At 45.8% G+C, this 72,089-nt stretch overlaps 2 protein-coding genes across 2 annotated transcripts; one reads left to right on the top strand and one right to left on the bottom strand.

Moving 5' to 3' along the window:
- Window positions 1-42,618: 42,618 nt before the first annotated feature.
- On the bottom strand, window positions 42,619-44,684 carry LOC126538245 (uncharacterized). The gene is made up of 2 exons (XM_072287658.1): window positions 43,092-44,684; window positions 42,619-42,636 (listed from the first exon to the last, which is right to left on the bottom strand). The coding sequence occupies exons 1-2, from the start codon at window positions 44,682-44,684 to the stop codon at window positions 42,619-42,621; spliced, it is 1,611 nt and encodes a 536-aa protein (XP_072143759.1).
- Window positions 44,685-50,651: 5,967 nt separating this feature from the next.
- Window positions 50,652-62,478, top strand: LOC126538289 (uncharacterized). The gene is made up of 6 exons (XM_072287657.1): window positions 50,652-50,798; window positions 52,183-52,308; window positions 55,397-55,558; window positions 57,104-57,305; window positions 57,799-57,884; window positions 62,188-62,478. Exons 1-6 carry the CDS (start codon window positions 50,652-50,654, stop codon window positions 62,476-62,478), a joined length of 1,014 nt encoding a protein of 337 aa, XP_072143758.1.
- The last annotated feature ends 9,611 nt before the right edge of the window (window positions 62,479-72,089 follow it).

The raw sequence follows: 72,089 nt of genomic DNA, 5'->3' as shown, positions 1-72,089 counted from the left end.
TGGCTAAACGAGGGCAAAAAGTACCTGGAAGGACATGAAAAAATTATGATTGAAAACGTGAAAAGCAACTCAGCTGTTATGAAACACAAAGCACAATGGAACTATAATAGATACGAGGTGGTTAGAGGGCTATAGAAAGGGGTTATGGTACCTTGCCTCATATTGGGAAATTTAGTACTGTGCATGAAATCGGAAGTTCAGGCATGCATTGAAATAAGACAGACAAGCGTAAGAAGATTAGCCTTAGGACCGCACGGGAGCACACCTATGAGCAAGTGCAGGAGGACATGGGATGGACGTCATTCGAAGGTAGAGAGTCAATAAGTAAGCTAAAATATGAACAGAGACTCGCAGCACTGGGGGAAAAAAGGTGGGCGGGAAAGGTGTACAAATATCTATACTTGAAAACTTTGAATACAAATTGGACACTCAGAACTAGGAAGCTGAGGTTTAGACACCTACAGCCGAGGGAGGGGGCCCAATATAGTTCTAGTGTAGGAAAGGAGGTGAAGGAGACGGACAGAAAATGGGGGAAGAAAGAGTGCTCAAAAAGCCAGCTCTAGCCATGCATAGGACACAAAAACAGGAGATAAACAGAGCTCCTATTTGCTAACTGGCGTGCAGCTCACTATTACTCGAAGCTAGTACGGTGGTTTTGAGAACTAAAACATACTGGTCTAAATTTGAAGACGTGGACCTTTTGTCCACAGCTTGCGGAGCCGAAATTGAGAACACGGAGCATATATTGCTGAGATGCCCAGAACTTCGCCCTACTCTGGCTGAGGGAACAGGGACATATATGGAAGGGGCATTAGGTTTACCCAGGTAACGAGCGCAAATAGACGAGAAAAGCGTGGCAGTAGCGAACGGGAGGCTAGAGGATTGGTGGAGGAAGTCAAAGGAGGGATAACACCATAAATCGGGGAGCTAATGTTTTCTGTACCGTTTTAAATCTTTATTTTAGGGGGAGGGGAAGTGAAAACTAAATTTTAAGGAGAAGGGGATATAAAGAACAAAAATAGCAGGAGGAGTAAAAGGCTAGGTGGTGCCAGCCGCCGCCCGTTACAAAGGGTGTAGCTGCCATCCATCCATCCATCCATCCATCCATCCATCCATCCATCCATCCATCCATCCATCCATCCACTGGGATACCCAAAAGCGTGGATCCTACAACGGTGAGTGCATTTGTTTTGGGTATGTTATACGTTTTATAAGGAGCCCGACGGAGTGAATTAGGAAACGACGCATTAAGTTGTTAAGCAAGGTAATTTCAAAGCGCTAAATTACAGGATACTCTTGCCTTTAAAATTATGTCCAGCTGCTCAACGATCTTTCTTTTCGCTTTGTAATTTCGCAATTTGTGTGTACATTACTGTTGAAATTCAAACATTGCTCATGGTTTCGATGCGTCCTTAACGTTGATTTTTTTTCATTCATGCTCAGCACTGCATCCATTTTGGACGGCCTAAAGAACAATGCGTGGTGGTGATTGCAACGTTATACAGCGCTAGATCGTTGTCGAGGTCCCTGTAGTGACGGAACGCAATTATTCAAATATTTCAAGAATAAGTAGGCAACCTACAATGAAATTGTAGTCTTCACAGCTGCAAATTGCTGCTATCGCAGTACGTTAGCACACAGCCGAAAGACTCACTCAAATTTCCTTTCTTATTTTATTCATTCCTTGACTACGGAAATTTATGTGCTAATAAATTTCTCGTGTAGAACCCTCAACATTCACTGAGCAGAAACGCTGTGAGCCGAATCAACAATTCTTTTGTGATGTTTTAGGATAAGTGTTAAAAACTGCTGCCAACCCAACCAATATCATGCGGTATATATATTACTGAAAGAGCCCTGGCTAATGTAAAGTGCCTGTAATTATATAGCTCTTTTTATTCGCCGCCTTTGAAAAGTGCGCGCAGTAGAACACGTGTAAATCTCTGTTTATGAATTTCACCCAAATTCCAGGACGTTGATTTTATCAAGCCATGCGCGCTGCCTCATCCTGCTAGTCATAACGAGGAACCCCGCTTCTTCTCACTGTTCTAGGTCAAGCATCATTTCCAGCCGGCAGTATTTCTTTATTTTCGTATAATAAATGCCTATTTTGCTAGTGCTTCGTGACGGAACTTCTCGTTTTTCACATGAAAAATTTCGCACGAAGGCCGCATTGTGTCTACCCTATCTGAAACTATGCTTTTTATGATGTCGCAGGCTTCGCTGCAATTCTTCAATTATAATGTGCTACCCTGACTAGGTGTGGGGTGTAAACAAGGCCGACGGATCCTGCGTATTTTATATATGTGTTCTAAATATTCGCGGTTACATCTTCTACAAAATATGCCGTATATGTTCAAATATTAAAGAGTGTTATGTGACAAATCTCTCGCAAGAAAATTTTTTGATTCCACCCTTCGATCTCTCTGCTCAAACTTATATTCTTGCGGCATAGCGATTTTTCAAATGAGGACACTGCCACATACACTTGCCACACCAACGTCTCCGATAATATTTCTTTTTATTTTACAGTGCAAGCATCTCCTCCAAGTAATGGTGAAGTCGCTATGGCAAGTGTTAGCAAATTCAACGAAATCACCCCATTATCGTGCTCCTCGGGGGCAGGACAAGCCCGCCCTCATCCAAGCACTGATCAATCTGCCTATACCGACACCTCCCTTCCCTGAAACACCTGGCCAACCCGCCGTCCTCGGCACCTTGCCCAATTCCTATGCTGACGGCACTGCCTCTAAATAAACTGTTTGAACATAACCGAGCGTCACCCATCTAGGTCCACGGAAAATGCCTGTTTGTGCAAATTTATTCGCAAATAAGCTGTCATAAAAGTGAATTTCAGTATTCCTTTAATATTTTTTGCAAGTATAGAGGACTTCTGCTTCTCGATATAATATCTCTTTGTCGAGCTTTCCTAGCTACTATTGAGGAAGATGTAATGGGGACAATTGCTATAACAAATGCCGCTAGGAAAAGGTTCACAGTAAGATTGGCTGCGTACTCTAGAGCCAGCGTATCTACAATATTCGTCATGCAAATGGCATTGACTCAAAGCTGGCAATAATAATGGCCATGATATAGCTGAAAACTGGTCCTACGCTGGTATTAATAATGGCAACGATATGGCCCAACACTGGTCCTACGCTGGCAGCACAATGGCTGCTGAATTGGCATAAGATTGGTCCAATATTGGCTTTAACTCTGGGCCAGCATTCGATTGGGTTGCACTTTGCCAATATGCCAACTTTGGTTGAAGATTGATACCAATTTCTGCCAAGATTGGGCCATACTTGGATCATTGCTGGTGTGCTGCTTGGGATGGGGAGTGCTTAATGTCTGCTCCACCTCCGCGGCGGGTCGGCTCGGCATTGCACTATTTCCCGACTCGGCCCACGTATGGGGAGTGCTTAATGCCTGCTTCACCTCCGTGGAGGGTCGGCTCGGCATTGCACTATTTCCCGACTCGGCCCACGTATGGGGAGTGCTTAATGCCTGCTTCACCTCCGTGGTGGGTCGGCTCGGCATTGCACTATTTCCCGACTCGGCCCACGTATGGGGAGTGCTTAATGCCTGCTTCACCTCCGTGGTGGGTCGGCTCGGCATTGCACTATTTCCCGACTCGGCCCACGTATGGGGAGTGCTTAATGCCTGCTTCACCTCCGTGGTGGGTTGGCTCGGCATTGCACTATTTCCCGACTCGGCCCACGTATGGGGAGTGCTTAATGCCTGCTTCACCTCCGTGGTGGGTCGGCTCGGCATTGCACTATTTCCCGACTCGGCCCACGTATGGGGAGTGCTTAATGCCTGCTTCACCTCCGTGGTGGGTCGGCTCGGCATTGCACTATTTCCCGACTCGGCCCACGTATGGGGAGTGCTTAATGCCTGCTTCTCCTCCGTGGCGGGTTGGCCCGGCCGGCATTGCACTATCTTCTGGATCGGCCCACGTATGGGAAGTTTTTTGCTTACGACACGAAAATTTCCTTGGACGGTAGAGGTATACAGCTTCGCTGTAAAATGTTATTTGCTCTAGTAGCGTGGCGATGTAAAAATGACTGCTACATTGATTTCATACACGGAAATATTTCCATAGCATTCGAGAAGTTGTTGACTTCGTATAACGAATAACGCCATTTCTTTTTTCTTTTTTTTGCTAAGTGATGGGTCTAGCTATCCGCATCTACCGCTAATGAAAGCGGCTGGTTATATGTGCTATTGAAAGAATGGTTGTATACTGTGTGCATGCTTGTAGCGCTTTAGCATTTATGAGCACTTGTTGCAGTTAGATTTGTTTGCTACGTGATCAATTACATGTTGGGGGATAACTCCCTGGCGAAAGCTACATCAAACGCACGGATGTCGTTATAGACGCACGGAACGGTGCAAAGAGGCACTAAGAAGCTTTCTTTTCGTCCAGCCGCTCAAAACTGGAATAGAATGTCAAATATTCATTGAGAAGTATAGTGTTTAATTCAGTAGAAAAATGTAAATGATGGCGATAAAGAAATTATAGCCGATACTTTCCACTGGTACGCATGTTCGATTTCACCGATTTCATAGCATATTCTCGTATTTGGACCATTTGTTGCAGTAAAAATTTCAGTACTTGCTATGTCGTACTTTTGTTATTTACAAAAGTCAATGTAGTATTTTTTAATTAAAGGTAATTTATTGGTGCCATGCAAATGCTGTTAAAGTCCCACGCACGACAACAAACCCATGCGGGGAACTAACACTTGGCACCCCAACCGTCTTTAATTTTGGCTTCCTTTCTGCCTGAGCAAATTTCCCATGACACAAAAATGTACGTTTTGTCGGTTATTGATGAGTAATTTATCAATGCAGCCTAGATAGTTATCATAGGCGTATTTACCGGGGGAAGGGGGTGTCAAAGGGGAAACTTCTACCATTCCCACTGTCAGAAAGGGGGGCATTGTAAGCCATTGGCCACCCTTCCTTACACAGACCACACCCACACCCACGGAAACAAACTTTTGAAAGCAGGCGTTGTCGGCTGCACACAGCCCAGTCCAACACAACCACAGCAGAAGCCGATTTTTCTTTCGGGAGAGCGTTACCCTAAGTAATCCTTTCTGTATTAAATACCCACTGCTTGGGCAGCAAGGATTGTCTTTCGGGCCTCACCACGACGCACTGTAGCAGATGGCGCGCCACTGTCAGCATTGAATAAGTAGTTAGGCTTGCTAACACGGCATGTAAAGAAAACTCGTTCCAGCACTGTCGCCAACATATTTGCAATCGTGCTAGACTCAGGCACCTTACTTGGCACCGTTGCGGAGATGAACGACGCCGTCACGCGACCATGCATGTTTCGCGTGCGTAGAATGAGCCCTTGCTGCGTCACGCATGATACAATCAGCGCTAAATTGAGCCGGACGCGCGGCGTTCAGAGACGCCCGTCTCGGCAGTATCTTTTTGTCCATCCGATCAGGAATGGTCACCATTAAGAGAGCTCGCTACGCCTTAGTACGTATAATCCATCAAATTGAAACCCATGTTCATCAAGTGTTATAGGGCCAGAAGTGAGCAATTTGTAGCAGAAATTCCACTTTTCCTTGGCTTTGGCCTCCCACGCGTTCGACACGTTTGGTGCAGAAATGGCGCGGCCACCCACACCAAGCCGCATCCGACCCCTTTGATCGTGGCTAAATGTGTCCGTCTCCGTAGTGATCACAGGCGCTGGAAGTTAAGGCAAGCGCAGGAGTGCCAACGAGCATCGAACGGTGCCGTAGTGCTCGAACACCCTCTGGAAAAAAAAGGGCAAACTGATTGTTGTACAACACCTAAATAACCCGCATCGTCAACCCACCTCCGAACTCGAGATATCCGTGTGACAAATTTACTGGTGGTACGAGAAGTCCTCGTGCGACATGCCCTCCGAGAAGTCGGCCTTCCTTTACATAAGGTTACGTACGATAAGGGGACCTATGACGAGTGGCCTTGTGATGAGTGGGCCTAAAACCACTGAAATGTTCCAGTCGCCCACTACAAGATTCAGTTCGTACGACTCAGAGAAATTATGAAGCCATGATTCATGGGGGTTGTCCACTTCAACTACAAGCAACCACGTCATCGTGTAGGTGGGCCGTGCGCCGTCTCTCTCTCTCTCTCTCTCTCTCTCTCTATATATATATATATATATATATATATATATATATATATATATATATATATATATATATATATACATATATGTGTGTATCTGTGTCTGTGTTGCAAGTCACAGATACTCGAGCTACCGACAAGTGTGACATCACATTGCAGACACGATGGTGGCGATGTTTATTAGCTTCGCCTCATAAACCGGACGTAGACAATTATTTCGCCTAGTGTGCTTGATACATTCAGCTTTTGCTACAAATATCGCCGTCCAACCTTTCGCCTATCTCATCTCGATATTAACTTTAGTATTGAAAACACCTATCTCTATATTGTCACGTGGTGGTGACGTTGAATAACACAGTAGCAATACTGTGAACGACAAAACAAACTTTTATTGGGCGAACCTGTGCCCACAAAACAGGCTACACTTATAGCACAACGATAGCGGCGAACACAGTCGGCGATCGTCGAAAATTTGATCAGCGGGTCAAGTGCGTCGGCTTTTATACAGCAGTCATCGAATGTTCCAGACTAATCGCTGGGACCCGCATGCCTTCCACAAAGTTCTACAACATTCGAGTCACGCGATGAAATCAGACAACACAACGTTCGGCGACAACAAACAGCGGATAGAAGCATCGATAACTTTCCAGAAACTTCGGATACATGCAGACGCGTCCAGCGCTGTGCGATAACATTTGTTAGCCGGCGAATGTGGTCGCCCGTTAAATATAAGTAAACGCGTCAATACCCCCCTGTTAAAAAGCATCGACCCGATGCCGCAAACAAACGAAAGTAATAAAAGAAAAGCACTCCTAGCAAAGAAAACAACAAAATAAGGAAGTTCGTCAGCGTCCGTAAAAGGGTTTAAGACGCACCACGTGGACCACTTCAGATCGTGCGCGGCGTCGCTGTGAATGCGAAATGCCGTCTGGCACGACCTTATAGTCCAGCGCGCCAATACGTCGGATGACCTTGTAGGGTCCCAAATATCGTCGCAGTAGTTTTTCACTGAGACCTCGTCGGCGTATCGGGGTCCACAGCCAAACACGGTCGCCGGGCTGGTACTCGACGAAGCGTCGTCGGAGGTTGTAGTGTCGGCTGTCGGTCCTCTGCTGGTTCTTGATCCGTAGGCGGGCGAGCTGTCGGGCTTCTTCGGCGCGCTGGAGATAGGTAGCGACGTCAAGATTCTCCTCGTCAGTGACGTGCGGCAGCATGGCGTCGAGCGTCGTCGTCGGGTTCCTGCCGTAAACCAGCTTAAACGGCGTGAGCTGTGTCGTTTCTTGCACCGCCGTGTTGTAAGCGAAGGTTACGTACGGCAGGATCGCGTCCCATGTCTTGTGTTCGACGTCGACGTACATTGCTAGCATGTCGGCGAGGGTTTTGTTCAGGCGCTCCGTGAGACCATTCGTCTGCGGATGGTAGGCAGTTGTCCTCCTGTGGCTTGTCTGGCTGTACTGCAGAATGGCTTGGGTGAGCTCTGCTGTAAAAGCCGTTCCTCTGTCGGTGATGAGGACTTCTGGGGCACCATGCCGCAGCAGGATGTTCTCGACGAAAAATTTCGCCACTTCGGCTGCGCTGCCTTTTGGTAGAGCTTTAGTTTCAGCAAAGCGGGTGAGATAGTCCGTCGCCACGACGATCCACTTATTCCCGGTTATTGACGTCGGAAAGGGTCCCAACAAGTCCATCCCGATCTGCTGGAATGGTCGGCAAGGAGGCTCGATTGGCTGTAGTAATCCGGCTGGCCTTGTCGGCGGTGTCTTGCGTCGCTGACAGTCTCGGCATGTTCTGACATAACGGGTGACGTCGGCGGTCAGGCGCGGCCAATAATACTTTTCTTGTATCCTCGATAGTGTCCGGGAAAATCCGAGGTGTCCAGCGGTCGGATCGTCATGTAGGGCGTGCAATACTTCTGGACGAAGTCCTGACGGGACAACAAGAAGGTAATTGGCGCGGACTGGTGAGAAGTTCTTCACGAGCAGGTTGTTTTGTAGCGTGAACGACGACAACCCGCGCTTAAATGCCCTAGGGACAACGTCGGTGTTTCCTTCCAAATACTCGACGAGGCCTTTTAGCTCCGGGTCTGCTCGTTGCTGTTTAGTGAAGTCTTCCGCGCTTATTATCCCAAGGAAGGCGTCGTCGTCCTCGTCGTCTTGCGGCGGGGGATCGATGGGGGCGCGCGATAAGCAGTCGGCGTCGGAGTGTTTTCTTCCGGACTTGTATATTACCGTGACGTCATATTCTTGTAGTCTGAGGCTCCACCGCGCCAGCCGTCCTGAAGGGTCCTTTAAGTTAGCTAGCCAACACAATGCATGATGGTCACTGACGACTTTGAATGGCCTGCCATAGAGGTAAGGGCGGAATTTAGCTATAGCCCAAATGATGGCGAGGCATTCCTTTTCAGTCGTAGAATAGTTGCTTTCCGCTTTTGACAGCGACCGGCTAGCATACGATATCACCCGTTCAAGTCCTTCTTTCCTCTGGACTAGGACGGCACCGAGGCCTAGGCTACTGGCGTCAGTGTGGATTTCGGTATCGGCGTCCTCGTCGAAGTGTGCAAGTACCGGCGGCGACTGCATGCGTCGTTTGAGTTCTTGAAATGCCTTGGCCTGCGGCGTTTCCCACTTGAACGCGACATCACATTTGGTTAGATGTGTTAGCGGCTCCGCGATGCGTGAGAAGTCCTTGACAAAGCGCCTATAGTAGGCACACATGCCAAGGAATCTGCGCACTGCCTTCTTGTCGGTTGGCTGCGGGAACTTTGCAATGGCAGCTGTCTTCTGTGGGTCGGGGCGTACTCCTGATTTGCTGATCACGTGGCCTAGGAACAAAAGCTCATCGTAAGCGAAGCGGCACTTTTCCGGCTTCAGAGTGAGCCCTGATGACTTGATGGCTTCTAACACTGTCGCAAGCCGCCTAAGGTGATCGTCGAAATTTCCGGCGAAGACAACGACGTCATCCAGGTAAACAAGGCACGTCTGCCACTTCAGTCCGGCTAACACCGTGTCCATGACGCGCTGAAACGTTGCAGGCGCCGAGCACAGTCCGAATGGCATGACCTTGAACTCGTAGAGGCCGTCTGGCGTGATGAAGGCAGTCTTTTCGCGATCTCTCTCGTCGACTTCTATTTGCCAGTAGCCAGACTTGAGGTCCATCGACGAGAAGTATTTAGCGTTGCAGAGCCGATCCAATGCGTCGTCTATCCGTGGAAGGGGGTACACGTCCTTCTTCGTGATCTTGTTCAGTCGACGATAATCGACGCAGAAGCGTAGGGTTCCGTCCTTTTTCTTTACCAGGACTACAGGAGAGGCCCACGGGCTTTTCGACGGCTGGATGATGTCGTCGCGCAGCATTTCGTCGACTTGTTGCCTAATAGCTTCACGTTCTCGCGTCGAAACTCGGTAAGGGCTCTGGCGGAGTGGTCGAGCGCTCTCTTCCGTTATTATGCGATGCTTTGCAACTGGTGTTTGTCGAATCCTCGATGACGTCGAAAAGCAGTCTTTGTATCGTCGGAGAAGACTTCTGATCTGTTGCTGCTTACTCATAGGAAGACTTGGATTCACGTCGAAGTCTGGTTCGGGGACAATGCTCATCGGGGTAGATGCGGCTGAATCCGAGAGGACTAAGGCATTGCTGGTTTCCACAATTTCCTCGATGTATGCGATTGTCGTGCCCTTGTTGATGTGCTTGAACTCTTGGCTGAAGTTGGTTAGCATAACTTCCACTTGCCCTCCGTGGAGTCGAGCGATCCCTCTTGCGACGCAAATTTCACGGTCGAGCAGTAGATGTTGGTCGCCCTCGATGACGCCTTCTACGTCAGCGGGTGTTTCAGTGCCGACGGAAATAATAATGCTGGCGCGCGGCGGGATGCTCACTTGATCTTCGAGCACACTCAAGGCGTGGTGACTACGACAGCTCTCCGGCGGTATCGCTTGATCTTGTGACAGCGTTATCGATTTCGACTTCAGGTCGATGACTGCGCCATGTTGATTCAGGAAGTCCATGCCGAGAATGACGTCTCGTGAACACTGTTGGAGGACAACGAAGGTGGCAGGGTAAGTCCTCATCTGGTGGAGGTGCTTTTCGTTCATGTACCGGACGCCCCCGACAAGCCGTGATCCAAGCCCGGACCACAAAGAGAACACCAACGTAGTCCCGGAGCATCGAGCAAGCCGCCGTCTTCAACAGCTGCCCCCGGAGCACGGACTTCTACCTGAGAAGACCAAGAAGATTGTGGACAAGGCAACGCCAATGGCAGCCCCAGCGTCCCCCATCGTGCTGCAGCAGCCTAGGGAACCTCCGACGTTCCGCGGATCAACATTCGAGGACCCGGAAACCTGGCTCGAAACGTATGAGAGGGTCGCCAAGTTTAACAGTTGGGACAGCGACGACAAGCTGCGGCATGTCTATTTCGCATTGGAAGACGCCGCCAGGACGTGGTTCGAGAATCGGGAAGCCACCTTAACGACGTGGGACCTTTTCCGAAGCGGCTTCTTGCACACGTTTACAAGCGTCGTGCGAAAAGAGCGAGCCCAAGCTCTACTTGAAACCAGAGTGCAGCTGCCAAACGAGACGATCGCGATCTTCACGGAGGAGATGGCCCGTCTTTTCCGGCACGCCGACCCGGAAATGTCGGAGGAGAAAAAAGTTCGCTTCCTGATGCGCGGCGTCAAGCAAGACCTTTTCGCCGGACTTATTCGTAACCCACCGAAGACTGTGGCTGAGTTTTCTGCAGAGGCATCGACGATCGAGAAAACTCTTGAGATGCGCACCCGGCAATATAACCGCCAGGGGCACACGCCGCAGTATGCCATCCAAGGACTGGGTTCGGACGACCTTCATGAGACCATCAGGGCCATCGTGCGCGAAGAACTGCGCAAGGTCCTGCCTTCGTCGCACCCTCAAGTAGCTTCGATCGCTGACATCGTGAAAGATGAGGTTCAGCGATCGCTTGGGGTTCCTAAGGTGCAACCTCAATTACCGCAGCCCCAGCCGGAAGCGATGACCTACGCCGCCGTCGCACGCCGTCAAGGTCCCCCTCCGCGACCAAGCCAGGGCCGTGCAACGACGCAATTCCGTCGTCCGCCGCCGCCGCCACCAGCACGCCCACCCGTCGCCCAGCGCAGCTACCCGAGGAAGACCGACGTTTGGCGCGCTCCTGACCACCGCCCGCTCTGCTACCACTGCGGGGAAGCGGGTCACGTCTACCGACGATGTCCGTACCGGGAAATGGGACTGCGAGGTTTCGCCGTGAACGCTCCACGCCCGCAGCAAGGTGAACGCCCTCGCGATATCGCCGACTACCTCGCCGCTACTCAGTGGAGCTCTCGACGACCGTCGCGTTCGCCATCACCAGGCCGCTACCTGTCGCCGCAGCGCCGACCATACACTGGCCCAGCACGGGGCCGGTCAGCGAGCCCGTATCCGGAAAACTAAAAGCAGCAACCGATGGAGGTGCGGTTGCTGTTCGTCGAACTGACGAAGATCCTCCGCCGCCGACGAAGACGACGAAGAAACCATCTCGACGACCTAATGACGACACGCCGCCGTCCCGACGAAGTCAGGAAGCCAAGACTACACCGACGAAAGACGACTTGACGACGCGACGTTCCAGCTTCAGTTCAACACGACGCAGCCGTGATCCGACGCCGAGACCTAACTGTAACGCAAGACAAAGAACCACCGACCTCGACGTGCTTCTCGACGGCCACGCAGTCACCGCCTTAGTAGACACAGGAGCCGATTACTCCGTCATGAGTGGACCCATCGCCGCCCAGTTGAGGAAAGTTAAGACTGCATGGGAAGGCCCTCAAATTCGCACCGCTGGAGGACACCTGATTACGCCGACTGGGATCTGCACGGCAAGAATTACCGTTCATGACCGGACTTACCCAGCACCTCCACCAGATGTCACGTGGTGGTGACGTTGAATAACACAGTAGCAATACTGTGAACGACAAAACAAACTTTTATTGGGCGAACCTGTGCCCACAAAACAGGCTACACTTATAGCACAACGATAGCGGCGAACACAGTCGGCGATCGTCGAAAATTTGATCAGCGGGTCAAGTGCGTCGGCTTTTATACAGCAGTCATCGAATGTTCCAGACTAATCGCTGGGACCCGCATGCCTTCCACAAAGTTCTACAACATTCGAGTCACGCGATGAAATCAGACAACACAACGTTCGGCGACAACAAACAGCGGATAGAAGCATCGATAACTTTCCAGAAACTTCGGATACATGCAGACGCGTCCAGCGCTGTGCGATAACATTTGTTAGCCGGCGAATGTGGTCGCCCGTTAAATATAAGTAAACGCGTCAATATTTAAGGTTGTTCGTTTTCGGGTAAAACCCGATTTTGCCTTTTTTTTAACACCCTGAACTTGTTTCAGGAGAATCGGCTTAAACCCGCTTTCTCCCCGAATGGACATCCCAGTAGCGATCTGCCTAATGGTGCGGTGACGGCCCGGCATTCTCTACGGGCACCCCGCGGAATATAATTTATATAAACAACTGCTGCTTGGATGGTAGATATTGCTTCCTCGCGGTGCACATATTTATTCCCGCTTTTTCGACAGGTCGCCTTGAGTTCGTACGTGCACACACCCAAAAAAAAAAAAGGTGAGCGTGCATAGGACGGCGCAAACACGTTTGAGCTGACCACGTGCGAGCACCTGGCTGCGAGTCAGGGAGTAACAAATTTAGGACGAAAAAAAAATCAATGGAAACAGCGCTTCGCCTACTGTAGATTAGTCTCTGGTATGTGCACCTGCTTCGATGTATTTCAGTCGGTGGGGGAGGGACCGACCAACCAAGCTGTCTGGCGCACGTGTTTCTTTAACAGGCAGGACACCCCGCCTATAGTCACTTCACTTCAGATACCCTCCGTCACGGTGAGTTAGACGCGCTCGTCGGACGGCCGTGTTGACAGCCATGTAGCGTTCAAATCCCTCGCGCTTGAGGCATCTTGTGGCCTCCCCTTTCGACTGCCCAAAAAATAAGGGAATGAAGCCACTACACTCAAAATTCTGTTTTGACAGCAACACCAAGGTTCCGAGAACGGTGGCCTTGTTCCGATTCCAAGGACGTCAAAAAAGGGTCTCGTTTTAGGAGGGGCGGGGGGCAGGGGAAGAGAAAGTCAAACGAGAGAATGCGAACAGCGAGTGATAGGTGGTTGGTCTCTTATGATGAATTCCACAGCCGGATCGCGCTGTGGAATCGGCCGGCTGTGCACTCTTTCAACTCGATTTATATAGCCTTGACATTAACTTCGAAGTGTACGCGCTCTTTCAGAAATCAGCGCCTTGCCTGTCTGTCAGCTGTTCTACCAGGTTCTCGTTGACGAGTACAGAGCAGCCACTGTTTTCTGGATTAGATTATGGGGTTTTACGTGCCGAAACCACTTTCTGATTATGAGGCACGCCGTAGTGGAGGGCTCCGGAAATTTAGACCACCTGGGGTTCTTTAACGGGCACCTAAATCTAACTACACGGCACGGATGTTTTCGCATTTCGCCCCCATCGAAATGCGGCCGCCGTGGCCGGGATACGATCCCGTGGCCACTCTTTTCTAGTGAGTGTAGATTCTAGTGAGTGTAGGTTCTAGCGACAGTAGGTTCTAATGACTGAATCTAGCGAATTTAGGTGCCGAATTTTATTTGAGGTTGTCAATTTTTAATAAATACAAGCAAAGCTTGCCTTCTGAAAACTACGCTGTCGAGTTCAGAACTCCGTAACTTAAGCAATTAAAATGAATATCAGCTTTGTAAACTGCACCTAATATTACATCTTAACCGAACAATACACATATTTATACATTGTACAAGGATCTAAAGAAAGAGACGCTAATATGTGAGTAGAACTTGTGCAAAACCGTTGTGAACAATGTAAGAAATTCACGCCACATAGGTTATCCAATATTTTCGCTTTCGATGGTCTAACGTGTGCAGTTTACAGACCTACAATATGTGATCTAGGTGCACAGCTACGGATTTTTAAGCAGTTCTTGTATTTCTTTTTCAAACTTACATATATTTGAAAATTGGTATAATTTTGTATAATTCAAAGCCTAAATCGAAAATCCCCTTCCAACAGTCAGCAGAATTTACCTCCTCTCTGAAATGTTGGAAATTTCATTAAATTGGCCCAGTGGTTGACATGTATTTTTACACGTATTTAAGTAGGCGGCTTCGGAGTTTGGCCCAAGCTTAAGCTCCCTCTTAACCGTCCTCGAATTTATGTTCCCTTCCATATGCGGAATCACTTTTTTTTCAATGTCAGCTGAAGAAGAGCAGCAACAACACGATGACGTCGGCGATTGTGCGATGGTCTGCCGGCACTCACGCCGTGTACCAACTTCAATCCGCCTTTATTCCTTTTCCTGTGCTGCCTTCTGCCGCACGCCGCTGGAAAGGTTTTGGCAGGGTTCCGGGGCTTTCGCCAGTTGATTTGTGCACCTGGGGCGCTATAACGTAAAACTACATCGAACTTTTCTATTCCAATTCTGCAATTCCATGATTGGTCAAAAGCGTTTTTGGACCACCCCCGCTTCACCTCTCTGTCACGCGACATCACGAAAACCGCGATGGCTCTTCATGTGATATGACTTGTACACACTGATTATTGATTTGACCGAACAAAAAAAAAAAACAAATGTTATTTCTTATTCGACGCCTTTTCGCCATTAGCCCTCGGCTATTGGTCAAAAGTTTTCGGGCTGCACTTACTTCACCTGCCTGTCACGCGACGTCACAAAACCGCAATAACTCACCGCGTCAAAGTGACATTACGCGTTAAAGATGCATTAATATGCCGAACAAGAGCGAGTTTTCTTCTGAATACAAGCAGGCTGCCACGTTCCGAAAGGAATAAAAGATGCCTGCCGCCGATCGCTCAGGCACTGGCCACTCGCACCTGCCGGAGTGCAGGCGTTTATTTGCGTGTAATAAAACTTTTTGTGTGGCCGTGTAACGTTTTCGAGCACTTTCGGCACGTTTACGACCTCACTCTGCCAACTTTTCTTTCCTGAGGATCCGCTTGAGTGTCATTCTTATGCTTCCGTTGCATGCCACCGCTATTGTCGACTAGCCAACTAAGTAAGGGAAAGCAGACTAATCACAGACGCCGGCACCAGCCTCTTCATCCGGTTATCGATTTTCAGTGCAGGGGTTCGGCCCCATCGAATCCCTATCCACTTGAGCGTGCTCCTCGCCTCTTGTGAGCCAAGTAAAGACAAGACGCTCAGTGTAGGCAATGTTATTCGTTTTTCAAGCAAACAAAACTGACCTCCTATGACTGAGGAGCGCGTTGGATTGGTCTGTTGAGACAACCCTGCGGGCGACCGCCCGATGCTTGCGTCGGCGGTTCCGCAAATTTGACGTCAGGAGATTGGAATAAAATATATTGGAATGCTTTTACGTTAGAGGGCCCCTGCTCTCACGTTGGGTGCGCGTCAGTCGTGCGTTTCGTGGATCGCGAATCATTATTAATGACTTCTCCGGGGCAGAATGTGGTTCCTGGAAGCCATGCAGCCTTCAATGACTACTGGGTGAGCAGGCCTGAGAGCGCTGTTGGGCAAATAGTGCGGCCGATGAGGGCACGTCGTGTTCCGTTTGCCCACACGGCTGCCTTGTATTTTGCTGTCGCTGATTTCTGCACTTGCAGCGGACGTTTTGTAGTGCTTTTAAACATAATTTTGACATTTCGAATTTTCAAGAAGTCTTCCAGCGCAGCCTTCCACACCGGATTTATCAAAGCGGCGCATTTGTTGACATCGACACCTACAGAAGCAGATCGTTGTTAGTGTCAACTATTGTGGAAAAGGTTCATCACTGATACGAAATAATGTCAAAACGTAGCAAAACATACATACCTGCGCATATGTGCCGTGTTGTTCCACAATTAGACGAGTGAATATGAGCGGTCGAACCACTCAACGGCAAGTGTGACGCAGATAACACATTCCGGGCTGTTACTTTATTTCTGATTCTCCCCATCATACAGCTTGCGCGTGGCATAAAACATTATTCTAGAAAACTGTGTTCGCATAAATTAAGTGCTCATTTATGAGCCGTGTTGCTTTTTTGCGAAAACGCGGATACCATCACTGACGCCGTTGATATAACGGACCGAGGCGGTTGTTCATGCTGTATACCGAATGCACCATCTCTTGTTTCCTGTTTGACGCAGAGGTAAACAGTACATCTCTGGAATTGAGAAATTATCAGCATAACGACACGTACAGACTCACCCATCTACATAGCGAATGCGACCAGCAGCCTACGGGTATGGTGACGTACAGATGTTGGCACAGCTCTGTGCCGCGGCTGACCGCTTTTTTTTTTTATTGGTGTGATATAAGGAGATGTTGACGCACAATTTAAGGCGCCGGCTACTCCTTATCTCTTGAATGACTCATCATACAACATACAGGGTTCAAGATTACATAATAAATAATCTTTTCACAGAAGCACCAGTACACGCCGGTCTAAGCGTAGTTGATTTCAAATAGCTAAGGAGAGATCTGAACTATAATAGCAGATTCAATCGTTCTAACTGCCCACATTTCAGTTTAACTGCGCCGGTAGTGGGTGCACGAGCACGACGGCACCAGGCTTAACCTTCGCTGAACAGAATCAACATTGGTTCAAACCTCATGTGCACGGATTGGGAGAATTGAAACTCGTGCATTTAAATTTCGTAGGCATGTTCTGATTCACTTTGAGTGCGATTCATTATATATACAAGCGAAGGCACTCTCGCTATATCGCGTTGTCAGTTCGATGGCCGATCGCGCAGGTTTCGGCCGAACGATGGTCGGCACACTCATTATATCGGTGCCGTTGACAAGAAAGCTCATCGCAGTGCGACAACTCGCGCTCGTCGGTTGGGCCGTTCTCGGCCTGGTTTAATGAAATGCTTTCAGCGACGCACTGTACTGAGTAGTCGATCAATCGTTGACGTGAGCGTCTTGTCAGTCTCCTATCGACCCACTGTTACCGCATATTAAACGAGTACGTGAAGTCAGCCACCACCAGCGATTGAGGACCATGCTTCAAGACGACCTTATCAGCAACGTGATGTTTTTAACTGTCGCCTGAATTTAACGCCAGGGTTTTCGTAAAATTTGCTAGCTATCCATGAAGGGCGGCAACTACGTAGGCTCACGGTACAGTCCAGACGGCGCCCTGATTGTTTTCTGTTTTAAGGTTCAGTTGCAGCCTTAAGCTACGCACGTTTTCGGCACCGCACCAACGTCAAGCTACCACTGGAGTTTCAGCGCAGTACATGGCATCAGTGTTTGCAGCGGTGTGCGTCCGAACGCTTATTCTTATGAATTTTTTTTTCTTTCGGGGAACTTACCGGCATGCGTCCCTTCCAAAACGCTTCACCGTGAATCCGCTAGGGCAGGGCGCAGGCGCCGTCACGCCATGAAAAAGGCCGACTTCTCGGAAGAGGGGGAGCTGCAATTGCCATCGCTTTCCTACAATCCAATCACCCCTCCGTTGTCAGTAGCCAGTTTCGAAATGTTGTGAAGCGCGCACGGCAGAAACAAGAGAAAGAAAGGAACAATATTCAAAGCTATGCTATCGTCCAAACGAGGAGAAAATTATAAGCCGAGGAGGAATGGGTAAAGAAACATTGCACTTTTCATACAGTATGTTTCTTCAAGGTCATCGCACATGATCAACCTGTTGCTTAGGTTGTAACAAAAGGTTTTCCGGGTCTGCTGTCCCTGAACACTCCTTTCCCTTTAGTTCGTGATGGGAGAAGGTACGCGAAGCGGGGAGTGGGAGAAACAGACCGGCCCAGCCTTCCTCTCCATGCGCCTACACGGTGGTGTCGCGAACAGCACGCGCGAGGAGCTGTGTCTGAGGAAGAACTACCCTTTCCTTCGGCGAAGGGGCTGGTACACATGGACAACGACACTTTTCGTTTGGATTTTCACAGCCGGCCCAGAGGGGCGAACCGCCATCTTTCTAAGAAAAAGCGCGTGCGTCGTCCCTCGAGCCCGGCCGTGGTGGTTTATTGTCATTCACTCCGGCGACCACCAGGGGAAGGAGCGGCGCTAGCGCTGTATGGTGACGTCAAACACACCCTTCTTCGAACGTATGCTGGCGCTGCCGGGCTGAGGAGTCATTCTGCGAGTGGCAACTGAGTGGTGTGAACCCCCGAAGCAGCGCTCCAAACGCATCAGTCATGTCTGGTCAAGGCGTATCGCCTGTCGGAGAGCTGTTGAAGCCTTCGGTCTTGTCTAGTCAAAGCGATCAAGCGTCTGCTCTATCGCCAGCTGAAGAGTTGTTGAAGCCATCGGTCGGTTCTGGTGAAAAGGATCAAGCCGCATCGCCGACCAAAGAAGAGATGTTAAAGCCATCGGTCGTGCCTAATCAAGATGACCAAGCGTCTGACGAATCGCGTGCCAAGGATAAGTTGAAGCCGTCGGGCTTGTCCGCTCAAGGTGACCAAGGGGCCGACGCATCACCTGCCATAGAAGACGGTATGTTAAACGCATCCGTCGTTTGTGGTAAAGCGGACCCAGTGTCTGTCGCATCGCCTACCACACAAGAGGATGTGTTTGACATGTGCCTTCTTCTGCGTTGTGATCCACGTGGGCGTCCGTACTATAGCTCGGATTTTATGGAATCAATGGAAAAACTTCAACTTTGTCAAGAGGTTGCAGCTATCCGAAAAGTGGAATGCAGTAAGTTGTGGCTGATTAAATTGAAGACAACTACGGCCCTGCGAGCCCTCGCAAGCGCTGGGAGCATGCGAGTGAAAGGACTCTACTGCGATATCGTGGACCCCGATTTGGAAGAGGTCCGGATGGAAGTTCATTGGGTGCCGCGTCAGATCTCCAATGCATCTATAGGGGAAGCGCTTCAACCGTACGGCGCTGTTAAAAGAGTGACGTGTTACGTGCCGTCTAGGCCTGGGGCTTGTAGCACTACCCGTTACGTTCGCCTGTGCCTCAAGAAAGGGTTGGAAGTGAAAGATTTGCCATACCTCTGGTACTACCAGGACCTAAAGTTTCTCATCGTTGTCCCAGACCGACCACCGATGTGCCTGAAATGCAACGCGATAGGCCATGCGAAACGTGACTGTGCAGCGCCACCATGCAGCACATGTAACCGTTATGGCCACAAGAAGTGCGGATTTTTGTATGAACCTGACACCGGTAAAATAATATTGAATGAAACCGTGTCCGGGAAGCCAGGAGGAATGCTGGTGACCCCTCCTACGTTGTGTGAGAGTGAGCAGGGAAGTAAGCCAGCAAGGAAGTCCACCAGACGTCAAAGAAACCGATGAATGCCCTCGCGAAATCTTGACTGATGATGAACCTGTGACCGGTAATTCCCAAATGAACGAAAACGTGCCTACGAAGCCAGGACAAATGCTGTTGACCCCGACTACGCTATGTGAAATTGAGCGCGGAAGTCAGATCCAGCAAGGAACACAATCAGTCGCCAAAGAAATAAACGCTCCACACGCCGACGAAGTCCTCGCTGATACAGACTAGCTCTGGCCAGAGCGCGTACTTAAAAAGCGAGCTAACAGAGTCCACGGCGTGCTTCTAACGTGAATTTTTCATGGTGGCATAAGAACGGGAGTGCTCGACGGTCTGATGAACTTTCTAAACAAAAATGTGGCTTCCAACTTCAACAGTGGCATTCTGGAACATTGTTTAGATTAGTCGAACTTGTTGGGGAACTTGCAAGTAAACGAAGCTGCTTCTTCTGTTGCACATTCTCAACAACACAAACATTTGCCTTTGGGGTTGTGTACTGCGTGGTCAAGAGTGTGCAATGAATATGATGGTGACGCCTTTTACTGAGTTCTTTTTATTGGTCATTGTTTACTTATTGGTAAAGAGGGGAATGTACAACTGCCGTTACAAGAAATGGTCTGCAGGAACAGTCTTTTCTTGTAACATTTGTGAGTAGGTTGTCTGCGCTTTTATTCGAGACCTCTAACTACAAGTGAAGTGTGCGTGCATGCCAACAAAACCTAAACAAAAGATGAAACATTTAGAACATACCATATTTGCAGTATTTAATGTTTGTATGGCGATAATTATCTGCGTACGTTCCCGCGAAAATGACGGAAAGAGATGTCAAATTTTGCTGTTTGTCCAACTCTCCAAAAAATTTCTGTTTATTTCGCGTTATACCAAGCATGTTGCATTTCCTTTCGTTGCTCTAACGAAGTTCGCACTTTATTTACTTGGAACATTGTGAATCATAAGACGGTGAAATGATCTGTACGGCTCATTATTTTGAGCAGAGCTTGGTTTGGGCCGCGATTTTTTTGCGATGCCTTTTTGATGCCTCGCACTTTTTGAGCTTCGTCAGTAGATAGAGCGATCCTCCGCCCGCGTTATTATTGTGGTCAGCCGGCTGTGAACGGTGAATGATTAAGTGGCACAGAATGGACCGGAAAGCGGCACTACGAAATCGCGGCCATACTATTTTTTTAGGGTGTTCCTGTTAACCTTTTACGAGTAACCTCCAGCTCGGCGCCAACTACGTTAAAAAAATCGTGTTTTACGCACCAAAACCGCGATGTGATTATGCGACGCGCTGTAGTGGGCGGCTTCGGATTAATTTGGCCACCTGAAGTTATTTAACGTCCACCTAAAGCACAGTACACGAATGTTTCTGCATTCCGCCGCAATCTACATCGAGAGGTAGTCATCAAATCCTTAATTAACGATGATTTTCTATTCAAATACATCCAAAACGTGTAAGTGCTTTTACGAGCGAACTTCTTGACCGATCAGAATGAAGTTTTTTGGTGCTGAGAAGGTGAAATTCTACCAACTCTAGAAAGCAGGCCTTATTTTAGTAGTTCCTTTCTTCTTTCCCCAAGATTGCAGACAACTGGCAAGTTAAAGAAGGCACGCCGTTCAAGTAGCTCAGATGCGCAAAAAATGAAATTACCAGTTCGCCAAACGGCATCTGGTAAAGTGTCGCAAGCGGAGGAACGAGAAATATAAATCGCAACTTCCGTGGAACTGCATAATAACTGTGCGAGAGCGCTATTTAACACGCACAACAAAATTTTCCAGTTGTATTTCTAGGTACAGCTTACAGAATTACGATGCGTGGAAAGGGGTGGCAAACTGGATTATCTGGTACTGTCCTTGACTAACCAAGTCGACGAATCAGATAGCAGAGGCCGTATGTCTAATCTTGTGTACGCTGTTAAAGAGCTCGAAAATGAGAGCCAGCAAGATGTGCTCGCTCCTGTTGAGAAAACAATCGATGACGATACGATAGGAGTAAAAGCGGCTGGCATCGGAGGAATGCACTGTCGTGGGCATTCCAAGCGTAGACCTGTCGTTGTGAAGTTATTTACTACGGGGATAAAGCTAACATACTTCGTAATTGCGAAAAGCTAAACGGAACCGAATACTGAATTAGCGAGGACTATTCCCCCGTAGTAAAGGAAGTTAGAAAGAAGCTATGGGAAAGAACGAAAGTGTATCGAGACCAGAAAGGGGGGGGGGGGGGCAAAGTTTTTAGTCTTGCGATAAAATAAAATAAACAATTGCCTGCACACCTGGGATGATCAAATGAAAGACAGTTACAGAAAAAAGCATGAACAACGGTTAATGTTACCATCTTAATGAGCAGAGATTTTTGAAAAAAATCTGAGCAGCTAGAGACGATTCTGGTCGCTCTTGAACCTGACATTATCTCCGTGATTAAGACATGACGGCAAGCTGACATTGGAATCCATGAAATCGCTCCACCGGGATACTCCATCGTCCGAAAGGTTAGAACTAGAGGTGGTGGTTTTGCTTTGCTCATAGGCCAAGGCATAAATTACTCGGTGATGCCAGATATCCCAGGTGTGGAGGGGTTCTGGTGTAGGGTTCACTTGGGCCAGAGCCACATCTCTGTTGGCGCAGTGTACAGGCCCCCAAGCCGAAGTGTCGTATCTTGAGCAGTTTCTAGAGTACATGCATGAACAGATGGTGGGGAACGCCATAATTATGGAAGGAGACTCATCTCCCAGATATTAACGGGAGCAATCCGAGTACATAGAATGTAATAAACAATACTTCGCTGAGCTTACTGTTTGCCCAAAACCTGACCCAAATTGTTTCCAGACCTACCCGTGTGCAGGGCACTTCAGGCTCTATTTTAGACATTCTTTTTCGTCAGTGATTTCTTTTGCAAAGAAAATAACGAAGTCGATATTTTTGAAGGACTATCGGATCATCACATGGTTCTTTGCAGGCTAACTATTCCAAATCATATCCTCCAACGTAGTACTAGAAAGCGCGTGCAAGCAGTTGACAAAGCAGACGATGACGCTATTATGACCTACCTTATCCACGGGTGCTACGACTTCCACGAACTAGTTTCAGATGGCTCGGCCAACGTTGACGATATTTGGTTCAGTTCAAAGCACATGTTATGCACTGGTTGAGGCAATTTGTGCCACAAATATAAAAGAACGCCAATAAGCACAACCCATGGATAACAGGCGATGCAATTCATTTAAAACGCAGAACAAAAACGGCTGAGGAAATATAACAAATTATGCCCAGTTCCAGACTTCTGCCAAAAAATAAATTTGTTAACCAGACTGCTAAAGGAAAAAAACAAAGGTACAAAAACATCACCGCTGCAGTACAATGCTTAGCAATTTTATCAAAGATTCACACCAGACACAGCAAGATAGCACTCCAATACCGTTATCGCCGACAGAAAAAAAGAAATAAGCACGAGCGTTTAACCCATTCTTCCATTCCGTATTTGCCCCTGACAATGACATTCGGCATGATTACAGACCAGATAATAAAGAGCAAAACGAGGCACAGAGCACACCAGTCACACCGAAGCAGGCTTCTTCCCACTATTATTAAGTTTAGGCGATAAAAATACAGTGCTCCGGACGGAATCCCGAACTGTTTCCTGAAACGTTATGCCGTGCCTGTAAGCTAATACTCACGAATCAGACACACGGTCCTATCCGGCGTCCGACGCGCCGGAATCGAGGTGATTTGCCGTGTCGAAGCGCCGGATAGGACGTTCGGCATGCGACAAACCGAGCAGATTTTCATCGCCCGATGCCTTGTGTACAATAAATCAATCTCCGAACAACACCTTCCAGCAAAATGTATAATTGCGAAAATAGTCATCATCATCAGCCTGGTTACGCCCACTGCAGGGCAAAGGCCTCTCCCATACTTATCCAACAACCCCGGTCATGTACTAATTAAGGCCATGTCATCCCTGCAAACTTCTTAATCTCATCCGCCCACCTAACTTTCTGCCGCCCCCTGCTACGCTTCCCTTCCCTTGGAATCCAGTCCGTAACCCTTATTGACCATCGGTTATCTTCCCTCTTCATTACATGTCCTGCCCATGCCCATTTCTCTTTCTTGATTTCAACTAAGATGTCATTAACTCGCGTTTGTTCCCTCACCCAATTTGCTCTTTTCTTAACCCTTAACGTTACGCCTATCATTCTTCTTTCCATAGCTCGTTGCGTCGTCCTCAATTTGAGTAGAACCCTTTTCGTAAGCCTCCAGGTTTCTGCCCCGTAGGTGAGTACTGGTAAGACACAGCTATTATACACTTTTCTCTTGAGGGATAATGGCAACCTGCCGTTCATGATCTAAGAATGCCTGCCAAACGCACCCCAGCCCATTCTTATTCTTCTGATTATTTCCGTCTCATGATCCGGATCCGCCGTCACTACCTGCCCTAAGTAGATGTATTCCCTTACCACTTCCAGTGCCTCGCTACCAATTGTAAATTGCTGTTCTCTTCCGAGACTGTTAAACATTACTGTAGTATTGTGCAGGTTAATTTTTAGACCCACTCTTCTGCTTTGCCTCTCATCAGGTGTTCCTGATTCTATTTGCAATTATCTTAGTAAATACTTTGTAGGCAACTGACAGTAAACTGATCGGTCTATATTTTTTCAAGTCTTTGGCGTTCCCTTTCTTATGGATTAGGATTATGTTAGCGTTCTTCCAAGATTCCGGTACGCTCGAGGTTATCAGGCATTGCGTATACAGGGTGGCCAGTTTCTCTAGAACAATCTGCCCACCATCCTTCAACAAATCTGCTGTTACCTGATCCTCCCTAGCTGCCTTCCCCCTTTGCATATCTCCTAAGGCTTTCTTTACTTCCGGCGTTACCTGTGGGATTTCGAATTCCTCTAGAATATTTTCTCTTTTATTATCGTCGTGAGTGCCACTGGTACTGTATAAATCTCTATAGAACTCCTCAGCCACATGAACTATCTCATCCATATTAGTAATGATATTGCCGGCTTTGTCTGTTAACGCATGCATCTGATTCTTGCCAATTCCTAGTTTCTTCTTCACTGCTTTAAGGCTTCCTCCGTTCCTGAGAGCATGTTCCTGAGAGCATATTATACTTCCTTATGTCAGCTGTCTTACGCTTGTTGATTAACTTCGAAAGTTCTGCCAGTTCTATTCTAGCTGTAGAGTTAGAGGCTTTCATACATTGGCGTTTCTTGATCAGATCTTTCGTCTCCTGCGATAGTTTACTAGTATCCTGCCTAACGGAGTTACCACCGGCTTCCATTGCACACTCCTTTATGATGCCCACAAGATTGTAGTTCATTGCTTCAACGCTAAGGTCCTATTCCTGAGTTAAAGCCGAATACCTGTTCTGTAGCTTGATCTGGAATTCCTCTATTTTTCCTCTTACCGCTAACTTATTGATCGGCTTATTATGTACCAGTTTCTTCCGTTCCCTCCTCAGGTCTAGGCTAATTCGATTTCTTACCTTCCTGTGGTCACTGCAGCGCACCTTGCCGAGCACGTCCACATCTTGTATGATGCCAGGGTTAGCGCAGAGTACGCAGTCTATTTCATTTCTAGTCTCGCCGTTCGGGCTCCTCCACGTCCACTTTCGGCTATCCCGCTTGCGGAAGAAGGTATTCATTATCCGCATATTATTCTGTTCCGCGAACTCTACTAATAACTCTCCCCTTCTATTCCTACTGTCTATGCCATATTCCCCCACTGCCTTGTCTCCAGCCTGCTTCTTGCCTACCTTGGCATTAAAATCGCCCATTAGTATAGTGTATTTTGTTTTCACTCTACCCATCGCCGATTCCACGTCTTCATAGAAGCTTTCGACTTCCTGGTCATCATGACTGGATGTAGGGGCGTAGACCTGTACAACCTTCATTTTGTACTTCTTATTAAGTTTCACAACAAGACCTGCCACCCTCTCGTTAATGCTATAGAATTCCTGTATGTTACCAGCTATATTCGTATAAATCTGGAATCCGACTTCTAGTTCTCGTCTCTCCGCTAAGCCCCGGTAGCCCAGGACGTGCCCGCCTTTTAGCACTGTATATACTTCTTTTGGCCTCCTAACTTCACTGAGCCCTATTATATACCATTTACTGCCCTCTAATTCCTCCATTAGCACTGCTAGACTGGCCTCACTAGATAACGTTCTAGCGTTAAACGTTGCCAGGTTAATATTCCAATGGCGGCCTGTCCGGCCGCCATTGCAGTTGCAGCGAAGCTGCATTGAAGTTGCAGCGGTGGCGTAGAGGTAGAACACCCGCCTCGCGTGCAAGAGGTCTGTGGTTTGAATCCCGGTGCCGGCAATTTTCCACCGGATTAAAAAAGAAGAGAACAAGAAATCCGCGTGTTGATAGAATTGCATAAACAGGCCTGGAGTGTGGCCTGATCCCGGTGACCAGAACCGGTAACGCACTCCCTCACCAGAGCAGTATTGGCCACCCTGGTGCAGTACTTGGCCACAACCTCCTCTATGAACACAACAATCAAACCCCGGCCCTCAGTCCCCGCTGCGAAGCAAATGACCATGACGGCGGTCAGACCTGCGACGCAGCAGAGGGTGCCAAGAATCTGTGGCTCTGGGCGAAAATAGTGCCAGTCTCTAAATCGGGCGATACTTCTTGTCAGTGAAATTATAGGCCTATTTTCTCTCAGATGTGCGTGTTGTAAAATCTTGGAATACATTAACTTACAATCCGTTAAAGAGTTCATTGAGGCAAAAAATGTCCTCCATCCCTACCAACACGGCTTCAGGACTGGTCTGTCTACCGTTACCCAACTTGTTGAAATACTACACGATTTCGCCAAAGCAATTAGCGACCAAAAATAAATAGATGTAATTTACCTAGAGTTCCCAAAGGCCTCTGATCGCGTCTGCCACGCTAAACTAATTATAAAGCTTCAACATATACTAGGAAATGGGCCAATTTTTGTTGGATCTGCAATTACTTATCTGACCGCCACCAGTTCGTTCAGTTAGGCTCCCACACTTCTGGAATTGTGCCATTACTTGCTGGCGTAGCCCACGGTTCCGTTCTGGCCCCTATCCTATTCCTTTTGTTCATAAACGACATAACTAGTACGGTAAAATTAAAGATAGGTTATATTGAGCCGACTGCGTCCAGTATAGAGAAGTACTAAACCAACAAGATCAATTTAGTCTTGACAAGGATTTTGCTTTGATAGCCCAAAAGTGTGAAAAACCGGGAAATGGGCCATCAACTTTGACAAAACAGTTTCAATGTCAGTACGAAAAACAGAAATCTAAACTTATTTTTACATACGGCTGCGGTAATACCACCCTTAACACCGTCACTAAGTATAAGTACTTGGGCATCGTCATATAATCGAATTTAGGATGCTCGGCTCACGTAGAGCACGTGGCGAGCAAAGCGATGCGAAAGCTGACCACCGTCACTGAGTATAAGTACTTGGGCATCGTCATATAATCAGATTTAGGATGGCCGGCTCACATAGAGCACGTAGCGAGCAAAGCGATGCGAAAGCTTACGTTCTTAAAGCAGGCACTGCGTTACACTACGAAGGAAGCCAAGCTTTTGGCCTATGTGACAGTCAAACGTGCTATCTTAAAATATGCAAACATGGCGTGGTTTCCCTTTGCCCAAAATCAAATAGCTATTACTTGAGCCTTTCCAGCGAAAAGCCGCGCGTTTTATCTGTAACTCCGATGCTATCCGAGATTGGCCTTCATACACTAAGCAGTCGTGCGATGCTGCACCGACTCAAATTTTTGGCCAGTCGCGATCTTTTTGAGGGTGAACATGGGAGCGCGTGCTTTTCCGTGCTGCCAGCGCAGTTTCGCGGCGGCACCCAGAAGCAGTGCGCATGCGCAGTGCGTCTGGCGTGTGAGAATTCTACATTCGCGCGCATTGCGTCACGCAAGCACGCGCGTGTCGTCTGCTACACGCCCACCGCAACAAGGGAGCCGTACGCTTCAACAGGGGTAACAATATTGAGCTTGAAATCACATTCCACGCGACGTCTGAATAAACTTGAAACTATGTTATTTTTTGCCGACGTTCCTAAGATCATTGCTAGTCTGTAGCTCAGCTTTTGCGACGCATGCGTACTATACTTGGGGGCGTAACAGTGACCACTCCTGTGTTCTAGGAGGGTATATATTATTTCACATTACCCCATCGATCAGAGCAACCTCAGCATGTCCCGTGTTCCTGAAGACGAGAGGTGCAAAATAGCAAAACTTTCGCTGAAGGGATATTCTCAGCGCTCCATCGGCGCATTGGTGCAGAAGCCGCTGAAGAGTGTCAATAAAATCATCCAAGCATTCAGGAAGGAAGACCGCTTTTGTGACGTCGTACACAGGCGTTGCGCAAGGGCAACGACACATGAAGAAGACGCGCTTATGGTAGCTGCAGTAGTGGAGAATCCCTTTCAGTCCGCGAGGGATGAGCGGGAGCTGCTCGATGTGGATGCTTCCGTTGTTATTGCGAAGTTATGTGGCTGCACAAAAGCCCGTTCTCACCGCTTCGAACAAGGTGTTACGACTGCAATTTGCCGAAGGTCACGCCTTGTCGACTTCCGACGACTGGGGCCGAGTAATGTTCTCGGGCGAGTCGACTTCTTTTCAACACGTCAAAACCAATGCGTGCGGCGGTGGCACGCAAGAGGGACACGGTAAGAATATTTTCTAAACAGACTTTACTTTGTGTGAAGAATTGAATTTAATATAGTTTCCGTGCAGTTACGAGCCAGCCAATCTGCAGGGAGACGCGGCGAGCGGACGCACCTGCGTGAACGTGTGGGGCGCGGTGTCAAGACGTGGTCTCGGGCCTCTATACCGCATCGAGGGCACTCTTTCTTCGCAGCGCTATTGGAGCGAAATCAAGGACAACGCGCTTCTTCCTTACGCCCACGTCGCTTTCCCAGATGCTGATTTTGTGTTCGAGCATGACCTTGCGCTGGTGCACACTGCGAAAATTGTGAAAGAGCGCCTAGAAACTCGCAGGGTCCGTCTGCTCTCCTGGCCGGCCAAGGGCGCCGACATGAACATCTGCGAAAATGTACGGGGCCGCATAAGAGCAGCCACAGTGCGACACCCTATTCATTCGGCAACTGCGCACGAGCTGTGGGTAGCTGTTTGCCAAGAGTGGGAGCATCTAAGAGCAAGTAACTTTGTGCCTGCCCTGTACTCTTCCCTACCGTCCAGAATGGCAGCACTTGTTGCTGCAAAATGGTGTATGACAAGATATTAAAAAAAAATCAAAAAGCGATTAGTTCCAGTTTAGAGCTGTTACTTTTCTAAGTCTCATTATAATGTGAAAAATGCAAAAAATAAACGTTCGGACGTTTACGTTTCTGAGCTTGTTTCCTGCATTGTGTGACCAAAAGAACCCGGCAGCAAAGAAAAAGAAAACTAATTATTAATTAATTATGGGATTTTACGTGCCTAAACCACTTTCTCATTATGAGGCACGACAACAAAAACTAGGTAATGATTTCCAGGTAATTAGCCTGGAAAGAGAAAACTAGGTAATGATTTCCTGGTAATTAGCCCAACGCTAAGAATGAGGAACACACCGTTTGAACTTGAAACATCTCGATTTTGCTTACAGTTATAATTCGGTCACCGCCGAGGAAACAACAGCTAGCAGACGACAAGCGAGCGCTCCGGTGACGTGATGCGCGCGAAGGGAAGCTACTCTCGCCGCGCATGCGCACAGATATTGTGAGGCGCCGCTTAGCTGCGGTGGTAGTATAGAAAGCCACGCGCTACCGTGTTCACGCTGAAAAAGATTGCGACTGTATGTTGTCCTGCATGTTAAGGTTGAAGTGGATTCCGACACCTACATTTCCTATAACGCATCCAGAGAAACCTGTCCCAAGCATCACCTTATACCGCAGGAATATTCTTGCGCTGACAATACATTTAGGTTTTCGTTCTTCCAGCGAGCTGTTCGCGATTGCAATGCCTTAGCCCTGACGGCATTCGCACAGCCCCCTGTTGACAATTTTCTCGAACTTGCTGCCGAAACCGTACTCTCAGCAACGAGTAAGTGATGTTATCTTTATTAAGTTTATCATTGTTTTAAAACCAGGTGTTTTTGGAAATATATGATTTGAAATTGTGGATGGTGTTAAATATCTATTTCATATGCTCGTCCTTCTTTTCATCATTTTTTGGTTTAAAGAACATCACAAGTAATTTAAGTAAGTTGATTGTGCGTTATCTTTTTGCCATACGCATTGCTGTTACCATAGGTTAACCCTTTATAGGTACACTAAACTTTCGTTCGTTCTTTTGCCCTCGCTTCTCCGGTGGAACGTGAAGCTTCTCGGACGATTATCGGCAGTTGCTGATAAAATTTATAGGTAAACATTTCTGTATACATTGCAGGTAAAACAAATTGATTACAAACTTGAAAAATTGAGAAACAAAGTCTCACTGTTCGACTGTCTCAATGACTGTTAGAGCGCAGACTCGTTTTAACGTACATGGTACGGAGCGTCACTGATCTATCAGCAATCCTGATTTCAGCCAACTCTGAGGGACAGCATGTCGTCCCAATTTTTATAGCCCAAATAGACGAAGAAAATGGGTGGTAGGGCCGTTGGCCCGTCCCACCGATTCAGTTGCCAATCAGAGTCAAACGTTTGTTAAGCCGCAACCCAAAGGGAAGGGCTTACTCTTAAGGGCAAACATATTGGAAAACAGAGCTATTTTCTTTCTTCCCTAAAACTCCGTTGCCCTCTCATTTCTCCGTAGCAAGTGACGGCCTCAGCAAAACGCGCCAGGCCAGTAGAAGTTATTGCTAGGCCGTCTCAAACCCCGATGGCGTCTCTAGACCGCAAACGTCTCGAAAGTCGGGGCATCGACACCGCGTACTGCAGCTGCAGTTAAGGTTTGTCCGCGTGGGAGATTGATGACCATCCCTGTCATCCGAACTTATGGTCTACAAGACAAAGTTCTCCGAGTGTGTGTTTACAAGACGCCGCCGTCCGAATGCTCTCCTCACATGCGCACCGCATCTCTACAGCGCACCCTGTAAGCTCTCACTCGACACCACGCATGCTTTTCTCCGCACCCAGCATCAAAGGCCGCCGTCGCCTTCCGGACGCGTAGAAGAATAGATCCCCGCTCCGCACATGTAGCACGTGGTCAATGTTGCTAAGCCCTTCTTAACCTCGGCGACGCCTTCAATTAGCCAGACACTCGGGAGCCAGGACCACGACACCGCGTACAGCAGTCCCATTCAAGGCTTGTCTGTGTGGCCCCATGTGGCCGTCGGTGGACTGCCAACTCCGTGCGCACAATACCGACTTCCCTGAATCCGCACCTCGCCCCCCTGGCGCCTGCCGCGACTCGTCACCCGACACCGCGCGGACCTTCTGACCCCTCATAAAACAGAAACAGTTGCGCCGCTGACCTGCGGGGCAGTGAACCCCCTCTCTATACACAAAGCACGTGGGCAACTGGCGACATTCAAGTACACAAACAAAGCGGCCTTCAGGTACCCTTCTGTATGCTTATGTAAATGCATGTACTACAATGTCTACAGACCCTTCTAACCCACTCATGTAGATATCCCTAATATGGACAGCATCACGAAGTAAATAAATAAATAATGTGGAAATACATAACTGTGCGAGAGCGCTATATAGTACGTATATAAGACTTGTCCAGTTGTATTAGTAGGTACAGTTTACAAACTTGTGATAAAGTTTCTTCTTTATTCGGGTTCGATGTAAATTTCATACTTCAGTTCTTCTTATTTTGCAATTTTTAATAATTCTTTAATAGTAGGCCTTATTACAAAGGCTTTTCTTACGGTTATACTGTTCTTTTTCCTGCAAATGCAACAAATCTCTTTAAAGTCGGTGTTAAAGCTTCCTCTTAATTAAAGGGTCCCTCACCAGTAGCAAATTTTGGTTATACGCTGGAACTTGTTACGTGTCCTCTATAGAGCCTTCTACCGAAAAAGTTTGTCAAATCGGCTCATTAATAGCCGAGATAGAAATATTTAAGTGCCGCGAACCCATGATTTCAGGAGGCGAGCTTCACTGCCTGGCGAGACACACTCTCAACTCACGTCACGGACCCCTACATTTCTTTTCCTCCTCGGTTTGTCATTTCTTTTTTTTTTTTCGGCGCTGCGCACGCTCGCTGACGGCGTTGCGCGCGATTGTTGCGATTGTCTCGTTTCGCGCAGCGCACGATTTCGCGCGCTCTGCACAAGGACACATGCCTAGCGGTATAATACAGTGCTACACGAATACTGAGGCATAACAAGCGGAACGCAGAAAATGATCACGCGCTGGAACACGGTAGAAAATGGCATAGTTTCGGTACCTGAGCACGTGACTGCAGGACTGTGGGAACAAGCAGACGAAGCGATGGTGTACTTCTCTTGCTTGGGTGCGAAGTAAAGCAAAAAATACACGCGTACATCCTCTTTGTGTATTTTATTATTTCTCTAACTTTCGATTCGTAAATTCAAGCTCAAAGTCACGTGTCACCAAGAGCGACGTTGCACTGCGGACACCTGTACGTAGGCAGAGGGACACGAGTACGTCACTGTCCGGCTTGGAGCGTGGTCGCCGCGAGGGAAAGAGAAATGGCGTTCGGATTGAAATTTCAGACATTTCCGCGGCGCGTAGCCGTGTAATTATGTGCAAACACGATCGTTAGCGCGCATTGTATGCTCTGCGCTTTTCATCTCAAAATGGCCAGCCCTGGTAAGGGGCTCTTGAACGGAGCTTCCGAGAATTCTCGTTCCGTGTTTTTAGCGCCGCATGCAAACCTTCGAAAGTTTCCGTGAAGTACAGATTGGTGAAAACTACTTTAAACACGTGATTGTAGAAATCTTATAAACAGTAGGCTACTGTAAACCTATGACTGTACAAGCTTTAGCAACTGTAGACTAATTTAAACCTGTGACGACGAGACTTGCCTATGTGTCATTTCTTTTAAATTCCAAAACTTGCCTTGTGGTTTCAAACGCGTGAAAAGTGCATGGTATATGGACATCATTATTGTGCTTGATTAAGTCCAACAGAGTGGACCATATGTCCAAAAACAGCAGACAGGTGTATGGTCGGAAAAGTGTAACAATCGCTTCTCCTGCTTTTGGCTATAGCCAGAGGTTAGATGGCAAAATGTGGTAAAATTGGATCCATGAAGGTATTTTCGAGATAGTCCACTTCACAGATATACCGTAGTGAGCCTAAAGATCCTCCCTTCATACCCTTCTGCCACTTCAAATAGAGGTGTTCCTCGTTTATATTTGTGTTGCTGTGATTGCATGCAATGTGTGTTTGTTTCTGCATGCAATGTGTGCTTCTTTGTATGCTACGTCATGTTCATGGGCGTGTGGGTATGTGCACCATTGCGACAACTGACAAACGGTAGTGCACAGAACTGTCAAGTGTCATTCAAAAGATAGTGAGATGGCGTGTCTGTGTGAGTTTTGTTCTGTGCCGCGCCTAAGAATAAAAGTGAAAAAGAAAAGCAGATTGCCGACAATAAGAACACAACGTACGTTACGTACGTTAGCTACTTAATGTGGTAAAGAATATTTCCTATTTTTTTATTTTCTGATAAGAGATAAATTAAAGTTTGACAGGTAATTACTTTCGAATAAATTCAATTTTGGCTTACGTTGCCATTGCACAAATGAAGGCTCAGAAATCAAGCTGTGACACCTATTGCAACAGATATTCTAACATTAAGCGCTATTAGGTTCTTTGTCTTTCCAGTATTGTGTAATAAATTTCATTTTGAAGTGAGCGATCGTCTTGCCTTCACCTTGCCTCCTGTCGGTTTTTTTTTTTTTTTTCGTGCTGTGTATACCATGCAGTCTTCGAAGCTCAATCCTGTTTGGGTGCTTAAATAATTGGATTGCCGGTTATACGGACTTGCAGGATTCGCCCGGTTAAACAACGTGCTACCTTTCAATTAAGTGATCCACTCAAAGAGGCCCACGTTTGATAATATGCTCCGGGCGACTTAACATGGAATCTTTTATGAATAAGATTGAGCATGAACCACCTGTGGTTCTTCCAGGTCAACTCCATGCATGGTATACGGCCGTTCTTGCACATGGCCTCCACCGAAATGCGCCCCCTAAAGAGAAAAGCCAATGCACTGCGTAGCAAGCAGGGTAAGTCGCATAACGGGCACACTAGCCGGCGCTTTAATGATCGTGCATGGGAACATGAGTTTGGCATAAGAAACAACGGTATTGTGCATTTACCTGCGCATTGTAGCTTTTGCATGTACGCTCCGTGGATTTGGAGGATCAGGATTCTGAGGAGCATCGAGAATTACAGTGCCACAGAGTTAATGGAACCGTTTTATAGCGCATCGAGATGGAGCCCATAAGTGTTAGTAAAACTTTTGTTTGTTTGTTTGTTTGTTTGTTTGTTTGTTTGTTTGTTTGTTCGTGTGGTTGTTTGTTTAGCATGCATGACATGTTGCGGTGACATAATCATCATGCTCCTATTCCAATAGATTTGTTTGTTCGTGCATGTGTAGTAAGCTCCTTATATGAGTGCGCCTGATAGAAAAAAAAATATTGGTTCAAAGTTTGTGCTTCTCCGTTTCAACAGCTGCTCGTCTGTGCATGTCTTTGGCACTGCGCATTCTTGATTTTATTTTTTCGGCCTAACCTTCCGCCCTTCAGCCCCCACTTACCTATCCCCAACTCACCCACGTGAGCCTGGTCAATGCTATCAATCAAGCGCTCAGACAACTACAAGCTGCTGTGTTGAATTGGCTGGAAGCCTGCGTATTGATACATGCAGCAAAGGAGCCATGAATTTTTTGAGCGTTAGGATTGATATAGACGAAACAACAAGTAGAATAAAGTCGGCGCTGGTGGCCACCATTTTCGATGTGGGATGAATTCAGCTTCAATCGCGTTGCCGGTATGCTTGCTCCTTTATTTTCCTTCCTTCATGTTTTGTACACATGTAAAGAGAAATGCTGAATCGGGATCGACATAAAGCTGAAGCCTTGTCACGGGACGGAGGCGCGACGGACGGATGCCGGCAGCTAAGTTCTGATTTGATTGCTAATTGCAGCGGCGGGAAATCTGATTGTAGATAGGGCCAGCATAGAAACGTAGGTTGTAGAGAATTGGAGCACTAGGAAGCCAGGCGAACATTCAGCCAAAGTAGGGCGATAAAGTAGGTCGTGGACAACACAACAGTTAGGACTAAAGGTTTCATAGTTAGGGCTAAAATTGTTCCTTTTTAATTTTTTTTATAAATTTGTTTCCCCTTTTGTTGGTTTGCTTATTTTATTAGTATTCGTTGTTCTTCTAGAGGCTCCCAGTGGTCTTTACAATAGTTAATTTTTTTCCTTCCTTTTACATTGTTAAATAACAGTAGGACAAAAGCATTCATGGGACGGCCGGCTAGAAAAGCCAAGGGGAAAGGCGGGGACCTCGTCCAGTGTGAGAGGTGTGAAGGATGGTGTTTGGGCGAAACGGTATTCAAAACCGTGGCGGCGGCGGAAGGGAACGGCTTCGTGTGCAGGCTGTGTAAAGTGATTGAGAATTTGGAGAAGCAGCTAAAGAGTGATATGGAGAGGACAAAGGAGGAACTCGAGAAAGAAAAAAACGAAACGCGCAGAGTTTGAAGAAAGAGTCGAGAGGGAGTGAGCCTCAAGAATGGAAGCTGTAGAGCGGAAATGGAGTAAGGAGTGAGAGAAAGGGCAGAAGATGGAAAAACAATTCAAAGAGATGAGAAAGAGAGAAGCAGAGAGGGAGGCACATCAGGAAATGAAGGAAAAGGAAGCGGCAGGATCACCCAGTATAGCAGAATGGGGAGCGCGCGCGTTAACGTGAGTAGAGAGGGAGGAGACGGCAGGAGGCAGAGAAGGCGAGGAGGCAGGGAGGACCCAGCGGACTGAGACAGGAGGGAGGTACGATTTGCTTGAAGACAGAGCTGAAGACAGAGAGGTCTGGGTCGTTGCAAGCTCCAACGTATCGCGAATGCAATCAGCACTCCTCAGAACAGTTCAGTACGACAGCCAGGTGAAGGTCGAATGCATGCCGGGTGCGCGATTCGAAGCGGTGGCGGAGAGAGCCAAAGACAAACTAAAGTAAAATAGAGAGGAAAATAGCCTAGTAATTTTGCACGCTGGGGTGATTGACGTCCTGCAGAATAGGGGGTGAATGCTGGACAGACAGATTCAACAGGAAGTGGCGAAACTAAAGGCGACCTCTGAGGTGGTGCACATTGCCCTGGGTACTGTCCCAGAGGACAGGGGACAGGGCCCTTTCATTGAAGAACAGGTAGTGACGGCCAATGTAATGATTAGGGAGTTGCGGCGAGTCCTCAGGTCTGATGCGGTGGATGTGAACAGAATGATCGGGGGGGAGGGGAGAAACTTCCCCCCTTTCGGCCCGGATGGCATTCGCTACACTACACCTGCGGGATGGCAGGTAGGAAAGAGGGTGGGTCGTAGGCTCAGACCTTTTTGCAGGCACGCAGGGTAACCCTGCATGCCAAAACTTAAAAGATAAAGGACAGGGAAGGGGGGGCAGGACAGGAGCATGGAGGAGGAAGAGCAAGAGGGCAGTAAATGTGGGGTTCATCAATATGCAGGGGGGAAGAAATGGCATGAAGTGGGGCGAAATAGACGAACAATTACAAACGGAAAACTTTCCGGTTTATGGAGTCACCGAAACTAGTTTAAGAGGTGAGGAAGTGCCACCATTCATTGCAGGATACACTTGGGTAGGGTGCAACAGAAAAGGGAAAGACCGCAGAGGAGAAGGCCTTGGGGCGCTAGTGAAGGGACAGGACTGGTAAAGGGTAAGAGAGAGCTGCAGTGAGCACATGTGGCTCAAGGGCACCGTTGGGAATGTAAAGACAATCCTGGGAGTTGTGTATCTGAAAACAAGGAATGATTCGAAAGAATAGAATGCAAAATATTTCAAATGAATGGCCAATGACATCAGGGAGTTAGCTATGAAACGGGAGGTAAACATCCTAGGGGACATGAATGCCCATTTAGAATACTTTGTCGGGGCGACAGATGCAACAGGGCAGATGTTAGTAGATTTTTGTGAGACCCATGATTTTGTAATAGTTATACTGAAATTAAATGCAACGGGAAGATAACATGAGAAAGAAATAACTCCCACTCGACAATCGACTACTGCCTAATGTCCCCCGAACTGTATGAACGATTGGAAGGTATGGAAATTGATGAGGAAGGTACAAGAAACCTGGGGAGTGATCACAAACGAATCAAAATCAGTTTTGGATGGGCAGTACCACTGATAGAAACTAAAGAAAGGAAAGGTATGAGCAAACTGAATGACAGGCAAGGCGTGGCGAAAAACATTGAAAACATAGTATCCAAGCAACCACAAAGGGTATGGTCATACGACGAGTTAATAGGTATTTTTAATAGAGAGCGAGAGAAGACGCATACTAAGAAACTAGGAATTAAGCAGGGAAAACATAAACCGAAATGTTGGTGGGACCGAGAAGTTAAGGAATCCATAGAGCAACGCAAAGATGCGTGCAGAAAACACAGAGCAGCAATGAAAAGGGGAGCCCCACCAGAAGAGGTGGCGACAAAATGGGAGAATGACCTTGCAAATAAAAGGGAAGCATCGGCATTAATTCAAGCCAAGATAGCAAAAGCTGCGGTACGGTCGTTGTTAGAGATACAAAAAAAAAGACATAAATGCCTCTGTGAAGTTTTGGGCACATATAAGGCAACAGAGAAAGAAGACAGAGGTGGTTCAGCACTCACTTACCGCACCAAAAGGATCAAAGCTAGAGGAAGAGGAAGCTCAAGAATATTTTAGGTTAACAATACAGGCAGCATTTGCAGAACCAGTGGGTAGTGAAATGGAAAGCAATGATAATGGCAGAACAGAAGAGGAGGAGAACAGAGGGATGACAAGTAAGGAATGGGACAGAATTGAACACAAGGTCCCCGTGGGAACAGCGACAGGACCTGATGGCATACCTAAGAAATCGATAAGCATATTAGGCCAGAAAAGTAAATTAGGATTACGGCAACTTATTGAACAAATAGTGGTAGGGGGAGATGTTTCACAGGAGTGGAAATCGAGCAGAATGATATTAGTTTACAAAGGTAAGGGAAGCGGGGACAACATTAAATCCTACCGGCCAGTAACTGTCAAATCAGCCATATACAGAGTAGCAATGCAGATGGTGAAAATGAGAATGAAGGAGTGGGCAGAATGTGAAGAGATCTTGGGAGAGCTGCAGAATGAATTTCGAAGGAACAGAAGGCTAAATAATTTACATTTTTATAACACAGTGCATAGAGATCGCGGCAGCGAGGCAGAAACCGCTATGGATAGCTTTTTTAGACATTAGAAGAGCATATGATAATGTCAACCGAAAAAGGTATGGAGCCAGTTGAAGAAACATGGTCTACATAGAAAGTTGGTTGGATTCCTACAAGTTTATGCAGATAATGAGGTAGAGATAACATGGGAGGGGGAAACTACAAAGCCAGCTAAAATAAGAAGTGGTCTCAGCCAGGGCTGTCCATTTTAGCCCCTGCTTTTTATGATTTACACATGCCAAGTGGAAAAGAGGCTAGAACAGAGCACAATAGGAGCCGACATAAAGTATATGCTGAAAGGGCAGAAGATCGCTCAAGTACTAGCCGCACTGATGTATGCAGATGATATTGTACTGCTTGCTGACACCCAAGTTGGGCTACAGGAACTAATGAGGATATGTGGAGAGGAGGGAGAAAAATTGGGACTGCAATTAAGTAGAGAGAAGTCTGGGATAATAGTATACAATGTAGAAAGGGGGTCAACATTGGAAATACAAGGCGCTAAGAATGATCATGTTGGAAAATACATGTATTTGGGCATATGGCTAAACGAGGGCAAAAAGTACTTGGAAGAACATGAAAAAATAATGATGAAAACGGGAAAAGGAACTCAGCTGTTATGAAACACAAAGCACAATGGAACTATAATAGGTACGAGGTGGTTAGAGGGGTATAGAAAGGGGTTGTGGTACCTGGCCTCACATTGGGAAATTTAGTACTGTGCATGAAATCGGAAGTTCAGGCATGCATTGAAATAAGACAGACAAGCGTAAGAAGATTTGCCTTAGGACCGCACGGGAGCACACCTAATGAGCAAGTGCAGGAGGACATGGGATGGACGTCATTCGAAGCTAGAGAGGCAATGACAAGCTAAAATGTGAAAAAGAGTCGCAGCACTGGGGGGAAAAAGGTGGGCGGGAGAAGTGTACAAATATCTATACTTGAAAAGTTTGAATACAAATTGGACACTCAGAACTAGGAAGCTGAGGTGTAGACACCTACAGCCGAGGGAGGGGGCCCAACATGGTTCTAGTGTAGGAAAGGAGTTGAAGGAGAAGGAAAGAAAATGTGGGAAGAAAGAATGCTCGGAAAGCCAGCTCTAGCCATGCATAGGACACAAAAACAGGAGATAAACAGAGCTCTTATTTGATAACTCGCGGGGCAGCTCACTATTACTCGAAGCTAGAACGGTGGTTTTGAGAACTAAAACATACTGGTCTAAATTTGAAGACGTGGACCTTCTATCCACAGCTTGCGGAGCCGAAATTGAGAACACGGAGCATATATTGCTGAGATGCACAGAACTTCGCCCTACTCTGGCTGACGGAACAGTGACATATATGGAAGGGGCATTAGGTTTACCCAGGTAACGATCGCAAATAGACGAGAAAAGCGTGGCAGTAGCGAATGGGAGGCTAAAGGATTGGTGGAGGAAGTCAAAGGAGGGATAACACCATAAATCGGGGAGCAAATGTTTTCTGTACTGTTTTAAATATTTATTTTGGGGGGAGGGGGAGTGAAAACTAAAGTTTAAGGAGAAGGGGATATACAGAACAAAAATAGCAGGAGGAGTAAAAGGCTAGGTGGCGCCAGCCGCAGCCAGTTACAAAGGGTGTAGCTGCCATCCATCCATCCATCCATCCATCCATCCATCCATCCATCCATCCATCCATCCATCCATCCATCCATCCATCCATCCATCCATCCATCCATCCATCCATCCATCCATCCATCCAACCATCCATCCATCCATCCATCCATCCATCCATCCATCCATCCACTGGGATACACAGAAGCGTGGATCTTACATTGGTGAGTGCATTTGTTTTGGGTATGTTATACGTTTTATAAGGAGCCCGACGGAGTGAATTAGGAAACGACGCATTAAGTTGTTAAGCAAGGTAATTTCAAAGCGCTAAATTACAGCATACTCTTGCCTTTAAAATTATGTCCAGCTGCTCAACGATCTTTCTTTTCGCTCTTTAATTTCACAATTTGTGTGTACATTACTGCGGAAATTCAAACATTGCTCATGGTTTCGATGCGTCCTTAACGTTGATTTTTTTTTTCATTCATGCTCAGCACTGCATCCATTTTGGACGGGCTAAAGAACAATGCGTGGTGGTGATTGCAACGTTATACAGCGCTAGATCGTTGTCGAGGTCCCAGTAGTGACGGAACGCAATTATTCAGATATTTCAGGAATAAGTAGGCAACCTAAAATGAAATTGTGGTCTTCACAGCTGGAAAATGCTGCTATCGCAGTAGGTTAGCACACAGCCGAAAGAATCACTCAAATTTCCTTTCTTATTTTATTCATTCCTTGCCTACGGAAAATGAATGTTATAAACTGCTGCCAACCCAACCAATATCACGCGGTATATATATTACTGAAACAGCCCTGGCTAATGTAAAGTGCCTGTAATTATATAGCTCTTTTTCTTCGCCGCCCTTTAAAAGTGCGCGGAGTAGAACACGTGTAAAACTCTGTTTATGAATTGCACCCAAATTCCAGGACGTTGATTTTATCAAGCCATGCGCGCTACCTGATCCTGCTAGTCATAACGAGGAACCCCGCTTCTTCTCACTGTTCTAGGTCAAGCATAATTTCCAGCCGGCAGTATTTCTTTCTTTTTGTATAATAAATGCCTATTTTGCTAGTGCTTCGTGACAGAACTTCTCGTTTTTGACATGAAGAATTTCGCACGAAGGCCGCATTGTGTCTACCCTATCTGCAACTATGCTTTTTGTGATGTCGCAGGTTTCGCTGCAATTCTTCAATTATATTGTGCTACCCTGACAAGGTGTGGGGTGTAAACAAGGCCGACGGATCCTGCGCATTTCATATATGTGTTCTAAATATTAGCTGTTACATCTTCTACGAAATATGCCGTATATGTTCAAATAATAAAGAGTGTTATCTGACAAATCTCTTGCAAGAAAAGTTTTTGATTCCACCCTTCGATCTCTCTGCTCAAAGTTATATTCTTGCGGCATGCCGATATTTCAAATGAGGACACTGCCATCTACACTTGTCACACCAACGTCTCTGATAATATTTCTTTTTATTTTACAGTGCAAGCATCTCCTCCAAGTAGTGGTGAAGTCGCTATGGCAAGTGTTAGCAAATTCAAAGAAATCACCCCATTATCGTGCTCCTCGGGGGCAGGACAAGCCCGCCCTCATCCAAGCACTGATCAATCTACCTATACCGACACCTCCCTGCCCTAAAACCCCTGGCCAACCCGCCGTCCTCGGCACCTTGCCCAATTCCTATCCTGAGGGCACTGCCTCTAAATAAACTGTTTGAACATAACCGTGCGTCACCCATCTAGGTCCACGGAAAATGCCTGTTTGTGCAAATTTATTCGCAAATAAGCGGTCATAAAAGTGAATTTCAGTATTCTTTTACTATGTTTTGCAAGTATAGAGGACTTCTGCTTCTTGAAATATCTTTTTTGCCGAGCTTTCCTAGCTACTATTGAGGAAAATGTAATGGGGACAATTGCTATAACAAATGCCGCTAGGAAAAGGTTCACAGTAAGATTGGCTGCGTACACACTAAACAATTTCTCACCCTTAAGGGTGTAAAAAAGGGTGTTCGACAGATTAACACCCTAGTACACACCCTTCTAGCACCCTATTTGGGCGGGAGCACCCTACGAGCACGCCGCAAAGGGTGCATTTACCGGAAGGGTGTAAACGAGGGTGCCAGAAGGGTGCTTTAACTAATGGGTGCTGAAGTGCCGATAAGGGTGTACAGTAGGGAACAAAATTTTGTGGACCATGTGATCAGCAAACGAAGCGGATATCCTTTAGAGGTCACCCGGCTATCCACCGCGGCCTCACCAGGAGCCTTGCCAACATAGCGATCGGCTGAGTGGCGGCAGCGTCTGGCCGAGGTGAAGGTCCAGAAGGCATGGTGCGCAAGCTCATTATATATACCGTCGGCTGTGTACGGCACTTGGGGAGCTGAATGAGCAGTATTTTGGACTTTCACCACTAGTGCGGCCTCCAGCCAGCGGTTAATATATCGGCTTCGTTTGCGGAATACGTGGCCCACAAACTTTTGTCTTCGACTGTACATGTAGTGTAGTATATTTGTCAATGTACACAGGATACAAAGAAAGACTTAAACTAACAGGGCTACGAGAACACAATAAGGCTTTTGTGCAGGACAAATATTTATTTTTTTGCAAAATTGTTATGTCATTTCTTACCTTCAAAAATGCATTGTAATTATATATGCATATTGTTCATGCAAATTTATAGCAGCTGCAAATACAAGTGATAAATGTTATTGCAGTGAATGGTGTAACTTCTGTTTCCTGACAGATTTCAGAGATTCACAAAATGTTAAAAAGCCGACATCTCAGTCATAGCTGCACGCGTCATTATTGCGGTTTCACAAATGAGTCGCAAGAACAGTTGTCACTCAAGAACTAGTAGGGTGCAAGTTATTAACAAAGTTGATACAAGTGCGATTTACAACTGAAGTTAGATAAAGCAGTTAAGTGTTGCAGTTTGCTGTCATAGTTTTTCACAAGAAATGCCTGTTACTTGTTTAGAACAATGAATGGCGTGTGCTTACAACACTTCGACCCTTGTGTTCACGCATGTACAACGGCTCTATTTCAAACTCCGAAAATGAAGTTAGAACACTACTCTTCTGTAGCACTAACAACATACACATGAAAGTGCTCATCAAAAGAGACAGTCTCGAGCAATTTAGCCAGAACCAATAGCAACTTGTTTACATAAAATATTTGACACACAAGCAAAAATTCTGGCGGACCATCTTCTGGAACACTTTTGACAAGGCAGCATCCTGCACCGTATGTCCTGCCATCAACAGTCACAGATTTGACAACCACTGCATTTGTGGACACAAGATTATTCACAGTTATGAAATCTAATACAACAAGGTAGGTGCTCGTATAGCATGCACCTCACGCCTGTATTGTGGGGAGTTGTTTTGTCATCACCTGCAGTGAATAAAAGACTCTGCAAAAACTGGTGCCTCATGGCAAGACTGTGAGAAAGATTCTTCCAGTTGCGTATTTTTCGAGCAATATCTTTAAAATATTGGTGCTTTGCCTCAAAACGCATTGCCCATAGCAGCCTCAACGGTCCGAATTTCTCTATGTGCGAAGGGTAGTGTATGAGGTAATGCATTTTACATGGAAGTGACACTAATGGAAACAATGCTTTGAAGTCAAGACAAAAGAAATGAATCTTTCTTTGCAAGTACGCAATATGTGCAACTGGAATTTTGTGACTCATTACAATGTCAACAATTTCTCGGAGAAGTAGGTAAAGCTGCCAAACTGCATTGTCTGAAGGGACGCTATCCCCAACAAAGAATGTTAGGTTTCGAAATAGGCAAAATACTTCTGTTGCCGACCCCTTCAAAACAGCTTTTCCTAGAAGATATGGCTTAGAAATGGGCTCTGGTTTGCTGCCAATATCATGAGGATCATAAATCCATTTTGACATGCTTTTGTTCAACTCACCAAGTGAAAAGAATCGTTGTTCAATTAATGAAGAGATTATATGCCGCAGTGCAAATGGTATGACTCCTTCAAGCAGGTCATGCATTATATCTGGAGGAAGGTGTAGCGTCGCATCAAAGCCGGGGCACAAAAGAGCACATGGCTCCTTGACCCCATACAATGACAGAGTTGGCAGTCCTGCACTCAACATACTCAAGTGGTGTTTGTGCCCTTTCGGCGAGCGAAGCACAAAATCGCCTTCTAAATGCTTGTAGTCAGTTTCGTTCCGCAGAGCCATGCAGTGCCTACAAATTCTTCCATGGCTGAATGTGCATTTGAAGCCTCCAATTCTATGGCTAGACAAATTGTCACCAGTGAAAATGAAAACAGATCCCTTTACCAGGTTTCCGTTCACAGTTATGCCATGATTTGCTAGTATCCCGACATCTGTAATGAATGGCTCAAGAATCTTACAAAATCCATAGGTGGCAATATGTTTATCTTTGACAAGGAGTAAGAGATGAATACCTGACAGTGCCGACCGTAACTTCACATCAAAATTTAGCACCGAGTAGTAGACACCAGTCATTTTATGTTTTCCTCTCTTGCTGCCTAGTGGATTGCACACTTCAAACTCATCACTGTACAACTGCAGGCAAAGTTTACTGGTATCACCTGCAAAGTACTCATTGTTTTGAAATGCACTTCCATCAAATACCGCATGCATGTAACCATCTGCAAAGGGGTAACTGCTGCACTCATTTGAAAGTTGTGAATGTTCAAGAATGCACGTGAGCACTTCACAGACAGGAACGTATTCCGTGGTGTCACCTCCATGCAACACAACCGTACGGGATTCAACAAGTGGAAAATGTGCTTTCCAGTAATTTGTCCGGCCAGATTTTGTCCGTAGCTGGTCAAGTTGCTGCTTGCAAATCTCTTCTATGTTGATGGCTGGCTCGTCTTGAGGTTGTATCTGTTGATGGTGTGCGATGGCTTCCACGAAGTCAATAACATCATTGGCTAATTCGTGTACAGTGGCTTCAGGTAGCCGCCTTCCTTCCTTCCATTTGAGAAGTAGTGCTGCCAGTTGATAAGCATAGTCACTTGCAGAGTCATGCTGTTCGGCCTGCACATCTAGACACTCTGCATCTTCTGAAGGTACATCAGGTGCTGCATTTGTACTTCTTCGTGCCATCCCTAGCCGCAAAATGTCACGGGGGCGCATTCCTTCCATGAATGCAGCATGTTTTCGGTATACGTGCTTCTTGTACGAAAAAAACTGACGAAATGTTTGCATGCAGCCACTCAAGCCGCACACCCAATTTGTTTCATGGCCATGGGTAGTGCGCAGGTGCCTAAACAGTGACCTTAAGGAGAATTGGTGAGAGGCACACCGTGGGCAGCAAAAGAACCGAAGTCCTGGCATCTGAAAAGACACAAATGTTTGATTTTAAAAATACTCCTTGATGGCTTCTACAGACTGTCAATATGACGTGCAAATGTAAACTCAAGTAAATTTTGTGGAATGAATCAGAAATCTTCACAGAAGTTCATTATTGTCAATATGACGTGCAAATGTAAACTCAAGTCAATTTTGTGGAATGAATCAGAAATCTTCACAGAAGTTCATTATTTTCAGTTATAAATTATTGTTAGTGTAATACAAAACATAATCGTGGTAACGATCAGCTACAGCAGTGCTGAGGAGCAAGGTGTGCCTGACTGCCAAGTGCAACTTTAGTTTTGTAAAAGCTGCATAGCATGAAAGAACGAAAGTGAACACTTCCTGCAACATTCGCTCAATAAAGATATACAGTTCATGTGTGCGGGTCCTACCAACGGCATGTGGTTACCTTTGGTACTTTTCAATAGATTATGCTTCAGGTGAAAAATTATTCCACCAGGAATTTCCCATATAGAAACGCAAAGATAAAGAAAAAAGCATTCCCCTATGTTTTCATTGGTTGCAATGATGGCCGACTTTCCTCATATGCATGTACTAACTGCCAACAATGTTCACTGGTGTCACACAAATCTCCAAATGGTGTTACAAAACGTAATGTTATCAAGCTAACATTGAAGCTCGCATCATCGTTGTACGCTAGCACATGCACATAGTTGTGAAATTAGTAGAATGATGCGGAATTTACATTTATTTTCGCTGTTATGTTGTCTAGCAAAATCCTTTTACTCGTATTTGCTCAGACACAGGCGGAGCTGACTTTATTTTCAAGTCACACTGTCGAAACTCCTGTGTTCTACCAAACTACCAATCCGAGGCGCAAAACTGGCTACAAACATATAAACCGAAAGGAGAGACATAAGTGAAGCTACCATCGCACTTGTCGTCTGCCTCCCAGTAATGCCTCCATACAATCGCTGTCGCACTCGCCTACCACTGTTTTCACCATGCTTCCAGTGAAGGACAACTACTTTGCAGATAAAAAAATTTTGATAAAAACCAAGTGTATCTTGTACTGGAGGCGCAATGCTAAAGAGACAGCGAAGCTGATGAACACCTAGCTGGCTTTTGGGCTAGGCTAAGCACTACCAAGTCAATCCCAGGATTTTCCGGAGTTTATTGATCGATTATGTATTAGCTATTCATCAGCTATCGCAAGATATGGCTACGTTTGGGCTAGGCTAATCATTGCAAAGTCATCCCCAGCATTTCCTGGAATGTATTGATTAGCTATCGCAAGGTATTGGCCCCTCACTTGGGCTAGGCTAAGCACTACGAAGTCATCCTCAACATTTCCCGAAATTTACTTATTATTGATCGACTATCGTTTAGCTATTGCTTGGCTATCGCAAGGAATTGGCCACGTATTTGGGCTAGGCTAAGCACTACCAAGTCATCCCCAGGATTTTCCTGAATTTTCCGGATTAGCTATTGATTGGCTGTCGATAACTGACTGTGCTTAAGTAGTCCCAACTATACTTAGCTAGACTTAGCCAGGCTCAGCTTCGCTAGTTCACAGGAGTATGTGCCATTGCGCTTCGACCCTTTCTGCACTACCGCCAGGATCAGTCCACATTTTTGGATTCAGCAGACACATTACGCCTGGCTTAAACAGCTCCGCTATTAAAATGTTCCACGGCGTTTTCTGCGTCACCATTTCATGATGAGACATTCTGACAGGTTAGCTTTTCATTGCACTAAAGATGGCCACCATGAAAACCATTGTCAGTCCCTTTAATAAGGGCTCGCAACTGCCTCCGGTATGGCCGCCTCGTCGTTGTCTGCAGCCAGGCCGGGAATACAGACGGCGGCCTTGCTCAACGCGGTTCCTCAGGACCATTAGTAAAGTTCTTTGTCTGTCTATTTCCCGTCATCGGGAAGCGCTCACAGCAACGACGCAGCGTGCTCCGAAAAACCGTAGGCGCCCGCAGCGCAGTACGGCTGCCCAAGCGACTCGGGTTACGAGCACAGTGGACCGAGAACAGGAGCGGGAGGCAGCCCTCTGGCCAGCAGAAACAATAAGCACTTGACCCGCAAAGTTAGAGGTATCGCTTTCGACGCATTGATCAATGTGCGAGTAAATACTGCAGCCCTGCTCAATGGCAGTCGCACGAAACGGGTTCAACGCAAAAAGCAGCACAAGTTCACAGTTTCACGTCGCTTACATTTGTTATGTTCCTTCGAAGTCCTCTTAGCCTTGCATCCTCTTAGCCTTGAAAGCTTGCCTGCGCAGTTTGGGCCTTAAAACAGCGACAACATAGACCGAGCACAACGCCCCAACCCGTGCGCGCCATTCCAGAACATGAACAGAATAAAAGAAAAAAAAAAAAGGAGAGCAAGCAGAACACAGATTTTCCGACAGAGCAGTAACAACTAATGACAGGTCTTCTGCTTTTAAGGTTAGACTATTACCAATAATTTATTATTACGCGTTTTCGAATAATATTATTACTTAGTGATTATGAGTTTCCTTTTGCTTTTGATTGCTACACTGCAGCGATTGTTATCTTTGCACGCACTGCAGTAAATGCTGAACACGGTCAGGTTTCATACCATTGCTGGCAACAAGGGTGAAACTTCAGGCTCTCATTCTCTTAGTAAAAACGCAAAGGACAAACGCAAACCGCACCAAAGAATGTCACTATAAATTTTCACTATCCGTATTGTTGCGCCATCTATAAGTAACTTTTTGCACTGTACTTAATAAAACTATAGGCAAAAATTAGCGTGGCTGTGTGCTGTTTTTGCTACTAGTCGACGCAAAATATTTGTTTATAAATAGTTTGAAGTTTCTTTAGACTATGGCATTTCTGCGGCATGCTGTAATGACAAATTTCGTAACTGTCTCTTGTTCTGCCAGGATTACATCGTGCGGTTTGCTGGGTAGTTCTCACTGCCAGGGTTGCCGTTGGTGGCTACTTTGCGCCAAATTGGCTACTTTTCGACCCCGTCTGGCGATGAAAATTTCACGTTGGCTCCTTGGCTACTTTCTGGCTACTTTGAACTTCTATTTTGGCGCATTCACTAGCCATTTTTTTTTGCAATTGCATATACAATAGCAAGCAAGAACAAAGAAGAACAATTATTTTTAAAGCTTTGCTCTCCTCATGGCTGTTCCGGTCGCCTTGACGCGCGCGCGCCATAGCGCGCGCGTCCTGTACGCATATATTCTCTCCGCCGGCGGTGCGCACATAGAGACCAACTAGCAGACGCGGGTGCGCAGACGCACGGACTCTGGGTGATGGGCGCACGTCGAAGCAAAGCCCGTGAGGACGTTGCGCGCCATCTGGAGAAAATAACGCTAATTCTAGCGCACGGCGAAGCAAAGGCCGCAAGGACGCTGCGCTCCATCTGGAGAAAATAACACTAATCTAGAGTACTTTCTCCGTTAGGGTCATGCATCCGAAACCATGCGTTTAGGTGCAGCCGTGTGCACGGCATGACACCAGAGAGGAACGAGCAGTACAGGTGAAATAACACTTGTGTACCCCAAGGCGACAAAGCTTCTGTTTTTGTGCCTTCGGCTTGCCGACACCGGCGTCTACCATGGGAAAAGACGCAAGAGCAAAGCGCACGTTTCGAGAAGAATGGAGAAAGGACAAGAAACTGAGTGGTAAGCAAAACGGAAACTATTCTTTAGGCGTTTAGTCGCATGCCGCTTAGTATCTAATATGCATATTACCATGCGTTACAGGATGGATTTCGTCACGTGACGGCGGAACGACTGCTCACTGCAAGTACTGCAATTGCAACATTCGACCCCACTACAGTGATCTGTTGAAGCACGCAGAAACCAAAAAGCACCGCGAGTGCGCAGTAATCCCAAGTTCGCAACAAAAACTGCCGCAGCTTCTAGCATCTTCGAGTCGAACGTACTATGAAAAGGCTCGCCGAGAGTTAAGGATCGCCTTGTACACTGCAGTGCACACTTCCATAAATGCTGTCGACGAACTTGGTGAGATTCTGCATTCCGAATTCAATGATTTTGATCTGCACAGAACGAAGTGCACGGCTATAATTACGAATGTTCTCTTCCCGTACTTCACGGAAAACATGGACAAACAACTGAACGGCTCCAGCTATTCTCTAATGGTGGATGAATCAACCGATGTATCCACGACAAAGCAACTTTGCATGGTTGTGCGGTTTCTGAGTTTAGAAGAAAACAGGATTGCTACCACCCTTCTTGATCTCGTAGAGCTGTCTGATGGAACGGCAGAAACGCTTCACGACACGGTATTGAAGACGTTGGACAAGCACGGCCTATCGATCAAGAACTGTCTCGGACTCTGCACCGATGGTGCAAATGCCATGTGCGGCAAACACAATTCTCTGTTCAGTCGTCTTAGTGAGGACAACAAAGACTTGATTCTGATCAAATGCTCTTGCCACAGCCTGGACCTTGTGGCATCCAAGTCGATGGAGGCGATTCCTTCTGCGGTTGAGCACTTAGTGCGAGAAACCTACAACTACTTTGCACACAGCAGCTGCCGGCAAGATGCTTATAAGAGACTGTATGCCAGTATGACAGTGGAAGATGAAAGTGCAAATCCACCGCCCAAGATTCTGTCGCTTTCGCAGACGAGATGGCTTGCTATTGCAGACTCTATAGAAAGAATTTTGGCGCAGTACCAGTCTCTCGAAGAGTTTTTTGAGAAAGCAGAAGATCGCAGCTACAACGTGCGCATTTTACGAGAGATGTATCGAGACAGAAAAAATTATGTTTACCTCGTGTTTCTTGCCTCAGTTCTCCGTAACGTTAGGCGAGTGAACAAAATGTTCCAAACAAACACAACTGACCCACTGGTTGTCTTCCAAGAGCTAGAAAATTTGTATTTGGAAATTCTTAGGCGGATTTTGAATCCATCAGTTTTGAGGCACAACACAACGGCAAGTCTGCTGTCGCTAGACCTGGCAAAAATGAAGTCGATTTTCCTGCAACCAGAGGTAGTGGACCTAGGTGACGTCTTCAGAGAGAAGATTTCACTAGTCCCTATTGAAGACCAACGGGCCGTGAGGGAGCGCTGTTTCCAATTCTTGAGGCAAATGGCGATGGGACTGCAGCAGCGACTTCCAAATGCCTCCTCTGCACTTCGAAGACTGTGTGCCATAAATCCCGATGGCATAGAAAGTGCTAAGAGCCGTGAATGCATAATGAAGCTACCGCTGCATTTTTTTGGATGTTCCTCAATCGAACTGGAGTCTGAAATACGCCAGCTGCAGAGTGTTAGCGGTGCACTTGATCGCGCATCATGTTTGACTTTCTGGCACGCAGCGGCATCGTACAAGGACCCTTGCGGCGAATGCCCTTTTCAACACCTGGCGCAAGGAGCACTGAAAATTTTGACCCTTCCAATTTCTAACGCTGATGCAGAGCGCGTGTTCTCTTGCGTGAACTTGACGAAAACAGAGATCCGTAACAAAATGAAGCTGGACTTGCTCATGGCGATTCTGCGAATCAAATTTGGGCTACGACTTCAAGAAAGAACAGCATCATCGTTTGACGTTCCTGCTGAGTTGTTGAATAGAATGTGCCAAAATTACTCCGGCATGAACACTATCTACTCTAGATAAACTACGCGGACTGAACTTTTATTTATTTGCAACGTACCTGATGCTTGAAGGCCAAGCAAGAGAACCAAATTTCCTTGCTCTTTATTTACTCTGTGTTCTTGTGTTGATTCAAAATGATATTATTTATTGTTCATTAATAAAAGTTGCTTATAATAATGGTACTTTTCTACTTGGCTACAAATTTGGCGCCAAGACCAGGTGGCGTGGCTACTTTTGGCTACTTTTAGCCTCAGTTCTGGCTCTTTTTGAAAAATTCCCAACGGCAACCCTGCTCACTGCGTAGTTCTCTTGCTGCGTCGGTTTGACTGCCTGTTGTTTGCAAGTTGCAGCGGCATTGTGTATGTAAATTTGCTTACAATGCCCCGCTGCCTAGTTAGTGTGCCCCACCTTGGTGCGGCAAGGACATATATCCTTGCGGATAGCAACCTCAACGCGCTCAAAGAAGCAATTTGCGCGTGCCCGGTTCTCGGCGGCAAAGTGGACCTGACGTCGAGCTCGCTTCAGGCAAGTGCTCGTGTTCCCTTGTTTGATTCTAACTGCACCTGCTAAGGTAGCGTTATGCGGAAGTACTGACGATTATGATGAGGGAGGCTCTTCGCGACATGTTTGAATCCGAGTAGTGTTTACATCGCTAAATGTAGTGTATCGTGTAGCAATAAACTGTAAGTATAATACTCGTTCGCGCTACATAATTCTCGCACGGGCGCGGTAGCGCTGCAGAACTCGCGGTGCGCCTTTTTCGTTGCGGGGTGCTTTTCTCGTCGCGACGGTAGATGGCATTTTTACAGCGAAGCCGCGTATCGCCAAACTCGTCATGTGCTTTTGTGCAACGGCGACCAGAGCGGGCGTACGCAACGCAAACGAGTTAGTGTTAGCGTTTTTGCGTAGTTTGCGGGAAACATGGCGGCGGTCTCGGCTGCCCGCTTCGAATTGAATTTGGCGTTTCTTTAGTAAAATGCACTTCGTTCGTAGCAAATGACTGTGTAACCGGCTTTCGCTTAGTCTCAGGCCGCTTCGACGACAGAGTATTATGGATAACCTCGTGGTGTTTTCGATATCGCTTCTCGTTTCGAACGAGTCGAAGCCTAACGAAAGAAACGTTACAGATGTCAGCGCCACCTATCGCTGCAGGCGCGAAATAGCCGCAACGACGGCAAATGGCCTCTGAGATCCGAAAATATCGCCGGCCAACTAATATTGTAGAAAACGTGCGCTGCTTAGCGTACGCTATGTTATAGCGTATAGCGTACGCTAAACTAAAACTGTCTGTTGTTGTCCATGTCTCTTGTGTCGCCGCTTAGTTTTCGACTCTCCCAAAATTTGCCTTGTCGCCTGGAGGTGCTGCTTATACGTAGCGCGACTAATCAGTCAGGCGCCCTCAGACCGTCCACGCTTGCCCTTTGCCATACTGCTGCTCCCCTTGCTCAGTCGTGGCGCGCGCGCGCGTGCAGCACTGCACCACTGTCCGCCATATACATGGAATTACTTTTGCAGTGGCTGTGAAGCATAGCAGAAAAAGAAATAGCGTTGTGCATTTCAGCAACTAAAGGCCAAAACATTTGTGTGAGCTGCACGTTAGCGCACCCAAAGGTGTGATGCGTGTCATGCCCTGTACGAGCGTCTCAGTTACTGTGCCGATTCATTTTAAGTGCTTTGTGGAGGATCGCTCACCAAGCAAATGCTTATTAGTGCATTTCGCTCATATAACAGCAAATCCAGGGGCACATTACTAGACTGATTTCTAATCCGAAAACAACAGTCCGCTGTTGGACCTTTACAGTGGTTTGCTGCACATGAAGAAATGGAGGCAGTTTACAGACTTGTCATGCATAGAGATTCCTCAGGTTTCTGCACGATATAAAACCCAGTTGTGCTTTACCGCTTTCAGATGCTGGACAAGACGTTCGATGAGTATGTGGATCTCTCTCCTGAGGACACTATTCCAGACTTATCGAAAATTTTATTGCGCCCACAAGTGGACAGTGAGCAGCACTGTGCGTCAACATCGTCTGAGGTATTTGCATTTGGTAGTCGTGTGTTCTGCAAATTCACAGCTTAGTTAGGAATTCATGTGTCGGCTATTTATTTGAACAGTGGAGCTGTTTAAGCCGAGCGTTTCACATGCGAACAAAAACCTAGCACAGCGTTGCCGATTCCGCTAAACTGAGCTTAATCCATTTGGGGCTTGGTTATGCAGTTGGTTCATTTGTAAGCCCAGGTAAGGTAATGGTAATTATTTCAATCATAATTAAGCAATTTATAATCGATAGTCAAACAATACCCCATCGATACCTAATCGATAATCGATCAATCAATTTGGGCAGAACTTTCTGTAGTTCGCCGGTAAGCATGGCAATGCATAGTGTAGGCCAATCGATATCTAAACGATACCTAATAGATAATTTATCAATAATCCGTCAATTCCAGAAAAATTGCTTGGTAGTACCCCGGTAAGCAGGGCAATGCATCGTATAGGCCAATCGATAGCCACTCAATACCCAATCTATACCTAATCGATAATTGTGAGCTAGGTTCCCATCAGCTCCACTGTCTCTTTAGCATTGCGCCTGCAGTGCAAGGTGCAAACTATGCTATTTTCTTTTCTTGCAGCACATTGCAGCAAGCAGTATGGTGGCCAGTGGCAGCGAAGATCATGAAAATGGCCTTGGAATTTCCTTCGATCTGTAAGTGTGTTTGAGTGTCACATTAGAATTTTAGGTAGTCTCACAGGGTCGCAGAATATTGGTTTCACCCATAATCATGTTTTAAAGAGAGATTTATTGAATGGAAAGGCAGAGAAGTCGGCCTAATACATGTCTGTACGCTAGTACTCTGCACTTGGGAGGGGGGAGAACAAAGATTGCTAAGAAAACCAAAGCACCTTATAGAAAGATGGTTGAACACGAAGCTTTCTCTCATCTGAATTGAAGTACAAAGCCAATGACCACGTAACGAAACCAGTGCTGAGCCACCCGATGCAATGCATATGTGATTTGATTGCTTGTTTACGATGGTAGTCACTGGCGTTTGGCTGTGTTCACCTGGTTGTGAACCTTGGGATCAGCGCTGCCATGACGTCTAGCTTCTGTTTCAATGCGCATGCTCGATTGGATCGAAACGGCGGCGCCATTGTCAGTAACACTTATAGCTCACTGGTATGTTCGCGGCTCCCACGTTTATATTGTCCGCAGTGGCAAAGAAAATTGCTGCACCTGAAATTCTGCACATCATACGCGCTGCAGTTGTGGCAGTAAATTTTATGAATTCGCATCATATTGAACTTTGTTGCAGGTGTGACTGTATCACTGAGATTCTGTTGAGACTTAACTCCTCTTTCCTCATAATAACTACGACGGGCTTTCTCGGAGTTAGAATGTTTATTAAAGTCGAAGTACCATAAGTATTCCAAAACACAACACGCTTTGTATATCCTTGGCTAGTATTGTTGTAGAGTCGAGGCGCAGTTGATTGTAACTTTCCCAAACAAAAGCACGAGAATGTTCATTGCTGTCCTTATACTCATATCAGTGCCTCCTAATGCCAGTGCTGTACTAGGTCAGGAACCTTAACAATAATATTGGTGCTGGGCTTGGTTGGCACTAACATCATGCTGTTTAGAATAATCTTATGCAATAGAAGAGCTAACATTAGTTTTTTTTTTCTGTGTTTACCTGTAGCTGACGTAGGGCACTGATATTTTTGTTACTGTAGCAATGTCTTGAAAACTGAGCTCTGAATGGCAGCTTTCTTGTAGGCCTTCACGCTCAGAGGATGATGGGCACACTTTCGTGCTGCCAAGCCTTGGCAATCTTCATGACAGTATTAGCACTGGTGGCCCGATTTCGTCCGCAGCGTTTCGAAAAATTGTGGGCATGCTGTTCACAGAAATGAAGATCACACTGTAAGTAAATTACCCCTTATTTTTGATGGCTGTGGGGTTAGAAATGCCTGCTGAAGTATAAGGTCAATCAGTACGAAATTTCGCAAAATTCATGCTACCACACTTAGTGTGTAGAAATGTGACCACCAGGTTTTCTGAATTTCTTGCGATTCTTTGGGAGAATAAGTGAAACAAAACGTTAATAATTGAAAATCGTGTACTTCGAAAAGCCACACAATTAATAAAATTGCCATAATCTCATAATTAAAAAAGGAAATTCGCTGGCTAATTTGAGCTGGAAGCACGCACATTCTGCACAAGTTAAAAGATGTACGCTGCAAAAACCTGCCGATTCGGAAAGTTTTGTGTGGTCAGACAGGCTTTGAATTTGTTTCACTGCATTAGATTTCATTTATAAATTCATTTAATCTGCAGACCTTGGAACAACAAAAATTTACTTGTTCTCCTTAAAGGCATTTGCAGCTTCTCAGTGTGTTAGGGGCAAAGCCATAATCTCGCTCAATGTGGACAACAACAATCTTAATATTGCGAATATTTTTCAGGTTCCCAACTCGTAATTTCTATTCAAGGGTGACCTCACTTTTGCTTGAGAAATACCCGCAGCTGAAGGACGTAGTAGGAAGTGGAGCTGTAAGTAAATTGTTATATTACTGGGGACCGCCAGCTGTGGGGATTCTAGGCAGTGTGATTCTGGGCACATCTATTATCGTACAAATCCTTTAGTGTGCAAATTGATCGAGGCTGGCAGAGATGGCAATATTCCCATACACTGCAAATGTAATAACTGTAGACAGAAGCTTCACCAGACGTGCATTTTAATATTAAGGGAAAATGCCTAGGGAAACCTATGCAGCTTTACCTACACGAGGGGAGAGACTTGCGTCAGCACGCCTTCGATCACGCTCGTAAAGAAACTGCCCTGCCTGAAATGTTAAGTTCTTTTCTCTCAGAAATTGTCTGTCCTTTTTGTTTTTTGGGGTGTCTTTAATCTTTCCATTCTTGACAGAACTTATTGCACATGCTAATAAAACCACTTTGAATTGGTAGTAGTCAGCATGTTTCTTTCTCATTTGTGTTGTTTGCACTGCTTTGCCTTTTCCTTGTTTAATGCACACTAAAAATTTCATTTCGCCCTTTCCTTTACTGTAAGCGACCTCTGAATTTGAGCACAATATTATTTTATTGTTCATGCAACTCTCAGGACTCCTGGAAGGTAGCCTTGCGCTACAGATTCAAGAATCGGCGAAGGGTTCTTCCGTGCGATGGTCGCCTGGGCGAGAACCGTGCGAAGTTTGGGTCACGCAGGAAGGACACTGAAGAAACAGCCATGGTGGAGCTCCAGCGGCACAAAGTGCAAAAGATGGTGAGGGGCATTCCGTAGTCAAATACAATGTTTTGATTTGTTTATCTAGGATGATGTGTAGCAAGCTAATGGCGAGCGTAATATTTTCATTTGCTAATGCTTTCAAATATTTTAAATTTTTTCACTGAATAGAAGCGCTCCGAATTTAATCCTATTTAGTGCTCTCTGGTTTTGAGGTGGCATTAAAGAATTTTGGATGCATAATTTAATTTATGCTGGCGAAATATTTATCGAATCAATTTAGCTAGGCAAAACTAAAAACCATAAGTCATAAAGACCAATGGCAACATAATGCGAGGGGACAGTTGAAGCGCTTTTGGGGTACTAACAAAGTTGTTTGGTGCTCAACCGCAGTCCTTTGTGGGTTTGTTCCTTGTCTAGCAGGTGGGAACAAGGCCATATGTTAATCTATACAATTAGCTATATAGTTGTGTGTTGGTGTAAAAATATCACATGAGAAGGATAGTGAATGGGGCCATTAGCTTTTGACAATACCTCTTGAACATTACTGCAATGTTTCCTTGCATAGGGCAGGTGTATGTATGCCGCAATCAGCTGTATTGGTGTTGCTTTCCCCAGGATGTTCCTATCTCTACAATAGCCGGAGAAGACGAAACAAGTTTTGAAATGCACACGGAGTGGCTCAGCTGTGAATCTCGCAAAGGCTCTCCTGACGAGGATCAAATCAATGAAAGGATGGCCTTGACATGTCGCCAAAGAATTTCTGACATCGCAACAAATAGTATTCATGAGGCGAAGAGGAAGTACCCATACATGATGAGCTTTGAGCGGGTAAGTAAACTTTTGCTACTATGTATGAAACAGCATTTACATTAAGTTAGCCTGCATGGTTGAAGAGGCAGCTGCATGTAAAAAGCTAGAGCTTCTGTAACTGGTTGTAAAACTAATTTTAATGCACACACATGTTCTATTGTACTGCGAAAGACTCAACTACTGCTCTCCAAATATTGCTCTGACGAAAAAGTTAGTGCATTAGCTATGCCACCAAGGCTATACTGGTGCCACAGACGCATGGCCATCAAAGGTACACCACAAGGCAATGAAAGTCGTTCAACGCTTCTATCAAGACACTGACATTTGTAATGACTGACTGAACTACATTGTGTGTGTACATAGGGGTTATGCGTGTGCAGTGCTTATGTGTGAAAAATACTAGAGAACTGTGTTGAAGATATAACCTGTGAACTTAGCGAAAGCAAGACTTTCCCTTTTTTTTAACTTTTTGTATTAAGTGAAAAGGAATAGCGGTCGCCAAGACATAGTGACAACTCCTCGATTCATTTCTATTATATTTCAATAGAAGAAGCTTAATTAATGAGCACCATGAATTGGTTTTCTTTTCTGTGTAACTAGAAATTTTCAGTTTCAAGTTCAGCTTCAGAAAAAAGTGCCATTTCTATTTTGTAAGGTCAGAGTACTCACTTTGTTTACATCTGTCGTCTGCCCAATCTACAATGTAAATGCTGTGCTTGTAGATACCATGGTAAAAATAACTGCTATGTATTTGCTGGGTTTTTGTTGTAGTGCACTTTGTACACATCTTTTTTTTTTCAGTTTTGCAGTGACTTCGCTAGACTAACTAAGATTGACCCTTCACCTTGCATTGCAAAAGGGATCAACAAAATTGTGAAAATGGCAGAAATGAAACGCATCCCTTGCGAAGCAAGTGTAATGGCATCACTTGAACAGGCTCGTGAGATGTCACCGGAGAGGCTGCGAACACGACGTGAGTACTGTTACAAAGGCTTAATCGGCAGCTTTTAGACCTACACTCCGCGACAAATTATTTTTGCAGGATCTCTTCTAATAGGCATAACATTACAGTACATCTGTGTTTCACGATTTGGTTCTTTGAAGACGGTTCTTGAGGTTTTCAACTCATGTCTGGTCTTAAACTGAAATTCTTTAATGGTACGTTGTTTGGTGTGTAGAATGGAAATAAACTGGCGTAGTGTTGCACAGTTGCATGCCTAGATCAAGAATATTCTGGGCCATGGCAGGCACTATACAGTATTGGAATACCCATGGGGAAGGTCTTCAAGGTGCAGTGGACATAAATAAGGGGATGTTACCCTAGCACCAGTGTCCAGTTGCTTTTAGGGACAGAAAATCACGGCGCAAATATTTTGCAAAACCAACCTTTGTCACAGATTTAGGGAATTTTAGGAAGATACTAAAAAGTGCATTAAAGTGTTTGCTATAAACCTTTCGCTTTGCAGACATCCTAACAGTTGCAGCACTTCGGATACTGTCTTTCAATGTCAAGGAAGTTAATGGTCTGTCATCTTTGTTTGTGCAAGAGGAGGTAAGTTTCTTGCGAGTTTGTTCTGGTACAATGCATCATTAGTACCCATGAGCTTTGCCTAAAACTGGTCAGCAATGCACGGTGCTTTACTGTGATAGTTCTACATTGAACACGGGAAGCATAATATCAACAAATGTCTGGACCCATCCAAAAAGGAATAAACGACTTTTAATTGGCCGACTTGAATTCCTGTAAAGACAAGTTCTCATTCTGCGTAGTCAGGCCCACGTGATCTCTGAAAAAACTTTATTTTTCAAGGACATAACTGCAATGCAATAACTCGTAAATAATGTTTTACAGCATGGCAGGCTAAATAATAATGCATGCATCATGCATGCATGCGCACAATGCAAAAATGAAAGACGCATCCCAATGGTGAACATATGGCCGACATACACTCTAAGGTGCATCTTGAGGCTGAAGAAAAGTCTTACTTTGATCTGTACTAAAAAACTGAATCATCGCTCACGCAGTTATTGCATCTTTTCCTCATATGCTACGCTTCCAGGAGTTTACTTGTGATCTTTGCTTTCACCTAGAATGTTAGCACTGCAACAGTACAGCGCACAATTCTTGCAACATCTGCAGCGCTCACCCGTGTGCACATTTTAGTTATAAAGCTAAACATCTACAGAAGTCTGCCTCGTCTATTAAAGAAATCGTGAATAAAGGACGACTCTCCAGCCAAGATTTGTTCTAATTTAAAACTGACGCAACGTTTTGAGGCCAATTTGGCCTATTCAGGAGGACAGTTCGGAAAGGCACCACACATACATATCATTCTTGAGCGGTCTTGCGTTGTCCTTTCCACCATTGCCGTTTCCACCTTCCCGGTTTAGGTCTCTGTTGTGCTCACCGGTGTTTTTGAACGTCGTGCAGTTGCACGCTTGGAAGTGCTCCGGTCGATCGCTTCAGGTTTCTTTGCGTGGCTTGTATTTACCACAATTCTGGATAGAACCTCCTCGTGTGGTTAGCTTTAGTGCCAATGACACTGGTGCCGTCGAAGTTGATGCGATGGTCATGCTTCTCACGATGTCCTGCGAGGGCGTTGCGCTCCGCATTGAAACTGCCTACATTGTTTTTGTGCTGCTGAATTCTTTCTGGGAAGTTCTTCGTCTCGCCAATGTAGGAGGTGTAGCACTCAGCACAATGCACCTGGTAAATTAATCGTGGGAGCTTCTCTTTTCGAGGCCGATCTTTTGGTCGGGGTATGAGCCGCTCAGGCGTTGATGTGGGGCGGTTTATGCGCTACACGGATACCCTCCTTCCCCAGCACTCGTGCTAGCTGTTCTCTTACACCATAAATATACGTGACGGAGATGCGAAGGGATGGCTGGGGGGAGGCAGTATTACCGACGGTTCGTGTAGGAATGTTTGAGGAGTATGGGGGGGGGGAGGGGCGTTAGGTCAGGTTGGCGCAACACATGGCGAATGAAGCTCCTTTTGTAGCCATTGTTCAAGAGGTCCATGATAATCGCTTTCTCATATATTTTTCTGTCCTCTCTTGAAATACAGATGGTCTTCGCAGTTGTGTCGCGACTACCAATGTTGTATTGTGGGATCTCGAGTGGTTTGACTGCAGATATCTGGCGGTGTGTGTAGGCTTTCGATATACAAAAAAAAACTCAGCTTCCACATATTTCACTAGCACATCAAGGAAACGGTGTTGTTTTTTACGTCATGCCATTCGCTGAACCCAGTGCGACCAACCAGTGCTAACATGTCAGCCTATGGTCCTTGGAGAAGTAAACTTCCACTTGCGGTTTTGGCTGTTGGCTACCTTGCTTAAGTTACGTTACTTTTTTAATGATAGAAATTCCTTCCACAACCATAGCTCGAAGCATTACCATTGCGCATTAATTACTGGTTAAACTGTTCACGCGAACAAGAACGGCAATATGTGGACTCTTAGTGACTTGAAAAAGTCTATTTCATTCGTCAAAAATTATATTCACCAAAAAAATTAAACGTGTTTGATAACAACCACCAGATAAGTTAGTCAAATAAAAAAAATGCCAAAGGTCCAACTCTCTAGATATATGGTTACTATTTGAGGACTGCTGCTGTCTGGTAAGGGGCGTCGTAAAACTTTGCCATATGGTGCACCTGTGATAGTTCCAAAAACTGTACGGAGATCACATTCTACAGCTAGTGGTTGAGGCGAGCAGTTCCCAACCAGTGGTGCGCAAGTTTAAATCAAAGCATTGGACCTGATGCAGCCATGTCTTCTGTGGGCAAGAAAATTGTCTGTTTAATTTGCATTTGCTTGCGTTTTTACTGTTTATAAGCAGTATTTGTTTTTCACGAAATGTGTATACATATGTTAAGCATTTGTTGGTTATTCTCTTGTGTATTTGCTACCTAGCAACATATAGCATATCAATAAGCATGGTAGATAAATACCACATACGGACAGTGGCTGTACTACTTATTGTGTAGGCTGCTCCCCCCAATTTTGGGAGCCAATAATATAAAAGCAATCTTAATTATATTTCAAACAAAGTAGTAAAGGAATAAGTAAAGCAAGTACTCTAAAAGCATAAAGGTGTTCTCAGGGAGCTGCCACCTACTATACACTGAATGCATGGTATGTTGCGTCTTCAGACTTTATGCGCTTAACGTTACTGGCGTTTTGAATGTGAATGGACTGAAGACTATTTCATTACAAGGGTGGTGATGACCTGGGCCCGAGCAAGCTTAACATTACTGGAATTTTGAATGTCAATGGGCTAAAGAGAGACTTCATTTACAAGTGTGGTGATGAGCAGAGCCCGAGCAGCTGCGAAGTATTAGCAGCAAAGAACCTGGAATATGTCTTGCAATTGGTACCAGAGTGAGGTTTATTTGAAGAAAGGTGGAGAGGTCGGCTTCAGCGTTAGTTTGCACTGGCCTCCTACTCTACACTGGGGAAGGGGGGAGAGAAAAAGAGCGATGAATGATAAGATAAGAAGGTGCATATACCTGTATACATGTCCATCACGTTGAGGTCATACTAGAGTCGTGCGTCGAGTCCAATGGCTTGAAGGAAAGCTATAGTCACTCCAGTGACCACAGCTGTGCTGTTGGTGTCAGGTCAAGGACCTGATACAATATCTTAAGATATTGGTCTTTTAGTCACTCGTTGAATAGTAGGAATAAGGCTCTGCCATTCTCGCACGTACGCTAGGCATGAGCAAAATATGTGCCCAAGTGTTTCTGGCGGTTGGGAGTGATCACAGTTGGGACCAATGTCACTGCAGCTGATATGTGTATAGCACTTGGTGAGTGCAACACCAAGACAAATGCGGTGCATATTTTCTTACAAATGATGCATTAGATATTAGTATCCATTATCACCCAGTATTATTGGCCTACGAACGCTGAATAATTTATAATTGAATTCTTAATGTTTCTGTTTTGATTTCATCCTAACAATGTCTGTGATTTGTAGTTGGTGTTTAGGTCACGTGAGACAAGGAAAAAGCTGCAATATAACTGCTGATACATAATTTGAGGTCTATAGCTCTTAAAACATCTTTGATTGTTGTACTGAATTGAAACTATATCAGTGATTATATTGTCGTTTTTTTTTTCGCGTCTCGCGTGACGTCGTCACTGCACCTCATAACCATCGTTAGATTGATGAAATTGAAATATAAGAAAATAAATTCAAATAATTATTTGGCGGTTGTTGGCGAATACCCATATGGCCAACCATTTATTATATATACCACATCATTTAAAAGAAGAAAGCACGCGACTAAAGTCTCTATAGTCCTTTAAAAATGGAACTGGAAATGCCACTTTCAAATATGGGCCAATCCCCTCCTTCCTAAATTGCAAGAAGTGCGGCCCATACCTTCATCTATGTGCCAGATAGTTTCCAGTGTTGTCACCTGAAGTATTACCCACGCAATTTTTGCTTCTGCCTTGTAATGCACTCACTTTTCTTGTGAAATTGGAATCTTAAAATGGCATGCACAAAACAGCTGGCTAGAGAAGCGCTCTGTTTTAGTTTTCATCAATGTTTAAGTTAAGTGCAAATTCGCCTGAACAAATTCTGTGTACAGCTTTATTATAAAGCGGCCATCTCATGAAGTGGGGGCAATTCTGGGCGTTGTCCCAAAATTTGCGTCGGGCATAAACCAAAATTGTATGCATAAATGTCAGACTAGCCATTTGTATTGTTAACAATGTTTGTATTGCATTGGAATGATGTATAACCTGCAGAAAGCTTCATAAAGGGTGACTAAGTATGAAGAGGTGACAGTTTACTATTCATGGTCTATTGGTGATTATGCAATATTTTTTCTTGCCATTACAGGACCCAAGCGTTCCTGCAACCCCTTGCATCGTATATTCTGGAGCAGACGTTGTAGAGGCTGACCTTCTCCACATCAAGGTGGACCGCGAAAAGTTGTTTGCGGTGAAAAATGGGGAGGAGGGGCTGGCGGCTGTCTTATCTGCTTACTGGCTTTTCAATATCCAGTACGACCGCAAGCTGTTCAACACTCTTGTCGTGTTGGAGCGCCTTTTCCTTGGGCTCACATTGAGTTCCCCTAGAGTAGTGGCTACAAAGTTCTTGAATAAAGTCACCAAAAGTGAGCCATGTTGAATGTGCTGTTGGCTGTCTTGTCTTGGCCGTAACAATATTGAAGTGGTAACAAACTTTCGATAACAAAGTGGTAACTTTTGATAACAAACAAAATTTAAACCTAGCCAACTTTCTCCGTTGAGCCAGTGGAGGCAAATCAAGTAACCGAAGCATTTCGAAAACAGTCAATGCGATAAAACCGGGAAAGAATGAACCTTTCAGATTTTTTCTGTATCTTCTTAATGCGATTTATTAATCCTGATTGAAACGGATCCCAAATGACACTACTATAACGTCAGTCTGGTGTAAGTTAAATACGCAAGTAGTTTGATGGGTGTGATTGCTAGCTTTAATTTTCGGTGAAGGAAGCATAACTTTTTTTTTTTTTGCAGCTCCACAAATTCTGTTTACGTGTGATTTCCAACTTAAGTCTTTCGAAATTGTTAAACCTAGGTATTTTATCATTTCGGCTTCAGTTAGAATCGTTGAGTTCATCTCATAATTACACTCAATAACATGCTCTGTTTTGTTTGTAACTCTGACCATGACTGATTTAGATTCATTATTTTCATTTTGCTTTTTATGGCCCAGACGTCTACAGCTTTAGGAGCTTGACTAAGTGACACCTGATTGTTTTGGTTATTGATTTCGCGATATAATAGTCGCCTGCATATAACAGGATGGTGATGTCGTTATTTATGTGATGAGCAAAATCATTTATGCAAACTAGAAAAAAAGTCCTAAAACGGATCCTTGTGAGACGCCTGAGGTTATGTTTAATTGGTTAGATTTGTTACCATTTATAAATCAGCGTATTGTGTCCGATCTGCAAGATATGAGCGGATCCACATAACATCATAATTTATATTCATTTCCATCAGTAAATTATTTCGTTATGTACAACCAGATCGAAAGCCTTCGAGTAATCTGAAAATATATATAGCGTCGACCTGCTTTCTATTGTTCAGTTGTATTGTTCTATTCTATTTCTATTGTTCATATGAATTCGTGTTGCTATAATTATTGATGTTCTTAATATATTTCCTTTGATTCCAAAACTATCCCGCACTCTCGTATATATAAAAACACACCTGTGCCACGCATGTCTCAAATGGGCAAAAGATCAGGTGCTGTGTAGTGTATATTATTTGCATTTGTTGCGAGGGAAACATACGACTGTTGCCGTTCAACAGTCGTATATTTCCTTGGAAAGCAATGGTTCCCATGCATTGCTTTCCTGATTAAATTTTTCATTTTGCATGGCATGCATGCGTGCTGGTATATGGTCCTTGGATTGATGTTGTGCATTGTGGTCCAAAAATAGGTACAGCTATGGAACAATTATGCAATGTGTGACTAGTGGCATCCATGGGTGGGAAAGATGCATATTTTTGCACTATATATATATATATATATATATATATATATATATATATATATATATATATATATATATATATATATACACTATTTTGTCCAAATATCAGTTGCTAGCATGCGGCCTGCACATGGCATTGTTTTTGGAGTAGAGCATTCTATGTTTGTGGACACATTTGCTGTCGTGCATCAATCCTCGGCTTTTGCTGCTCGGGTGAATCAATGTAGAAGCACCCTTCCAGCACCCATTTCATAGGGTGTTACAGTAAAATAGCACCCGTTAATAAGGGTGCGACCACTACACCCTTCAAAATTTTATGCTGTGCACCCTTCCTTAAGGGTGGTAGCCTCTGCACCCTTTCCTAGCACCCTTTTTTAAGCACCCAATAGTTGGCAAAGGGTGTTCGTCTGGGGACAAGCTAATTTACACCCTTATGGGTGAGAAATTGTTTAGTGTGTACTCTAGAGCCAGCGTATCTACAATATTCGTCATGCAAATGACATTGACTCAAAGCTGGCAATAATAATGGCCATGATATAGCTCAAAACTGGTCCTACGCTGGTATTAATAATGGCAACGATATGGCCCAACACTGGTCCTACGCTGGCAGCACAATGGCTGCTGAATTGGCATAAGATTGGTCCAATCTTCGCTTTAACTCTGGGCCAGCATTCGATTGGGTTGCACTTTGCCAATATGCCAACTTTGGTTGAAGATTGGTACCAATTACTGCCAAGATTGGGCCATACTTCGACCATTGCTGGTGTGCTGCTTGGGATGGGGAGTGCTTAATGTCTGCTCCACCTCCGCGGCGGGTCGGCCCGGCATTGCGCTATCTTCTGGATCGGCCCACGTACGGGGAGTTTTTTGCTTACAACGACACGAAAATTTCCTTGGACGGTAGAGGTATACAGCTTCGCTGTAAAATGTTATTTGCTCTAGTAGCGTGGCGATGTCAAAATTACTGCTACATTAATTTCATACACGGAAATATTTCCAAAGCATTCGACAAGTTGTTGACTTCGTATAGCGAATAACGCGGTTTTTTTTTTTTTTTCCCTATAAGATGGGTTTAGCTATCCACATCTACCGCTCATGAAAGCAGCTCGTTATCTGAGTTATTGAAAGAAGAGTTGTATATTTTGTGCATGCTTGTAGCGCTTTACCATTTCTGAGCACTTATTGCAGTTAGATTTGTTTGGTACGTGATCAATTACACGTTGGGGGATAACTCCCAGGCGAAAGCTACATCAGACGCACGGATGTCTTTATAGACGCACTGAACGGGGCAATGAGGCAGCAAGAAGCTTTTTTTTTTCTTCTTCCAGCCGCTCGAAACTGGAATAGAACAAAACTATTCATTGAGAAGTATAGTGTTTATTCAGCAGAAAAATGTAAATTATGCCGATAAAAAAATTATTGCCGATACATTCCACTGGTACGCATGTTCGATTTCACCGATTTCATAGCATATTCTCGTATTTGGACCATTTGTTGCCGTAAAAATTTCAGTACTTGCTATGTCGTACTTTTGTTATTTACAAAAGTCAATGTAGTATATTTTAATTAAAAGTAATTTATTGGTGCCATGCAAATGCTGTTAAAGACCCATGCACGACAACAAACCCATGCGGGGAACTAACACTTGGCATCCCAACCGTCTTTAATTCTTGCTTCTTTTCTGCCTGAGCAAATTTCCCATGACACAAGAATGTACGTTTTGTCGGTTATTGATGAGTAATTTATCAATGCAGCCTAGTATAGTTATCATAGGCGTATTTACCGGGGGAAGGGGGTGTCAAAGGGGGAACTTCTACCATTCCCACTGTCAGAAAGGGGGGCATTGTAACCCATTGGCCACCCTTCCTTACACAGACCACACCAACACCCACACCCACGGAAACACACTTTTGAAAGCAGGCGTTGTCGGCTGCACGCAGCCAAGTCCAACACAACCACAGCAGAAGCCGATTTTTCTTTCGGGAGAGCGTTACCCTAAGTAATCCTTTCTGTATTAAATACCCACTGCTTGGGCAGCAAGGACTGCCTTTCGGGCCTCACCACGACGCACTGTAGCAGATGGCGCGCAGCTGCCAGCATTGAATAAGTAGTTAGGCTTGCTAAAACGGCATGTAAAGAAAACAAGTTCCACCACTGTCGCCTACATATTTGTAATCGTGCTATACTCAGGCACCTTACTTTGAACCGTTGTGAAAAGGAACGAGACCGTTACGCGATCATGCATGTTTCACGTGCGTAGAATGAGCCCTTACTGCGTCACGCATGAAACAATCAGCGCTAAATTGAGCCGGACGCGCGGCGTTCAGAGAGGCCCGTCTCGGCAGTATCTTTTTGTCCATCCGATCAGGAATGGTCACCATTAAGAGAGCTCGCTACGCCTTAGTACGTATAATCCATCAAATTCAACCCCATGCTCATCAAGTGTTATGAGGCCTACAAGTGTGCGATTTGCAGCAGAAATTCCACTCTTCCTTGGCTTTGGCCTCCCACGCGTTCGACACGTTTGGTGCAGAAATGGCGCGGCCACCCACACCAAGCCGCATCCGACCCCTTTGATCGTGGCTAAACGTGTCCGTCTCCGTAGTGATCACAGGCGCTGGAAGTTAAGGCAAGCGCAGGAGTGCCAACCAGCATCGAACGGTGCCGTAGTGCTCGAACACCCTCTGGAAAAGAACGGGCAAACTGATCGTTGTACAACACCTAAATAACCCGCATCGTCAACCCACCTCCGAACTCGAGATATCCGTGTGACAAATTTACCGGTGGTACGAGAAGTCCTCGTGCGACATGCGACATGCCCTCCGAGAAGTCGGCCTTCCTTTACATAAGGTTACGTACGATAAGGGGACCTATGACGAGTGGCGTTGTGACGAGTGGGCCTAAAACCACTGAAATGTTCCAGTCGCCAACTACAAGATTCAGTTCGTACGACTCAGAGAAATTATGAAGCCATGCTTCATGGGGGTTGTCCACTTCATCTACAAGCGACCGCGTCATCGTGTAGGTGGGCCGTGCGCCGCTCTCTCTCTCTCTCTCTCTCTCTCTCTCTCTATATATATATATATATATATATATATATATATATATATATATATATATCTGCGACTGTGTGTGTGTTGCAAGTCACAGATACACGAGCTAACGAAAAGTGTGATATCGCATTGCAGACACGATGGTGGCGATGTTTATTAGCTTCGCCTCATAAACAGGACGTAGACAATTATTTCGCCTAGTGTGCTTGATACATTCAGCTTTTGCTACAATTATCGCCGTCCAGCCTTTCGCCTATCTCATCTCGATATTAACTTTAGTATTGAAAACACCTATCTCTATATTTAAGGTTGTTCGTTTTCGGGTAAAACCCGATTTTACCTTGTTTTTAACACCCTGAACTTGTTTCAGGAGAATCGGCTTAAACCCGCTTTCTCCCCGAATGGACATCCCAGTAGCGATCTGCCTAATGGTGCGGTGACGGCCCGGCATTCTCTACGGGCACCCCGCGGAATATAATTTATATAAACAAACGGGCGCATCTTTCACCCTGCTGCTTGGATGGTAGATATTGCTTCCTCGCGGTGCACATATTTATTCCCGCTTTTTCGACAGGTCGCCTTGAGTTCGTACGTGCACACACCCAAAAAAAGAAAGGTGAGCGTGCATAGGGCGGGGCAAACACGTTTGAGCTGACCACGTGCGAGCACCTGGCTGCGAGTCAGGGAGTAACAAATTTAGGACGAAAAAAAAATCAATGGAAACGGCGCTTCGCCTACTGTAGATTAGTCTCTGGTATGTGCACCTGCTTCGATGTATTTCAGTCGGTGGAGGAAGGACCGACCAACCAAGCTGTCTGGCGCACGTGTTTTTTTAACAGGCAGGACACCCCGCCTATAGTCACTTCACTTCAGATACCCTCCGTCACGGTGAGTTAGACGCGCTCGTCGGACGGCCGTGTTGACAGCCATGTAGCGTTCAGCATCCCCCGCGCTTCAGGCAGCTTGTGGCAACCCCCTTTCGACTGCCCACAAAATAAGGGAATGAAGCCACTACACTCAAAATTCTGTTTTGACAGCAACACCAAGGTTCCGAGAATGGTGGCATTGTTCCGATTCCAAGGACTTCAAAAAAGGGTCTCGTTTTATGAGGGGCGGGGGGCAGGGGAAGAGAAAGTCAAACGAGAGAATGCGAACAGCGAGTGATAGGTGGTTGGTCTCTTATGATGAATTCCACAGCCGGATGGCGCTGTGGAATCTGCCGGCTTTGCACTCTTTCAACTCGATTTATATAGCCTTGGCATTAACTTCGAAGTGTACGCGCTCTTTCAGAAATCAGCGCCTTGCCTGTCTGTCAGCTGTTCTACCAGGTTCTCGTTGACGAGTACAGAGCAGCCACTGTTTTCTGGATTAGATTATGGCGTTTTACGTGCCAAAACCAATTTCTGATTATGAGGCACGCCGTAGTGGAGGGCTCCGGAAATTTAGACCACCTGGGGTTCTTTAACGGGCACCTAAATCTAAGTACACGGCACGGATGTTTTCGCATTTCGCCCCCATCGAAATGCGGCCGCCGTGGCCGGGATACGATCCCGTGGCCACTCTTTTCTAGTGAGTGCAGGTTCTAGTGAGTGTAGGTTCTAGTCAGTGTAGGTTCTAGCGGCAGTAGGTTCTAATGACTGAATCTAGCGAATGTAGGTGCCGAATTTTATTTGAGGTTGTCAATTTTTAATAAATATAGGCAAAACTTGCCTTCTGAAAACTACGCTGTCGAGTTCAGAACTCCGCAACTTAAGCAATTAAAATGAATATCAGCTTTGTAAACTGCACCTAATATTACATCTTAACCGAACAATACACATATTTATACATTGTACAAGGATCTAAAGAAAGAGACGCTAATATGTGAGTAGAACTTGTGCAAAACCGTTGTGAACAATGTAAGAAATTCACGCCACATGTGTGATATGTGATCTAGGTGCACAGCTACGGATTTTTAAGCAGTTCTTGTATTTCTTTTTCAAACTTACATATATTTGAAAATTGGTATAATTTTGTATAATTCAAAGCCTAAATCGAAAATCCCCTTCCAACAGTCAGCAGAATTTACCTCCTCTCTGAAATGTTGGAAATTTCATTAAATTGGCCCAGTGGTTGACATGTATTTTTACACGTATTTAAGTAGGCGGCTTCGGAGTTTGGCCCAAGCTTAAGCTCCCTCTTAACCGTCCTCGAATTTATGTTTCCTTCCATATGCGGAATCACTTTTTTTTCAATGTCAGCTGAAGAAGAGCAGCAACAACACGATGACGTCGGCGATTGTGCGATGGTCTGCCGGCACTCACGCCGTGTACCAACTTCAATCCGCCTTTATTCCTTTTCCTGTGCTGCCTTCTGCCGCACGCCGCTGGAAAGGTTTTGGCAGGGTTCCGGGGCTTTCGCCGGTTGATTTGTGCACCTGGGGCGCTATAACGTAAAACTACGTCGAACTTTTCTATTCCAATTCTGCAATTCCATGATTGGTCAAAAGCGTTTGTGGACCACCCCCGCTTCACCTCTCTGTCACGCGACATCACGAAAACCGCGATGGCTCTTCATGTGATATGACTTGTACAAACTGATTATTGATTTGACCGAACAAAAAAAAACAAATGTTATTTTTTATTCGACGCCTTTTCGCCCTTAGCCCTCGGCTATTGGTCAAAAGTTTTCGGGCTGCACTTACTTCACCTGCCTGTCCCGCGACGTCACAAAACCGCAATAACTCACCGCGTAAAAGTGACGTTTACGCGTTAAAGATGCATTAATATGCCGAAGAGTGAGTTTTCTTCTGAATACAAGCAGGCTGCCACGTTCCGAAAGGAATAAAAGATGCCTGCCGCCGATCGCTCAGGCACTGGCCACTCGCACCTGCCGGAGTGCAGGCGTTTATTTGCGTGTAATAAAACTTTTTGTGTGGCCGTGTAACGTTTTCGAGCACTTTCGGCACGTTTACGACCTCACTCTGCCAACTTTTCTTTCCTGAGGATCCGCTTGAGTGTCATTCTTATGCTTACGTTGCATGCCACCGCTATTGTCGACTAGCCAACTAAGTAAGGGAAAGCAGACTAATCACAGACGCCGGCACCAGCCTCTTCATCCGGTTATCGATTTTCAGTGCAGGGGTTCAGCCCCATCGAATCCCTATCCACTTGAGCGTGCTCCTCGCCTCTTGTGAGCCAAAGACAAGACGCTCAGTGTAGGCAATGTTATTCGTTTTTCAAGCAAACAAAAGTGACCTCCTATGACCGAGGAGCGCGTTGGATTGGTCTGTTGAGACAACCCTGCGGGCGACCGCCCGATGTTTGCGTCGGCGGTTCCGCAAATTTGACGTCAGGAGATTGGAATAAAATATATTGGAATGCTTTTACGTTAGAGGGCCCCTGCTCTCACGTTGGGTGCGCGTCAGTCGTGCGTTTCGTGGATCGCGAATCATTATTAATGACTTCTCCGGGGCAGAATGTGGTTCCTGGAAGCCATGCAGCCTTCAATGACTACTGGGTGAGCAGGCCTGAGAGCGCTGTTGGGCAAATAGTGCGGCCGATGAGGGCACGTCGTGTTCCGTTTGCCCACACGGCTGCCTTGTATTTTGCTGTCGCTGATTTCTGCACTTGCAGCGGACGTTTTGTAGTGCTTTTAAACATTATTTTGACATTTCGAATTTTCAAGAAGTCTTCCAGCGCAGCCTTCCACACCGGATTTATCAAAGCGGCGCATTTGTTGACATCGACGCCTACAGAAGCAGATCGTTGTTAGTGTCAACTATTGTGGAAAAGGTTCATCACTGATACGAAATAATGTCAAAACGTAGCAAAACATACATACCTGCGCATATGTGCGGTGTTGCACAATTAGACGAGTCAATATGACCGGCTGAACCACTCAACTGTGATGCAGATAACACATTGCGGGCTGTTACTTTATTTCTGATTCTCCCCATCATACAGCTTGCGCGTGGAATAAAACATTATTCTAGAAAACTGTGTTCGCATAAATTAAGTGCTCATTTATAAGCCGTGTTGCTTTTTTGCGAAAACGCGGATACCATCACTGACGCCGTTGATATAACGGACCGAGGCGGTTGTTCATGCTGTATACCGAATGCACCGTCTCTTGTTTCCTGTTTGACGCAGAGGTAAACAGTACATCTCTGGAATTGAGAAATGATCAGCATAACGACACGTACAGACTCACCCATCTACATAGCGAATGCGACCAGCAGCCTACGGGTATGGTGACGTACAGATGTTGGCACAGCGCTGTGCCGCGGCTGACCGCATTTTTTTATTTATTGGTGTGATATAAGGAGATGTTGACGCACAATTTAAGGCGCCGGCTACTCCTTATCTCTTGAATGACTCATCATACAACATACAGGGTTCAAGATTACATAGGAAATAATCTTTTCACAGAAGCACCAGTACACGTCGGTCTAAGCGTAGTTGATTTCAAATAGCTAAGGAGAGATCTGAACTATAATAGCAGTTTCAATCGTTCTAACTGCCCACATTTCAGTTTAACTGCGCCGGTAGTGGGTGCACGAGCACGACGGCACCAGGCTTTACCTTCGCTGAACAGAATCAACATTGGTTCAAACCTCATGTGCACGGATTGGGAGAATTGAAACTCGTGCATTTGAATTTCGTAGGCATGTTCTGATTCACTTCGAGTGCGATTCGTTATATATACAAGCGAAGGCACTGTCGCTATATCGCGTTGTCAGTTCGATGGCCGATCGCTCAGGTTTCGGCCGAACGATGGTCGGCACACTCATTATATCGGTGCCGTTGACAAGAAAGCTCATCGCAGTGCGACAACTCGCGCTCGTCGGTTGGGCCGTTCTCGGCCTGGTTTAATGAAATGCTTTCAGCGACGCACTGTACTGAGTAGTCGATCAATCGTTGACGTGAGCGTCTTGTCAGTCTCCTATCGACCCACTGTTACCGCATATTAAACGAGTACGTGAAGTCAGCCACCACCAGCGAATGAGGACCATGCTTCAAGACGACCTTATCAGCAACGTGATGTTTTTAACTGTCGCCTGAATTTAACGCCAGGGTTTTCGTAAAATTTGCTAGCCATCCATGAAGGGCGGCAACTACGTAGGCTCACGGTACAGTCCAGACGGCGCCCTGATTGTTTTCTGTTTTAAGGTTGAGTTGCAGCCTTAAGCTACGCACGTTTTCGGCACCGCACCAACGTCA

Source organism: Dermacentor andersoni, chromosome 4 (assembly GCF_023375885.2).
Source record: "Dermacentor andersoni chromosome 4, qqDerAnde1_hic_scaffold, whole genome shotgun sequence".
NCBI classification, from domain to species: Eukaryota; Metazoa; Arthropoda; class Arachnida; order Ixodida; family Ixodidae; genus Dermacentor; species Dermacentor andersoni.
Note: the sequence above shows the minus strand (reverse complement) of the source record. Positions and strands in the feature narration are given on the sequence as shown.

Coding starts and splice junctions, on each gene's coding strand:
- LOC126538245 (XM_072287658.1), bottom strand. CDS start 44,684: ATGCCAGGACTTCGGTTCTTTTGCTGCCCACGGTGTGCCTCTCACCAA.
- LOC126538289 (XM_072287657.1), top strand. CDS start 50,652: ATGCCCCGCTGCCTAGTTAGTGTGCCCCACCTTGGTGCGGCAAGGACA. Junction 50,799..52,182: donor TGACGTCGAGCTCGCTTCAG/GCAAGTGCTCGT, acceptor TACCGCTTTCAG/ATGCTGGACAAGACGTTCGA. Junction 57,306..57,798: donor GGAGAGGCTGCGAACACGAC/GTGAGTACTGTT, acceptor TTCGCTTTGCAG/ACATCCTAACAGTTGCAGCA.